This window comes from Calypte anna, chromosome 2, assembly GCF_003957555.1.
Source record: "Calypte anna isolate BGI_N300 chromosome 2, bCalAnn1_v1.p, whole genome shotgun sequence".
In the NCBI taxonomy this organism is placed as follows: domain Eukaryota; kingdom Metazoa; phylum Chordata; class Aves; order Apodiformes; family Trochilidae; genus Calypte; species Calypte anna.
In genome coordinates, this window is record NC_044245.1 from 111,487,372 (window position 1) to 111,559,460 (window position 72,089).

Sequence of the window (72,089 nt, forward strand, 5' to 3'; positions counted from 1 at the left end):
CTGGTCTGCTCGGAGGTGTCCCTGCCCTTGCAGGGGTGTTGGAACTACATGATCTTTAAGGTCCTTTCTAACACAAACCATTCTTTGATTCTATGATTATATGATTTCTCTAAGTCAGTATTCCTTTTTTGTCCTCAGAAAAGGCTATTTCACGTAAACTATGCAAGCTGCTGATCTTTGTTTTAACATTAACAAAATGCTCTTTCTCATTTACAGAATAGTGTTTCTCTTAATGCCTACCTGACGTGATTCAATTTGCTTTCTGTAAGCCTTACTTCTCTCTGTGTTTGAAGCATTTCCTCAACAGAACGTAAGGAGGAAAATAGAACAAAATCTTTAGAAATCCCAGCCTTTTAGGACTGCTGTGTTTTGCTCATTGATAGAATCACTTATGTTAATATAAGAAGTATTTTCACCAGCTGGAGACAATTTCTCATAACACCTAGAGTTAGAGAAAAAAGTTCCTATTTACAATCTCTTTCTAAATTATTATTTTAATAATACCTGGTACTTTCCTTGATTGTTTTCTCAAGATGGAAAAAAAAAATTTCAACACTTTGCTACCAAGACTGAAAAAAAAGTTTTAAAAAAGAGAACATGAACATTACACATCCATCTCCAAATGACCTTCAATGACAACTAGGTCACTTATAGATTCACGATCTATATCTCCATAGATCCATGCATAAATTGCTGTAATTCTTTATTACTGATCCTAACCAGTACCTATATGAACTTCTAACAAACTGCAGATGTTCTTCAACTACATTTTAAATCCTGAGTATTCATTGCTACCTTCTGTTCACAGAATTTTTATTTCCTCTTCATCCCCTTTTTTTATTTCCCCTTCATCTTTGGACCAAAAAATGCCATAACAATTTTTTTCTATTTGTTACTCAAACACCTTTTCCTATTCAAGTGTGTCTTTTTTACACAAATAGGACAAATGAAGCTTATTTTTACACAAGCACACTGTAGTCATTCTTTTGTCTTTCTTAAGATAAATGTCCTCAGCAGAAAAGCTTTTTTGTTTTCTTTGGTTTTATCCTGGGAGGAAGCTTTGTTTTACAGACAGCTTGAAACTGGGTGAGTATCAAAACTCCCAGCAGACATCATTATATATTTCCTCAAACAGTCACCACCTTTTATGAAAACAACCACTGCTTCTAAAGGTGTCAGAAAGGGAATAACTGTTTGACAGATGCTGATAAAATTTGTGGTTTACTAATTGGTTGTAAACACTGCATCCTTTTATCTTCTTCCTGCCCACAAGCTATTACTGCAGTATTAACCCAAGAGACCAGAACATTTTGCCCTTCAGTGAACTCAATGAATATTAGAAGATGGGCATTAAAGAGATTTAATCACTTTTGTCTTATTTAAAAATGCTATAAAGAAAGAAGCTTTGGTAAAATAGATGGGTCATACTAAGGGTCAGGGGATAGAGCAATGGCTTAAGAAAGATATAGGTATTATTAGGCAATCAAAGAGGAAATCAGTAGGAAGGAGGGAGCTTTGAGACAAAGTGTTTTCAGAAGTTGAACTCATACAGTCAATAAGACTCCAAAGCTTATTCAGAGAACCTCAATCCAGAGCTCAGATCTACTCCTCCATTATAAACAACCTCGATTTCTAATCTAAATGCCAAGTTTAGAAGACTACCATAAAAACTAAGCAAAATATTTAATATTATTTATTTTAAAACTTCACAACTAACTTTTCAGAAGTTATATTGAAATAATGAACATTGTAGTCAAAGGTGTACTTTCACTTGTATACCAAAATTACACTGAAGATGGTCCAGTGTAGTTAAAAATAATTGTTTCTCAGCTGCTAAGTGATACAAACATAAACAACTCCTCACAAAAAATAAAAATAAAAAAAATTACCCTCTCTCTGACAAGCAATGGCTTTCCAGACTTCAACAAAGTATGGATTCAACTCACTTCATTTGTAAAGAATGGCATATTACATAGTGCCATCTCAGCATGCTGAAAGCAAGGTTAACAAACTGTGCTCTTGAAATTGCTGAGTGGATCTTTATACCAGCGATATTAAGTGAATCTGTAACCTGTATCATTTCTATTAGCTTCAGGATGTCTCAGCTGCCCTTGCAATAAAAAAAAGTATCAAAGGACAGCTTAAGCTCTTAAAAAATGGAAGTGCTATTCTAAATCAGAGGAATACGTACCTAAAAATGATGGTCAAAAACCCAAAATGTAGAAGGATTTGCTTGTTCCACGGATCTGCAATATGATCATATCTCTTCACTCTCTACCCAGCAGTTTTTCTTTTCCTTCCTTCACTTCTGGATAGCTGTCACTGCAGCAGTCCTTCTGAGCTAAGGATCTTAGATTATAACATGGAAAAGGATTAGATAATGGAAACTTTTAGTGCCTCATAGCAGTAGCAACTCCTCTTCCTTACCTGAAGCATGGAGAGCAGTATTTAGGAGAGAAAGAATGCCCAAACATGCTGACCCTTTCAGTCATAAGTCACTTAGATTTTGAGATGGAAACCCATTTCAGCTTTGTGCCATTTAATGCTATCTCAATATTGGCAAATAAAATGTTTAATTCACAGAAGAGCTGTACTTAAATAACTAAATATTAAGGATGTCTCTAGAGATGAGATTTTTTCATCCAAAGTTAATTACCGGTGTACAACACCTTGCGCTGAAATAAAAGAAATTTAAGAATTCCTATTTAATAACAGAATACAAAGGAGGGAGAAATTTGAAAGTTTTGCAGCTTATTTAAAACATAAACTTTTAGATTTTAAAATAATTTTCCACTAATGGCTTTATGACCCACTGACTAGACCCTCCACTATGAGTATAGTTCTTTTTAGAATTTAGAATTCTTTTTAGCATTTAGAATTTTTAGAACTTTTAGAATTTAGCAGAATTTATTTAATTTTCCATAGAGAATTAAGTATTGTCTTCCAGCTCTTTTCCTTCCGTGAGTCACTTTAAGATATGCTTCCTTATTTCAATACAAAGGTATATCAACATCATGTTATGTTTTCTTATTTGTTTTCATTTTCATATCAGGTAATTTTATATTTGAACAACATGATAAAACATTCCTTTCCTTCTTAACAAAAATTGCATTTTTTCCTGACAATGCTACCTAGGAGCTTTAATTTTGCTTAGTTACTTTTTTCCCCACAGCTTTCAGGACAACCATGTCTTTGTGTTTCTCTTTGTTTCTCTTGCCTTCTCTGCCATGTCTCTTTACCTTGTGAGTATTTTATGTTTAGACAGGCAGCATTTCAAATTCACTCAATAAATTTCTCTTTCTTGTGTTTTCAAGAACCTCTTGTAAATCTCTGCTTCCTTTTTTAAAAGCACATAAGTAATAAGGGGAAAATAAAAACATTCCACTTTGACAAAAGCCAAGGTAGATTTACAGTTTTGTTTTCAGTACATTTGCAATACTTCATGTTCTAAAAACACCAGGTCCTTCCTATTTTGTAGATGAGATGAGCTTGTTAATGGAGACCTAATTAGACAAAATAAAACCATGTTACCAGCATAGAAAACAATGACAGACCTGCCCCGTGTTATTAACATCACCAACTTAAAGGACAGCAAGAAAAAGAAAAACAAGACAGGACTTTTCCATAGATATAATTTTCTCCCTTTTCTCCATAAGCAATTTGCTGCCATTAAGTCCAGGTCTAGCCAGAGTGACTTTTGGTTTAGTTACCTATCATTTAGATGGCAACAACTTATTCTGTTGTGCATGGCCATTAAAATTAGTCTGCGCCTTTACTGCTCTGCAAGAGACTTTGTTTATTTGCATCAGAATACAGTAATACATGGCTTAGTGTGCCTCCAGTAATTCAGTCACTTGAAGAGAGTACATAAATCTATTTCTCATGTAGTGTGATAAACCCTGTCTGTTTATCATGCCTGGTATATATATTTAATTGTAGCCAACAGTGTGTGGGTAGGCCTGAACATCTCCGAGTAGGAGGACAGAAATGGCAATGATAAAACCTGTGGAATCAATACTTAGCAGCAAAGCTGCCTCTGGGCTTCCACCACCTCTCAGCTTCTCCTCTTTGCAGCAATGGCCTGAAACTGGTGTGATTCTGATCAGCTGTTCCTCACACCTACCCCAACAAAGGCAGGAAGCCTGTCGAGAACACCTTAACATGAATGTAATCTTTCAGTAATGACAGTATTAAACTGTGAAGCAGATAAAAATAAAATTATGGCCATAAAGCAGGTTTTGTGTCTTTGGGAAAATTTAAGAGATATACTTTAGTACACAGAACTTTAGCAAATCTATTAATATGTTTACTGCCCAAAGGAGTTTGGATATGGTCCCAGGGGGGTGCCACGTTCGTTTCCATCACCACATATAGAACATGCTTGAGTTGATGTCCATGTAGTCCCATGCTCTTAAAACAGCTATAGCCTCTGCAGCTCTCCCATCAATTCATTTTGAGGAAGAAAAGGACCTTGGAGCCAAGCAGACTACAAAACTATAGCCACATACTGAAAAAGCATGAGAAAAAAGATGTGAAACTGGAACAGGTATTGTTTTCTCGTGTGTTGCTTGGACACTTCCTCTATTTCAAAGCATTTCTGGTTTGGATAGTGTAATCTTTAGGGGAGAATGTGTTAAGTACCCGTCACAACAGTACAAAACAGCTGCCACAATCAATAACATTCTTTTTAAATAAGTTTTGTGCAACACAGCAATAATCTGTTTCAATATCCAGTTGTCCAATATAGATAGATTATATATAGAAAGATACAGATCAGAGCTTGTGCAAGTCTATAATACCTGAATAGACAGACCACTCTGGCAAATGGCTCCCACAGAAAAAGTAATTGCTCCAGCTGAAATATGGCAGAAAAGACCCAGAAGACAAGGGATTTGTCTACCATGGAGAGAAGTCAGACTTTATGTTTTGCTGCACTTCTTTTCCTTCTGCCATCACACTGTACAGCTGCTTGGAGGAAGATGCTGACACAAAATTACTTATTGGGGTCCAATATGTAAATGTGAGGGAAAAAACTTTCTGTTTTTCACAAGTTGATAGCAGAAATATGCTGAATTTTCCTTGCATATGTTACTGAATATTTAAAATATGGGATTTTTTTCTCTGTTTTTCTTCCTGTTCACAGCCCATCTTGCCAGTACTCAACATCCCATCAGGAATTCAAGAGGCTTGTAGTTTTAGTTATTAACTGTAATTTTGTCTGTTCATTAATGTACAAGCAACTATTTTCTCCTTGCCTCAAAACCTTTCTCATTACTATCACATCTATTCCTATATGAAGACATTATCCAAACAAAAGATAGGAGGCCAATTTCAGAATGCAGCTGAAATAATTTCTGCCAGACCTGAAGTCATTCTTTTGTGTCTGTGTTAGGAGAGGGACATTACTCTTTTCATCCATTGCTCATTTCAGTCCTCTGTTATTCTGAGACTGTAGACTCTTATCTAAATGTCTTCTCCTCTTTATTAAGTGCCAATCATCTTATTTTACATGGAACTTGGATGGTCTTTAATACCATAATTAGCAGAACTAGTCTAAAGCACAACTCTAGCTTAGTACCTCAGCTAGAAGCAAAACTTCAAGGGCATTTGGCAGAAACATCTTCCTTTGGTTTTTTTGTTGGGGTCTTTTTTTGTAACAAAAAGTCCAAATCTGAAGAAACCTGCATTTAATGGTCCTGTATGGCTTCTACGAAACACCCCCCATATTTACAAATGCTTTTTATGCTAAGTTTTGCTCTTCCTATTGAAACACTTTTAGTAACTGCAAAACTCAGTGGATGTACCATTATTCATTTATTATGAGAGGACAGGATGTCCCTGGAAAAGGGATGAAATCTGTGCCTCTGAATGTCATTTCTTGCTAATGGCCTTTAAACCTTGTGATGAAATGTCAAGTAAAGATGACAGAAGGTGTGGTTTCTCAAAAGTATATTTTCCATGAATTTAAAATGAGGTAAGACAGCTGGTTAGAGGAAAGAAAAATCACCAAGAGAAGAAGTGTATCTTGAATTTATTAGTGTTTTTTACACTTTATCAGGCTATGCATACTAAATAATCTCTAAGATTCACAGGATTCCAACAATTAATGTAGGCATAATTTAGCCAATAAAGTATGAACCAGCATGGGCCAGAGATTGTGCCTAGGCACAATCATCTGTATGTTCATTAGGTGTCACTTAAGCCTGTTAGCTCTGCTTATGCACACACCTAGAAGGTTTCCAGGTTTTGCTGCTCAGGTAATGGCAGAACATAAAACAGGGAATCCTATATTCTGGGTAAAAAGGAGGTGAAGCACACCAGGTCTTTCTTAAATGTGAATTGATGTGGACCTTCATCTTACACAGAATATTTACTGAAGGTGGATAAAATCCTGTGCAGCCCGAATACTTGAGTTCTGTATAGGAAAACTTTAAACTTATTCCCAACATCAGAGGTTTTTTGTGGCTGTTTTTCCCTACCCTACTTTCCACACATTATGCACTGTTTAAGTACCCTCCACAGGACTGGAGATTCCTCCATGCAAGGCCATTACCTAAGAATCATGGGGGCAAGGATAAGCCTTGAAATGCTCAAGCTCCTTTTTAGATGCCCAGAAGATTATGTCTGGAAAACAAAAAAACAAAACAAGACCAAAAAAAACCAACCCAAAAAACCCACCCCCAAAACAAAACCAAAAGACAGAAAAACCAAACAAAAAAAAAGACAGAAAAAACCAAGCACAACTGAATTAGGTTATAATTCAGATATGGCAGCTCAGGGGTCTGTAAGGTCTTCTCCTAAGAATGAACTAAGGGATCAAGTAGTGATTCAGTGCAAAGGTTCTTCTAAAAAGAGCTGGTAAATATATTCTAAGCCTTTCCCAAAGTTAACTTTGCAGGTTGGATCATAATTTAGCCTTGGCAAAGCAGAGTGTCATGCTGTTGCAAAGCTGCTGCATGATTCAAATCTAGAATGGAGTTTAATGAAGAAGTGCTAAAAAGCATTGGCCAGGTAGTGTTTTTCTTTTAACTTAGAATATCAAACCACTTTAACATCAGAAGAGCTTACAGAGAGCAAAGGATGGATATAAGTGCACACAGAAACAGGATTATACATTTCTTGGGGCCAGTGTCTTCATACACTAATAGCTGTCCCCGTGTATTTTTAGATTTTGAATTATGCCTCTTCAATACCTTTCATTTCAGCCTGGCCAGGTATCCATCTGAGAAAAAAACACAGTGATCCATTGCTTAAGACCCTCAGTTTCTCTTCTAGCCTTGAAGAAAAAACAGCATTTGAAAATGACTGCAAGATTTCAACAATGCTGTCAGGAACACAGTGTACTAACTCCGAAACTCAGAGCAGGGGGCTTGTTTTTCTCATTTTCTTCCCCAGAATTGTCTTCATAATGGGTTTGCATAACCCTGACAATACATTAATCCACTTAATGCATTTTCAAGGAATGTGGGTGAAACCTGGAGTGCCCCCATCCCCATAAGGCAGTTGGCAGCAGCCTCTCCAGCACAGCACTGGCTCTGCCCAGAAGCTGGTTCTGCAGGTCCATTGTTGGCTGGGCTTTCAGAACTCAATGCAGCTCCTGAAAATCCCTGAGCCTGATAAGCCCTGTTCAGAGCTCAGGGAAACAAGCAATGACTCTCAGAGATCTTGAAGCTGAAAAATACTTTGCTTTTCTGAAAGGCCTTCCAGGAGAGAAATATAAAATATTTTTGTACTTGGGCTTTCAAGCTCTGTTTCTTCTAGCAAGATAACAGTAAAGAGTGAAAGAGTCTCATTTCTTTATGTAGATTGACAGCTTTCAACAAATTTCATATGATCTTTAATCTTTTGATGACCTTAATAACTGAGCAGGAAGAAATCACACCACACGACAAACACTTAACAGCAATACATACACAGAGTATCTTCAGGTCTTTAATGAAATATTACAGTCTTAACAATACTAAAAAATCAGAGTGAAGACAGTGAAAAGACAGGAATCAGTTAACTGAGTCACAATGGCATGCCTGGACCTTATCCCTTCCATCAGTCCTGCATTCTGTCCACTGGTGAAATCACTCTGCAAGTTTCTCCTCTGATGCAAAGGAAAGAGTTCCTTGTTGTCCCAGTTCAGGAGGATCTTGGATACCTTGCCCACAGCTTGCTTTTTTTTAGTAGAAGTTCTTTCATCCCACCATTGCACTTTTGTTTTACAGCTATTTTTAACTGGGGGAAGGATCAAGCCTCCTTCCATATCTGATGACAGAACATTATAGATTATACTGGAAAAATATGAATATATGGCTATAACTACAGATAATCTGGGTTGCTCAACAAGCTGCTATATTTATATTTTTTTAACAGAGATGTGTTTGGAAAATCAAGATGTATGTGGAAAAGGTTATCAACAAGGACTCAGATCTAAAAACACTAAACATATGGCAATATTCCCATGGATTCGAATGAGTTTTGAAATAAACTCTTTCACATGTTATTCAGGTAGTTGTTAAGGCATTTCCAGAGGAAACTGCTGCATTGCTATTATGGAAACTTGAAATTTCACCACATAAAATCATTTTTTTAAACTTCAGAAATTTTACTCAGCAGGAAGAAGGCTAGGAAAGACAAAAAGAACTGGCAAAATCATGTTTCTTTGAAAGCTGAGGGTAAAAATTTAACAGAAGCAAGTAAATTATGGCAAGGCAAGGTAGAAAGAGAATTAATTTGCATTAAATTGAATTAATGCAAAGATGTTGCAAAAAATCAGTAAAGGTAATTTTTTACAAAAAAAGAATCCCACACCCCCAAACCCTACTGTAGTCATAACACAACATGGAGAGACATGAGAAATCAACAATCAACTGAACATCATCAGGATCTTTGAGAACTTGACAGCCAAGAGACACGACAGATGGATGAACAGGGAATAGTCAGACATCCTGGTTCTTATGTGGACCAAAGATTTTTCCAAATTCTCTTAAAATGTAGTTGCTTAATTTCGTGGATTAGTTTACCTCCTACACTTTGGAAATTCATAGCAAAGATAGAAAGAAAGCTTTCCAATTTCAGAGCATTCAGATATTTTAAAACAAGACCCAGAAGCACAATGAAGGTTTTTTTCTGTGCCACTAAGGAAAAACTGAGGAACAGATGGATTAATAATGCCTCTCATGCAATGAGAATCTCCTCTTGAATCTGCTCAACAATGAACACAGATTTGGTGAAAACAAGATAGTACAGCAGAGGTAACTCCTGGAGTTAAAAATGGGATCTAACAGCTTCCTCAACCCCATGATTCAGACTCCAACCAAATCCCTTTTCTCAAAGTAAGAACCTCATAGCTTTTCAGAACATATTATCTGCTAATCATTGCATGAGGTTCTATATCCCAGAACACCCACCAATCTGTTTTTTCTGGAAATCAGTGATTTTTCTGGCTTGCCTTTGCTGCAGAAGTGTGAGATGGATCCAATTTTTGAGAAAGGAGGTCTAATGAATTGGACTTTACTTTGGGTGGTTTCAGAGATTTATATGGAAAAAAAAAAAGGTCATATTTTGTAGTGGAACAGAGCAACCAGGTGCCTCTGATCACCAAGAAGTGGGTGTGAGCCTCACTATTTATTGGCCCCATGGTCTTGCACATGCTCCATAGGGGCCCTGCTCTGACTGGGCACAGGTGGAGTTGATAGCAGCTCACACCCACTTCTTGATGATCAGAGGCACCTGGTCGCTCTGTTCCACTACAATATTTTGATGCAGATTTTTTAGGTCCAGAGCTAAACAGACCTTGGTAAGGCAAACATTGCTGACACAACTCCATTGCATTTGAGTTCTTGAAAGGAGTGTGCTTTCTGAGCTACCAATGCTGTTGTCACACCACTGCTTCACCTCAGAGAGGCATCAAAGAGCTCTCAAGATGCGCCCAGATGCATCTGGCAACCACCTCCCAGATGGATCCTGAAGCAAATTTCACCTTTTCTCCATCTGCTGGAGGGCACAAAGGCTGCAGGCAGTGCCCCGGGGCAAAACCAAGGGATGAGGTGTGAGGTGAACATCAGGTTCTCAGCACTGGCTGTTTAATTGTTTAAATTCACTCCTACTGAGCCACAGCATTTGCTAATGAAGGCATAGTTAACTCTAGAACTAGATTTTCCTTGTCTTGTATTGAAACTCTGTGATCTTGAAAAATCTATCGAAAATCATGAAAATTCATAAATTCATCTATGCTTTATAGATCTTTTTAAATACTTTGACCAGGTTTTATTTACATTTGAAATTATCTAAATGAAAAGTTTCACCTTGGGTCTGGTTGAAGATGCTTCTGTGGGATAGCCTGGGCTTTTTACTATATGTTAGAAATAGAGAGTGAGATTCAGCTCATTTATTTTAAACCATATAAAAGAGAAATTTGTCTCTAAGACACATGCTTGAGATTATGGTGATTTATCCCCCTGCTCTCAGAAACTGGTTGTGCGATAAGATAGATTGCTCCCTGAAGATCTGCTCCACTGGCTCCTGAAGGATCCTAGAAGTGCAATTTAGATTAGAAAATTAATGTTAAATTATAAAGGTTAACCAGGGCCTATGTTTCATTAAATAAAAAATTCATTTGCTACCCAAATTATTTCATTATTAAAAATCTGAAATCAAATATGATAATCATTTCATAGCCCAAAAAGGAAGAAGTGTCAGTGAGAAACAGATTTGATCTAAAACAGATTTGATATAAACTGGCCTTTTACAGCAAACTCTCAGCATTTTAGTTTGTAAATACCTCAGACTTAACTTTAACTTGTTCCAATGGCCTATAGCTATGCCAGATCTATCACTAACAAAAATGCAAATTACAATAGGTGTACTAGAGTGGACAACTTTAGTCCTTCCAGGCTCTAGCTTAACATTATAGATAGAAGTACATGCCATAATCATTTTGTATGTTCATAACAGATCATTTTTCCCCTGTAAAAAAGTTATTATGCTGATTTAGCATATTGTTTTTTAAAATATCCACACTAAATAAGCTTAAAAATTAATGTTACAAATAATGAAACATTGCATTAGCTCAGTATGGAATGATGAGTGATTATTGCTGAGCCTCTCTGTTCTCAGTCTAAATGACAGAAAGTGAGTTGGCTCACATCTTTCTTCATCCATATTTGTCCACAGTCTTTAGTGGAAAATTTACTTGTGTTGGAGAAAGAGGAGCTACTTATAATATTATCATATTATAGTCTCTTTTGCACATTCCCAGCAACAGCTCTGATGGCTTCTGCAGTATCACTGCATCACTCAGAACTATGAGAGACCCTACAACTTTCTTCAGTGTAGCTTCTTAGGCAGTTGCTTTCCTGTCTGGACTGAATTAATGATGTCTGATTACATGTAGGAAATTTTCACATCCATAGAATCATAGAATTGGCTGGGTTGGAAGGGACCTCAGAGATCATCAAGTCCAACCCTTTTACCACCGTTGCGGTTGCTAGACTATGGCACTGAGTGCCACATCCAGTCTCTTTTTAAATATCTCCAGGGATGGAGAATCCACCACTTCCCTGGGCAGCCCATTCCAATGCCTGATCACCCTCTCCGTAAAGAAATTCTTTCTAATATCTAACCTAAACTTCCCCTGGCACAACTTAAGACCATGCCCTCTTGTCTTGTTGAAAGTTGTCTGGGAAAAGAGACCAACCCCCCCCTGTCAACTTCCTCCTTTCAGGGAGTTGTAGAAAGTGATGAGGTCTCCTCTGAGCTGCCTCTTCTCCAGGCTGAACAGCCCCAGCTCTCTCAGCCTCTCCTCATAGGGTCTGTGCTCGAGTCCCTTCACCAGCCCAGTTGCCCTCCTTTGGACCTCCTCCAGGACCTCGATATCCTTCCTGAACTGGGGGGCCCAGAACTGGACACAGTACTCGAGGTGTGGCCTCACCAGGGCTGAGTACAGGGGCAGAATCACTTCCCTGGACCTGCTGGCCACGCTGTTCCTGATACAGGCCAGGATGCCATTGGCTTTCTTGGCCACCTGGGCACACTGCTGGCTCATGTTCAGCTTCCTGTCAATCCAGACTCCCAGGTCCCTTTCTGCCTGGCTGCTCTCCAGCCACTCTGTCCCCAGCCTGTAGCACTGCATGGGGTTGTTGTGGCCAAAGTGCAGGACCCGGCACTTGGCCTTGTTGAACCTCATCCCGTTGGAATCAGCCCAACTCTCCAGTCTGTCCAGGTCCCTCTGCAGAGCCCTCCTGCCTTCCAGCTGATCCACACTCCCCCCCAGCTTAGTGTCATCTGCAAATTTGCTGATGATGGACTCAATCCCCTCATCTAAATCATCAATGAAGATATTGAACAGAACTGGGCCCAACACTGATCCCTGGGGGACACCACTAGTGACCGGTTGCCAACTGGATGCAGCACCATTCAGCACCACTCTCTGGGCCTGGCCCTCCAGCCAGTTCTTAACCCAGCACAGGGTGCTCCTGTCCAAGCCATGGGCTGATAGTTTTTTCAGGAGGATGCTGAAAAAATATGCTGTGGGAGAGCATAATTCTTTCATTTTGGTATTATGAGCCTGGAAGAAATTATCTTTAAAGTATTCCTTTTTTTTCTTATGTAAAATCTCTTCGTATTTGAATACTGTATGAACAAAATTACAAGTACTCAGAAAGATTATCTTATATTTTTCTTCAGGGAAAGTGTGGACTTGTTTATATCTACATTGCCATATGAAAAAAATATTTTTCTGCTACAACAGAAAAGAAAAGTACACAATTCTAAAATCAAACCTCTACTTATATTTCTTTGCAATAAAATCTATGATGTTCAGATATACTTGATTTTGCCAGAAAAAGTTCTGATTTTTGTGCAAGTCAAAATTGCCAGGTTGCATTTACTGTACTATGTGTGAAGAGGTACTTCAGAAATCCAGTCACAGTAACATCAATATCACCACATGTCACAGAGGGCTCAGTAAATTATTAGCATGTCTACAAAAAGCCTTTTAATCACATCCCTCTCTTGAGGCACATGAAGCAGCCTGAGTTGGTCCTAGAAGTTTACAGTATTTTAATCACCCAGCAGCTGGAAGTTTTCAGAATTATTGGATACTCAGATCTACCTTATTCTTAAGAGACTTAGGAGGAAGAATTATTTGCCTTGCCATAGCCTCCTCTTGAGAGATCTCTGTTACAAATACCACAAAAACCTTATTGCTTAACCACTTGGGTGGGAAACGCTTGTTCAGCAATTATCCCCCTCATGTTCACTTTTTTTTCTTTTTTTTCTTTTTTTTTTTTTTAATTAGACCTTGATAACGCATGTTTTCTCATCCACGATTTCTTGATATTAGTAAAAAGAAACACATAATTTAATACTCAATAGTTTATTTCATCAAAGTGCCAAGTATTCTAACATTTAATTGAGAATTGCCTAGCTACTCAGCTAGGCTGAGCACAGCTACTCAAAACATGAGAAGTCTTCCAGTGACACTGATTCTGGCAGCTTGTATTTCACCATTTTGTTCTTTTAACACAGGTAGCAGGTACCTGCCTTGCCTACCCTCTTTAGAGGTGGTAGCTCTGCCTCTCACTTTCAGGTTGCCCACAGAAGGAGCAGCCAAGGCTGACACTGCCCTTCTGAGCTCAGACTCTATAGCATCCTTGCAGAAAAAGAAGGGAGACACATTCCTCCCATGGCTGGGTGAGAGTGGCTTTGCCTCTGGTGCCCCTTGGGGAAACCTGAGCCAGTGAGCCAAAGAGATTAGAGTCAGCTTTTGTGAATATGCCCCACTCTCCTCTCAAGGAAATGATCATGAACCCCTCGTCCATTTTTCTTATTCCAGTGGCCTGTTAAATATGTGGAAATACATTTTAAATATTTACTTGCCAGATTAAGCCCTTTCCAAAAGTCCTTTATCAGGCAAATAATGACAAGAAAGACACCTGGAAATTTGTTTGTATAAGCATAAATTAGAGTTTGGGTCTTTTTCTTGAAAACTGATAGCACATTCAGTTCTGTGCCACTGCATGTTCATGGATGCAATATTTTCCATACTCTTGTGTTTAGTTTACAAGTCATGTCCTCTATTTTTAGCCCTAAACATAGCCAGCAAGAAGATGGCCAACTGCATCTCTTCCCATCTCATCTGTAATAAAAATGTAAATTCTACTCTAAAACTGTGTGCACACAATAATTGTTAGAGTGACAAAAGCAAATAGCTACCCAAGCAAGCTGAGTTAAGGACCACAAGTGTGTTATCAGCTAGGTACAACTTTGAGCATTGGCTAATTTACCACACCCTGATGTATAACAACTTTACCATGAAGTATCTTGGTCTTTGGTGTGGCATTGACCTACACAGTCACATATCATGGTGTTTGCAGCAGTAGCATAATTTTCAGTGGGAATGTACTGAAAGATTATTTTTTCCAGAAGGAAAATTAGCATCTGAACAATTTAGAGCTCTACACTGTTCAATAGCAAAAATAAAAGTGATACTTTATTTTTTTCAATGAACACAAGAAGACAAGCCTGGAATGCACAGTAAGTAGAAAAATACCCCCAAAAATTTACTTTGACTGTAGTCTGCTATCAAAATAAAGCCCGTCTATAGCTGTAAGTGTTTATGTCTGCATTTTTTACTTACCTTATCAAATTAGCATTTAGTACATACAGTCAAGGGAAATGCCATCTGAGTTGAAAGAAAGAAATCACATAACTGTATTACTGTCATCTAAGATGTACTACCCTATAGAACAGAGATTAAAAATAAATTATTCTTAATAGATAATACATTCAATTAGAATTCATATTTTACTGTTAAAACAGTCATCACAGTTCTCAGATCATGAGCAAAGAGTTTAGAGCCTCTATTAGTCTGGTTATATTCTCAAAAGTCTGAGGGACTTTTAAATAACAGAATAATAATTTATAGAAACTAAAATGACCTCATTTTGATCCTTAAAAAAAACCCCCACAAACAATACCACAAGCACATTCAGTGATAAGCTCTACTGCCCCAAAATAAAAAATCCCTGGAGATATAAGTCTGACTTTGTCTCCTGTAATACTCTTTTAATTTAATCATATTATCATCTCATATTCCACTTCCTTTCCCTATTTGGAAGCCTATTTGGCTTTAGTGAAGTTTTACATTTCCCCTTGTGAAAAACAGGAATTTTGTTTGTAAAAAGCTACAAAAAAGGTTAAGAGAGAGATTTGGTTTCCTGTCCTTTCCATTGGACCAACATGCCAAGAACAGTGGTGGTGCAGCTGTTGGAAGAAACTGTGCCCAAGATAGGAATATGGAATTAAAACAGGGAAAGCTGTATTCAGCAGTACTTACAGGACACTTTTAACATGCCTCTAACTTTGATAAATCTTGGAAATCCATAAAAAGTTGCACACAAAAATAGGCAAGTGATCTGAATTTGTTTTATTAGCATGTCACCTACTACTTTAACTTCAGTTGCATCAGTGGAGTTTCATGAGGCTCTAGACTGGTACAGAAAAAAAAAAATCTAACAAAAATCCTGCTTTTCAATATCTCTGTTCTACTCCTGAACCACAGTTTTTTGTTGAAGGTGTTTCTTATTAGGTATTTTTTTCCTTCTGTTGGCAAGCTCTCCTGAGACTTTGCCAATCATTGTTTGATTATCCTTTGGTTCCCCACTCAGAGATATTTTTAAAAGACAAATAATTAATACAAAAGAATTAAAAGTAGAGTAGTTTCTGTATGAAATGCTTGGAAACAGATAATTTTATATGTGAGAACTGTTCTTTGCTTCAAGAGTGCATTTCTCTTTTTTAAAAAGGCCAACAGAGTCTACAGAGATTTGGTTTTTTTTAATGAAAATTAGGTGTTCAGATGCAAATAGTGGTGTTTCTGTAATGTTCAGTTCTCTACAATATGTCTAAAACATGATTTTCATCAGCTTACCTGTATCTGCACAGTTACACCTACACAGCTTGGGAAGAAGCATAAGATGTGTTTGAACACCCTCAGACTTAAGCAAGTTTTCTTTAAAAAACTGTGAAAAATTTCTAATGAATCATAGAATCATAGAATCATAGAATTGGCTGGGTTGGAAGGGACCTCAGAGATCATCGAGTCCAACCCTTGAACCTCCATTGTGGTTGCTAGACCATGGCACTGAGTGCCACATCCAGTCTCTTTTTAAGTATCTCCAGGGACGGAGAATCCACCACTTCAGTGGGCAGCCCATTCCAATGCTTGATCACTCTCTCCGTAAAGAAATTCTTTCTAATATCTACCCTAAACTTCCCCTGGCACAACTTAAGACCGTGCCCTCTTGTCTTCTTGATGGCTACCTTTTGATTCTTATTTCAAAATCATCATATTCCACATCAAGGGTAAGCCAGTTGTGAGAAACTATATAAATCTGAAGGGTGAAGGTTTGAAGCATGCTTACAGAAAACTTCAAGATTACAAAAATATATCTGTGGCCACCTCAGTGTGGAAAAGTCAAAGGTTACATGTATGTCCCTTCTGAACTGTTGCATGCACTTAAAACACATGGCAGTAATGCTTAAAACAGAGTCAATTGGAAAAAATCTATAGTTTTGAAACTCTGTTAAAAAAAAGAAAAAACAAAATATGGCAAACTAAATAACTCATCAGCATTTGGAGAATAAACACCAGAAGGAGCTCTCAAGGAGATATGTGCCATACTGCACTTTAAACAAATACCAAGGTAGTTAACGTGCATGATAAATACACTGTCACTTGATTTCAATAATTTGTTACAAAGAATAAAATTACATTTGTTTCTCTCAAAAATTAACCAAAATTGCTGTTTTTTTCAAGCACCATTTAAGTCCCAAACATGAATTACAGAAGAGATTTCCTGTTTAATTTCAAATGCTTTCAAACCACGACTTGTCCTGCACAGGCAATTAATGCTCCATACATTTTCTGGGCAGAATTAAGGCTGTGCAATCACACCCTTCACTATTTTTTATCCCATCATATGCTAGCTATTTCCTCAAACTCACTTCTAGACCTGATTGATTCATTTAAGAAATCAGATTTTAAATAATCAGCTCTTTTTCCTAGGAATCCATTTCTCCCACCCCATTACCGCAGTACCTAAGTCATGTTACTGCAGTACCTAAGTCATGAAACAGGCTCTCTTGTGGTTCAGTTTCTACGTGTCTCATATTAAGTCTTGGCCCATGCTCTCAACCAGCACAGTCTGCAGCCACCTCTACCCTGGGCAGAAAGCTCCTGGTACAATCTTCTCATCACAGTCAGACTTGTAGCAACATGATTTCTTCAGCCAACAGAAGGTGGCACAATTACAGCTGTGAAATTATGTTTAATCCTGCAGACCACATTTGGAAAGTATCTCAAAAATGCAGATATGCCTCCAGTTATATATTTAAAACACATTGGCACATAGATCCTTTGGGGAGTCAGCTATATTTCCAAATAAATTTTGTTTGAAAATATTTTGCAAAATTTGCCTACCTGATTTCTTTAATCTTCAAAAAAGTGTGACGGTGTCTGGGAGTGAGATCCATTTTTCCAAATGCTGGTTCAGGATGCCTACAGGACCATCTTTCCACATCTGGAGCTGCTAACTGAAGACCTAAACCTTAAGCTTTGTAAGGGACATTACCAGCTTTATTGTGATTTGTTGTTTGGGTTTTTTTTATTGGGGGGAGGGGTTTGTGGGGTTCTTGTTTGGTTGGTTGGTTTGTTGGTTTTTAATAAGTGCCACTAATATTTCAATAGCTTCTGTTAAAAGGAAATTCAAAAAGTTTCTATCAATGCAGGTTTCCCATGGTTAATATTTAACTTTACTTGTTGAAAGGACATTAACAATGTGATGTTGAACAGAGCTAGCATCTGCTCATTCACTTATGCCCAACACCCTGTGCTTTGGCGTATGATATTCTGAAGCATGAATTAGTACATGATCAAATCTCAGATAATTCAAAGAGTTGCCTGCATGAACTCTTACTAACAAAGCAGAGAGTAAAGAAATTAAGAACTGAGGAAAAAAAAAAAAAGAGAATGATTCTTTTCAACTGAAAGCAGCTGCTCAGGCTGCCTGAAAAATGAAAATTCAATTTGCAGCAACAAAACCAAGACCACTTGAAAATGTTCGAGGAGAGAGAAAAATCCTCAAAATACAGACCTGAGAAGGCTCCTACCCTTGGGGAGACACTTGTGCAGCTGGTTCCTGCCTTGTGCTCCTTGAGCAGAACTGCATCCCACTTCTTTGCAGTGCAGTGTCATGGCCTCTCTCCTGCTCCATGTCAGGCACAGCCTCCAGTATCTGGGTCTAACACTGGGTCTGACACTGCCTGGACAGGGCCCACTTCCCAAGGAGCTCATCTTAAAGGCTGCATGCCCCATGTAGTTTGTCTGTGTGTGAGTCTGACCTCTCTGATTTGCAACTATCTCAAAAGATCAATTTTAAAATGAATAGCACTGGTTTGGGTGGAGAACCTGGCTGGCCAGAGCTGAGCAGGGGGTGACGCCTCAGGATGTGATAAAACCTATTGGGTGGAAATTATTCTTCTTTGGGCACCAGCGTTCAAAGCTGGGACATCCCTCCAGGCACGACTGAGCCACCTTGATTGTACTTGCAAAGCACCTGGCTAGGGGGGCTGGAGCAGAGCAAGGATGGCACCAGGAAGAACATAAGAACTGATGACTGGGTGGAGACTACTCCCCCTTCCTGAGGGCCAACCTTCAATGCTGGAACGCCCCTGGAGACACAATGTACCTGGCTAAAGTGGCGGGAAGAGAGGAGGAATGGCTTCTGGAAGGAGATAAGAATTGATGACTGGGTGGAGGACTACACCCTTCTGCTCCCCTCCAGGCAGCCTGTCTTCTAACAACCCTGGCTGACTGACAGCTGCCCCTTGGGAACAAAAGGACTCGGGGGTATATATGGCTGTCCTTGCTCTGACTGGAGTTGTCTTTTGACCCACTGCCATTCTGCACCAGATCCTGTCCAGGATCAGCACCATCCTGAAGAACCTCGCCGGACAGCTGGAGCCCTGGTGGTGACTCTCCCTCTTTCTCTCATTCTTCCCACTTTCTTACCCTTTATTTCTACACCTCTCTCTCTCTCATTCTTTCTTACCAATTTCTTACCACTTTTTCTCTCTCTTTCTTATATCTTCTTTTCCTTTCTACCTCTTTTGCCTGGCTCTATTTTTTTTGCCTGTGTCAATTGTCAAATAAAATCTGCTTGCACCCAACCTTTCTATGGTTGGACTTTGTTTCACGTATCCAAGAGGAAAGTAAATTTTAATGTTACCTCAGATCGTAAGAGTCTGAAGCTCCCACGAGCCAATTCTGTGGCTCAGCTGTCTCCAGAGGAGATCTTTGAACAACCAGAAAGCAACAGCCAAAAGATTTCATTTCATCTAGCAATGAAGCCACTACCTAGGACATGAGAGATCCACTTTACACACCCTGAACACCCCTTTTCAGTCACACTAAGCTTGGTCTCCTGCATCCCCAGTAAGCACAAAGCACCTGAACTGCAGCCCTTTAGGAGGCTGTTACGTTTGTTTTCTTTAAAAATTACCCCCTTCCCTGAGAAACTTTCCCCAGAAAAGTTTAATCAGAACAAATACATTTGCTCTGAATTTCTGTTTTAACAAAACAGCACTTGCTAGTGATGAGTACAGCTCTCACTGCTGCATCCCTGTGCATTGGTGTGTGTTAATTAGTGGGATGTTGTGAGCTTTGCTCGCTGTTTACAAAAAATGAAAGCATAGACATGTTTTGTGTCAGCTGTCATAATTAGCAATAAACTAGTGTTCACTGAAGAAAGTTTCTGGCAAGCTTTCAACCAGAAAATTGGAAATCAGGGAGAGAACATTTATCAGACTTGGAAGACAAGCATAGCATTTAAGCATGCTTAATGCAAGTCTTGGGTTTGCTGCACACGTGCTGATCCATGTGGAGTGAAAATAAACACAAACAGGGACCTGTTGAGAAACAAGATATGAGATTAGCTGACAAGGGGAAAAGTGTTCAGGGATTTGCAGAAAGATATAAAGCATCCAGTTTATCTTTTTTATTAAGTTGGCAATTTCTGGACATAGCTCACAGTAGAATCCCTTCCTTATCTGATAATTTTTCAGTCTCTGCTAAAGAAATTCACCTTGCAGTTGCTACACAAGTGTTTCTGTCTCGACTGAGGACAATGAAGAATGCTGAACTGGAAAAAACTTAACAAAAAACCCACAAAAGTTTGTAGGATTCACCATGCCAAATTAGACTTCTGCCCTAGCAAGGTCAGTGTATTCCTGCCACAGAGGCAATGACAAGTGGCTTGGTAGAGGGAAAAACACAACATTTCTGAACCCAGATTTAATGGAACAACAGCACATCAAACTTGCATTTAACCTCCTGATTTCTTGTGGGCTTTTAACACTGTTGATACATATTTTTATGCATGATACCTGATATTAGTTTTATATCATCTGTAACTATAAAGACTACAATGAGCTTTAGCACTGAGAGTATGGGACATGTCAGGAACATATGCAAGGCTTACAAGTACCAGGCTGGGTGAAAGCAATCTAAAACCACTTCAGGGCTATACAACTATCCTTTTACTACTCACAGGTCTGTAACAGAGAACACAACAAGACATGTCTTAACTGAGATGAGGAAGAAACGGAGAGAGGCTTCCATTTGAGACACATGGAAGGCAAGGGATTTGGAGGTTATGTATTAAAAGTCAGCAAGATAACTTTTAAAAGGGATGGCATGGTTACTCTAACTGCGTTTATGAGCTGCTTGTGACACTTCAGTAACTCAATTTCTCCCGTGAAGAAAAATTCTCTGTATATTCCCATACAAATCCTTCTTCAGTGTTTGAAAAAAGAGGGGGACCATCTGGCAAATTCATACCAGACTAGCTTCATAAAACAGAAATTTCCAAAGTAGTGCATTTAGTTTGCAGTATGGATGCTATTCCTAGAAAACATTAACAGGGAGAAGGCTGACTACCTAACTCTGCTAATATGTGTGTTCTCCACCCCTCCAAACAACATTGCTTTTGGAGTCTAGATTGAATGGCTTTGCAGATTTAACTTTAAAGATACAGGCCCTGCCTGGCTTTATTCCAAGTCTTTAAGAGTAATAAAAGTAGGTGGTGGAGCTAAAATAGAACACATTTGATGCTTTATTTTGAAAATAAATGTTTCTATTTATAGGGAATGTTTTATTTATAGTGAATAAGCAGCAATAGAACAGGTACATGTGGCCTGTCACAATCTTTCATATAGAATCTTCTAGCATGGTTTATGATCCCAATTATGCAGTGCCATAGCTGGCAAACAGCCAAGTGTCCCCAACAACATCAGTGCTTTGGCTCTGGAAGGAGCTAAAATCTTTGAAAAGGCAGCACTTAATGCCTCATTGAAGAAATGAGAGGTATTAGAGAATGAATTTGTGAAAAAAATATTCTCTTTCATGTACTTTCACAGAAGTATAGCCACACATCACTAGTTTTGAGAGGAAAACAGACAAAAGGTGAAAAATGTAAGGCAGTTTCCAAGGAATGTCTTCTAGGTATATGCTAAAGGAGCATAAGTTTTTGAAATACAGAGTGATGTATCAATTTTTAGGTTATGAGGAATGTTTTTCAGTTTACCTGACTGAATTGCTGCTCACAGTGCATGTTGAGACGACAGAGTCTTTTCTGTGAATGTTTACATGTCATTTGTATTTTGCTATGAGCTGCCACAAAGTTTTTTAGACTGCAATAAAACAGAATGAAATAAAAGAAATAAAATAAAGTGTCTGGAGTGTGTAATGTTCAGCTACTTATGGATAAAGCCAATACTGACTGGATCAAGTTAAAAAGTTATATCTATTCCTTCACTATGCTTCTCTAGAAAACAAATGAAACAAAAAAATCTTCATTCCAGTAATAGCAATTTTATATCATCTATAAATAGTATGGTAGCAAAGGACAAGGTAAGGTGAAGTACCACAAGCAAAGCAAAATCCTGCACTAAAACTTGATGATTGTTTATGATGCAAATGGTATCACTTCATCATCTTACCTGAGAACAGCAGTATCCACATACCCAAGGTACTCCTACCTATATTAGAATCCTAGAATCATAGAACACTTCCTTAATCAGCAATATCCAACAGTGAACTCATCCTCACTGGGATCAAAGATTTTTGTATAGGAAGAAGTACAAACCAAGGCTTTCAGACACATTTCCTCTCTTGAGTACAAGGCTAGAAGATGCCCCTTCAGCAATAACTTTGCAGATGTCTCAGCCGTTTAATTGCCATAACAAGACAGAGGTACTCTGTATATCAGGAGGTCCTCAAAGTACCACATGAGAGACTAAATCATGTTAATTCCCAGATGTCAAGGAGCATTTTAGGTCCAAAGGAGGGCAACCAGGCTGGTGAAGGGACTCGAGCACAGACCCTATGAGGAGAGGCTGAGAGAGCTGGGGCTGTTCAGCCTGGAGAAGAGGAGGCTCAGGGGAGACCTCATCGCTCTCTACAACTCCCTGAAAGGAGGGTGTAGCCAGGGGGGGGGTTGGTCTCTTTTGCCAGACGACTTTCAACAAGACAAGAGGGCATGGTCTTAAGTTGTGCCAGGGGAAATTTAGGTTAGATATTAGAAAGAATTTCTTTATGGAGAGAGTGATCAGGCATTGGAATGGGCTGCCCAGGGAAGTAGTGGATTCTCCGTCCCTGGAGATATTTAAAAAGAGACTGGATGTGGCACTCAGTGCCATGGTCTAGCAACCGCAACGGTGGTTCAAGGGTTGGACTCGATGATCTCTGAGGTCCCTTCCAACCCAGCCAATTCTATGATTCTATGATTCTATGATTTTGTATGTACATAGTTACAGCTGGGGCAGAACTGAGGCACCTACTCCACATGAGGACAAAGCACTCTATTTTTCAATGTGATTTAGCTGGACGTAAATCAGAGTTTTAGGGATACTGAGGAGTCTGTGTATGTACAGATAACATGACTGCATACAAAAATTCCAGGTTCTTTTTTTCAGCCAAAAAGAAGACAGGAGTTGGAGCAGGACCAGGCTGACCATCACCAGACTGAGGAAAAAGGGGCTCTGAGAGTACAAAATACTAGCTCACCTACTACAAAGAGAATTGTAGTATATAATGAGATTAATGGGAGTAATTTTGAATAAGTGTATTTTTGGTCATACAATATTCTTCCAGAAGTAAAGAAAGAGAGAAGGGAGTATGTATTCCTAAAATCAGTCCTACCATTTCCTTGGCTAATTAAGCTTGATTTTAACAAGTGTGATACAACTTCACAGGACAAGAGTATTTTCACAGATCATACATCTGTCCAACAGATGCAGAATTGTGGGTGTGTGTCCCACCTTTATTGGCCCCCTGATCTTGCTCATGCCCAATAGGGGCCTGTCCTAATCAGGCACAGGTGGACTCACACCCACTCACTGGCAATTCGAGGCACCTGGTTCATCTTGTCTCTACACAGAATTTCAATGCTCTAAGATTTTTAAAAATAAAAAATAAATACAGTCACCAGGTTTCTTGCCCATACTAAACAACAACTAAAGAGCAACCATTAGTCTGTCATCAGGCTGCCTTCATGATTACTTCCTGGTGTTGCTTTTTGAAAACCTTGTACAGCAAAATGTTTTAAGAATGGCCATGGCTTTTTCAGAGACAGCTAAATATTTTCTCTGACAGGAGGCAGTCTGGGACAAAACACATCAGCAATAATAAGTAGTCTTCTTCCAAGACACGTCTTATTCCAGAACACCATGGTCTCTACCAAGCAGTTTTACAGCATTACACACAAATTTCAAAATTCCTTTTTTACCTTGCACTTTTTCCTCACCATGCCAAATCTTTTGTAGTTTAGTACCTTTCTTTTCCAGTTGCTCTGGAAGCCCTCTAAATTTTTTTTCAAACCCTTTGTAACATATTTCAGCTGATTTGGTGAGAGATAAGTTGCTTTTCTATGGAAATTCTAGGAGGAACTACACTCTTCCATCTTTTAGAAAATGCACGTAATTCTTTAGCTTTGTCCCCAAAAGCAGTTATTCTTCAAATATAATTTTCTTCAATTGCAAGTTTGAAATGGAAATCTTTTTATTTCCTTTAGCCATGCCGTAAGAGAAAATGCAAATTAGTTAATTCTCATTTCAGATCAAAATATAAAATCCTCATTCTATTAAAATCATTACAAATGAGATATAAATAGCTCTATGGAGTGCCATCCTATGTCTACTATTAGTCCTCAAAGCCACATTGAAAATCTTCCTTTGGTAACAATTTTTCTCCCCTTTTTTTATATATCTGCATTCATTTGAAGATTAGAAATTACCATGGCAAACATGTACTCTTGTAAGGACATGAAAGCTCAACCCCAGGCAAAATGTTTCATCCAGTCCTATTGCCTTCTGCTGTTAACAGTTTCTCCACACCACAAACAATTCTTCTTAAAACTTCATATTCCAGGACCAGACCCTTCTGCAAAAAAAGGAAGCATTTTATAACACTTGACTATTTTAAGATATAAATATTCCATTAACAAAGCTTGCCTTAGGATGGATAGGGACAGCCAGTGCTCCAGCTCTGCTAGGAGCTGGTTTGTGGAGAGGATTTCCACACAGAAGCCACCCAGAAACTCAACCCCTGGTTGTACTCATGGCCTGCATGGATCAAAGTGATGCCATTTTCACAGGGTATTTTTATATTTCCCTGGGGCTTCAGCTCCACAGTGGTGATGATACTATTAAGCTTCTTATTTAGCTTCTTTTTATCCAGAGCTTCTGAGTAATGCTTTATAGTAGCTTGCTTAAGCAGTGAGATCAGAGCCCTCTGCCTTCCCATTATCACATTTCCAGAGTCTGACTTCAGCAGACAGATGAGAAGGTAATTGTTCTGGGATGGATGAAGAAACCCCTACACCCAAAGATTTATAAAAAGCACTAGGAAGAAAAGTATATTTAAAGTTACAGAGAGAAATCCACAGCAGCTTCACCCTTTAACCCCCATGCTTCCTGATATCTGAATTTGCCTACAGCCTTCATTTCTAAGCAGATCAATATTCAGTTCATCTTTATTCTGTAGTCTGATAAAGTCAGCTGTTCTTTTGATGTAACTCATGTAAAACAGACACAGTTTTTCATCAGGAAAGAAAAAGAAGAGATTTTGTACACCCACAGATAAGTACACACATGCTTGACACACTATTTCTCATGTCTCCTAGTTTTATACTTTTCTTTAGCACCTTCTGTCACTGTCAATACATTTTTCTCATACCTTGTACACACCACTCCACTATCAAGTTTTCACACCATTAAATTGCTAGAAAACACTAACATCTCCAGGATGTTAGTTTGTGTGCAACTTTGCAGTGGAGTACAAAGCAACAGATATTTCCAGTATTCCTTATAGCAGGGAAGTAGCAATCTATAGCCCTGTAGCTATCAGTCTACCCCAGGACCTGGATACTTAAAAAGATGGATATTTCACTTCTGAAACTCCCCAAACGCAACTGAGATGTTGCCATTGGTATAAACAGCTTTGGGAGATGAATGAGACTAGATATTAGTAAGAAATTTAGTTACCATAAGGGTGGTGAAACACTGAAGCAGGTTCCCTGGAGAGGTGATAGATACCCATTCCTGGAAACATTCAGGGTCAGGTTGGATGGGTCTCTGAGTAGCTTAATCTAGTTTAAAATATTCCTCTTTGCAGGAGGGTTGGACCTTTAAAAACCCCTTCCAACCCAAACTATTCTATGATTCTGTGATTTTATGAGGGAGCTTGTATTTGCTGCCAGGTTAAAACCATCACTGGGGGGAAAGCACATTAACAGGCTGATAATTTCCATGGTTACTTTCCCTAAGTGGTGTGATCTAAAGCTGAGCAGTCCTTGCACACAGGTTGTGACAGCTTAGTGGCCACATAGAATCATAGAAACATAGAATTGGCTGGGTTGGAAGGGATCTCAGAGATCATCGAGTCCAACCCTTGATCCACTACTGCTGCAGTTACCAGACCATGGCACTCAGTGCCACATCCAGTCTCTTTTTAAGTATCTCCAGGGATGGAGAATCCACTACTTCCCTGGGCAGCCCATTCCAATGTCTGATCACCCTCTCGGTAAAAAAATTCTTTTTAATGTCCAACCTAAACTTCCCCCGGCACAACTTGAGACCGTGCTCTCTTGTCTTGCTGAGAGCTGCCTGGGAAAAGAGACCAACCCCCACCTGGCTACACCCTCCTTTCAGGGAGTTGTAGAGAGTGATGAGGTCTCCCCTGAGCCTCCTCTTCTCCAGGCTGAACAGCCCCAGCTCCCTCAGCCTCTCCTCATAGGGTCTGTGCTCGAGTCCTTTCACCAGCCTGGTTGCCCTCCTTTGGACCTGCTCCAGCACCTCAATCTCCTCCCTGAATTGAGGGGCTCAAAACTGGATACAGGACTCGAGGTGTGGCCTCACCAGCGCTGAGTACCGGGGCACAGATAAGGATTTACCCAAAGCACCAGCTCAAGCAACTGTGGAAGCCAGGGACTGACTGAACCCCTGCAGTCAGCACTCTCTTGAGTAGATTTCTTGAATTAGCCCGACGGGTGGTTTCTGGACATCAAAACACACTTCAGTAGGTGACAAAAATCTGCAGTCAGAGATTGCTAATGCCTTGCACATCAGTCCTTTTTGCAACAGCCACTCCCCAGCCACACACAGCTCATCAGGCAGATACTCAAATATCTGAAGAGGCAGGTGAAGCTGCTTGTTTTCCAGACAGTTACAAAACCACATTGCCATCACAGCCAAGCATTTATGAAGAAAGATACTGCTATGCCTTTGAATTACCAAAACTGCTGCATATTAACTAAAAATTTCATACTTCCCCTCAGAAGAGGAGAATATTTCCTTCCTTTCTACCAAAACAAGGAAGCTCAGAGCCCAAATGTTAATGTGAATAGAACACTCTGATGCTGGTGTTAAATCCTAGATTTCTAGTTAACAGTCATCTCACAATCCTGATCTGCCTGAAGGACATGCTCAAAGACAGCAAATTCCCCTTTAGGAAGCATAGGGAGCAAGGTGCCCAGAATTTCTAATCAGGGTTGAAAATGCAATACATCCCACAGACACAAAAAATCTTGATCTTTTACATCCTTGATGTTGCCATATCTAACTATATGCTTTCTGAGAAAGTTTCAGCCTTCACCTCTTCAGATGTTTTCATCAAATATGACATCAAGTAATGCTGAGCAACATATTCTGCTGTTTGCATTTGGCATGAGCACAGCAGGAGGAAGGAAACTCTTTATTTTCCCAATTGCATTACAATCAGTCACATGAGTAATTTGTGCAAAATGATTATTCTGATTTTGAAGTTGTGGACAAAACATGAGCCTTTTGAAAACAGGATTATTTTGTCTATTATCCCTCAGTCACATGTGCAAAGTACTGTTGCAGATAAAGAGGGGAAAAACTTGGGGTTTGTATTGTATTTAACATAAAATAGAGCACTGACATAGGGTAACAAGGGGTTTAAAAGTTGTATATAGATCAAAATGTGGCACAGAATATAAGCATGCAAGGAAAATATAATCAGCTGCTAAAAGTATCTGGTTGATAAAATTTTGTTTTGTTTCTTTATTCTTCAGAATTTACTTTGTGAAAATGTCCATCTTTCCTTGTTTTATAACTTCCTTAAATAACACTTCTTTACTACCCAGCAGACACAGAACACCTTGGCACTTACACTAAATTACATCTTCAGCTATTCCTTTCCTGAGTAGTAGCTCTCATTTTAGATTCCATTTTAAAATTGTAGTTTCTCAGTCCTAGGGAAAAGTTGTTTCTTATAATTGCTTCCCCTTCCCATCAGACATTGCAGTTCAACCTAAAATTCCTGGGTACCCTGTCCAGAGCAACATCTACAAAAATAGCCCTCTGAGCTGAGCAGGGGCTTGGAACAAACCTGGATACCAACTTCATTTGTGTTAATACCTGTTATGTGTCCTAATTACATGGAATTCGTGTTACATTCCTGGCAAGGTTAGTGTTGATTTAATGCCTAACGTGGTGTTTGAAAAACTTGAGAGTTTTAATCCTCCCAGCTTTTTAATTCAGCTACATAAATAATTCTTTTGGACTATGACTGAGCCATGGCCTTTAATTTCATGTGCTACCAGTGCATGTGGTATGTGTAAAAGTACATTATTTATATTTCAATTTGTTTTCAATTTCAGAAAGTATATCTTCATTCTTCTGCTATAATGAATGATGATTTTTATCCTCTCTCAATGGTTATTTCCATCTGTATGTAGGAGCCCAGCTAGCTCCCTTCCTTCATAACCTGCACTTAGGTACCACATGGAAAACCAAGCTGAAAATATCACATAGTGCAAAGTCACAGCCTGCCAGTTTATTCTGAACTGTGATGATGCTGCAGTAAATTCTGCTTTTCAGGCAGCATTATACAACCACTGCTGCCCTTCTTTTATACTCAGACAGGTGGGTTACTCTCTGTCAGGGAGGTCTCCTCTACACATTCCTCCATATTCTTCTGCTGGTGGCTGTTATCACACCTATAGCAGCCAGGTCCTTTTCCTGAGTGCTGGAGGTAATGTGAACATTGTATTTAGTGAGCAAGTTCCCCTTTCTGTGACAAATTCTGGAACTTTCAGTTTGGTTCTGAATCAAGACAAGAAGTCAAACGTCCAGTTTTTTTCAAGAAGCAAAACATGTCAAAATACTTCCATTCACCCAGTTAAAACATCTTCTTCTAGTCTATCACTCCAGCAGTTCATAGATGTATTCACTATATTGTACTACACACCTGCAAGATACAGTCAAAAATGAAGCACTTCAATATTATCCAGGCAAAATTAATTTCTTGATTTGACAGAGTAGGCAAATTATCACAAACACAACCAGATCTGCTGAATCCACATTTTTCTGAAGAAAATACTCCAGTGGGAAAAATTACCATATTTGCAAGGCTTATATCTACTTAAGAACTGCTAAGCAATTTTTTTTAAATCCCAGGTCATTCACCTCTGACTGGCTCCTTAGTGAGGACTCCATTTACTTACCAGAACCAAGACAAAACCCGGCTCAGGTTGGTGAAAGTTTTCTCCTCAGAGGACAAAGTTTTCCCTTTAAACTTTGCTCAGAATTTTTCACACTGAGATATTGCTCATTCACTAAGCCTGGAGCTTCTCAGCATCTGAGCATCATTTCTCAAACATATTTTTACTTCTGCTGTATTGTCTTGTTACTACACAGCCTTCACCTTGGAGCTCTCTCAGGCAGCATCACAAGTATTTAAAGCTGGGACAAAATTTGAGCAATTCAAAACCACCATATTTCTGTGAGGAGGTGAGACAAGGGAAACAAGGGTATTGATGGTCATTTCTGTGTCCATTGGGCCTTTTATCATTGTGCATAATGAGTTACCAAATCTTATCAGAGAGCAGCACTAATCAATCCTTCAAGCCAGCACTTTGAAATCAATAGTCCAGCATAATCTGTTCTTCTTGGCAATGGATCCTTTAGGGGAGAGTGAGAGGAGAAAAAAGAAGAGAAAAAAAATCTGCAATCTTTCACAAAAAGATTATTTGTATCTTTCTTTTTTTCTTCTTTTTTTTTATTTTTTTATTTTGAGCAGTCTTCTGTGAGGTAAATTGGCTTTGTACCATTTCCTTGTTTTCCTTCTGTTGTTTCACCAGTTCATAATCCCTCAAGAACATGTTGCTACTATTCGTGTCACACAATAAAGGTTGCTTAAGAGGAAGACAACTTCTACCAACACATAAAGCCAAAAGCTAATATTTGTAGAAGTTTTCTAGCTGATTACAAAAGCTGCAAGTGGTGCTTCAGCATTTTAATATATCTTACTATTAAACATGTTCCAACAAGGAAGTCAATAATTTCTGTAATTCTCTGTTTACATTGATCAAAGCTTGACAGAAGGAGGAGGTCTGAATTATAGGGAAGATTTTTTTTTTACTGAGATATGACTGCTTCCAATGGACATGCTTTTTGAACTTCAAAACCAGTTCAGGATGTCAAGCAACATCTCAGGTTCTGCTTCTTCATCTCTGGTAAAATCACTTCACTTATATCTATGTTTTTTAAGTCTAATATTCTTTAAAAAAAAATTAACAATCCCTTTCTTTTCTTCAATTAACCATCAGAGCCTGTCATTAAAATGAAGTGCTATATGGATATGTGAACAACATGTTCCAAGGCACTAGCAAGATAAGACATCCAAGGCCTGCTAGAAACTGTATTTGCTGTAGCATATGTATTTTAGAAAGTAATTTCTTTGCCCATCGGGGCATAAATTGTTCCTGAATGTCACAGTTGAAAAGTTGAGAGTAATATTCTGGTCAGAAAATTATTCACTGTGCCTCACTGCTTTAGCTAGGCAAAACATGGAATTTAAATTAAAACGTGTTCGAAAAAAATTCCTATCTATCTTTTTAAGAAGTATTATTATTGAGTAATAATAGGATAGCTAATTGTGATGTTTATGTGACATCGTTTTTCCCCCCAGAACACTTAAAAGTCATGTATTTTCCCTGGAACACTTGAACTATCACATACTTTCTTAGTTCTCTGACAGTGTGCAACACACACCACAACTTTTCCTCATAGTTAGTTGGAAATGACACAAAATCCATTCTCACAGAATGCAAAATTTGCTCTTTTGAACCTTTCTGGTATCAGCACAGAAAAATATGGAAAAGAATTAATTTTATGCCACTCTCAAGGTTCCTTCTGTGTCCAGTTCAATATAAGACATTATGAGTGGCATACTTAAGTTAGCTACTTTGCCAGGTGCTAAATCCAAAATGTTTAAATTCAGTCCAACTTAAATTCAGTCCAAATTCAGCATCTCTCAGTATTAATAACCTCAAACCAGCTAAACTGCCTAAAACCTTAGCTCTTCCCACTCAAAAGAGTAGCACAACACATCTTATTTTATACATTTGACAAATGATGAATTATTTTCCTTTAATATTTCATCTCTTTGCATAGCTAGAAAACATAATACTGAATATTTGTTTTATCTTCGATTTAATGCATTCTGAATGCACTAGCAGTGCGGCACTGAACATTTTTTCACATTCATGTGCACATGAATGGGAAGAAAAGTTATTTCTCATGCACACAAACAACCTCACATTCTCAGCATCATAGGTGAGTTGTCCTACCTTTGCATTATTCTAATTGTATTTTCTCCCCATTTCCCCATTACCTCTGTCATGGAAATTAGTTATGGAAATTGTCTCTCTTCGAGTGATTATTTTACTTTCATTGGGCTATGAAGAAACCATCACTTTCGTTAAATTAGGAAAAAGATAGGGTGTAATATTGTCTTGGACAAAAACAAGCAATGCACTAAACTGTAGCTGAAAGCAAAAGAAACACTTTGTGGCCACTTTGCTTTTTAGAGGGCATTGTTAAACCTAAACAATAATTCTTGTTATTTGAAAAAAAGACACTTTCAATGTAAAGAATGTATTAACATTAAGGAAAGTGAAGGACATTCGATATACACAGATTTCACTGGGGTTTTTTCTCCAACTTAAAAAAAAAAAAGACTAAAACCATAATTACCCCTTGTAGTGCAATTTTAATGCACAAACATGTGTTGACTCAGTTAAATCCCCAGGAACAGAGAGATTTAAAGTTTTCTTGGGGTTTTTTGCACCTAATCATTCTTCTGCAATCTGCTTTTAAAAGTACACAAATCTAACTAGGGGTGTTATCCAGAGGCAGCTGCAGAGTCTTTGAATGTTAAGGACAGAGTGGCAATAGAGGTGAAACTGAAATAGCTCTCCACCTTCCAGGTACACTGGTACCTCTACACTGCAGAGGTCTGAGATTTCAGAGGAGATACCCAATCTTCACATTTCAGTAACTCAGTGGCAATGCTCTGTAGCTCTTCTTATCTCTGCTCTTCACAGAGAGAAAAGTCCTGAACTAGAAAACCTGGCATGTTTTCCATCCAAAAGATTTCTAAATTCAAAGAAACATGAAGCACAGAAGGTGACCCTAATATCCACACTAGCTGACTGGAAAATAACCCCTTAAACAGGCTAAATGTTCATGTGATATATTTTTTCAATACTGAATTTTTGAGAACAGGTTCAACAAGGACAGCTGATTCCCAAGCTATCTGCACTTCCCAGTCTTATGTGGTCTTCCTCCAGGACCCATGGGACAGCAAAGCCTGTCCTGTCCCTGCTGCCCCATCCCCTTACCCAGCACCACAGTGGCTGGGCCAGGTAGCTCCCACCCTTTCCTCCACCTCTCGCCCCTTCCTCCACCTCTCACCCCTTCCTCCACCTCTATCTCCACAGAGATAGAAAGCTACACAAGAGAGAAGCCAAGTCATTTGTCTGGAGTCACATAGAGACTGAGGTGCTTCACAAGGCCTGAATTCAGGCTTCCAAATTCACCACGGATGTTCCTGCGAGAATAATTGTGTTTGGCTGTTAGCCACTCCAGTCTGGGAAGTGCTGAACAAACAGTGAGAGTTTAATCGTCTGGAAGCAGGTTCTGTGAGCAAAACCATAATATTATTTTTTAATATACTCTCTCGGCTATAAAAAAAAGTCTTGGCCAACCTCCCTTTGCTGTTCTGTGAAGTGTGGTAAGCCGCCTAATTTGACAAGAAGACCTTCGAAGCTCCTTTCTGTTACATCCAGACTAATTTGGCTGTTAATGTTCCACGAAAGAAAGAAACCTTTAGAACATACTTTATATCACTTTCAACATTTCAGTACCACAGAAAAATTGCTAGTATCTCATATTTTCCATCTACTAAAACAGGGAAGATGGTCTTCATACTAAAACATAGTCACATACACACACACACATAAAAATTTATTATTGTAGAGCTCCTTTTTACACATAAAGAACATTGATTTGTCATTACAATGCAGAACACTGTGCATAATCTATAGAGTAATAGCTCTATTGAAATGCAGATATGCATATGCAAATGGCACATCATGAACAAAACCACAGGTTATTTCGAATAAATAAAATTCTTTAGGGTCTAGTTCTTTCACAGCTTGTTTTCTTCTAACTTGATAAATACCTTGGATTGTGAATTTTTACCTTAAACATTCTCTTTTTGTGAATAAGTAAAGGTCAGAACTTTATTTAGAAAGATGGATGCATGTAAAAAAAAAAAAAAGGAAGTGGAGACACTCACTAGTTCTCAGTCACCACTCTTCAGGACCTGAACCTCACAGCTTTGCTCTACACAGCAGCTGTGTACTGTGTGAGCCATGAACACCTCTGACTGTACAGGCTTGATCTAGTACTGCAAGGTGAGTGTCAGAGCTTTACATTTATGAACCTGATATCCAAAATATTTGACATTCATGAGTATATTAACAATAAAGGATGTGCAAGTTGTGCAGGAGATTGAATCTCTACAGCACTTCCACAATAACTGTACTGTCAGCTACAAGAGGAAACCTCATGACTTAGGTTGGTAGGCCTAAAGGATTTTTGGTCCAATAGGGCCAGACTGTGTTTCTGAGAAAATCTGCCATTCATTGAAGTCAAAACCTTATTTATGACTTTGTAAAAAGAAAAAAAGTTACCAGGAAGATGTCTGGTGACCAGATCTGTTGCCAGTGAAGATGATGAGAGCATTCCTCCAAACTTCAGCAATAGCAGTAAGTGGGGGCAGTAAAATATACCAGTTAGGAAGACAAAAAACTACAGACTGGAATTAAGGTTCTGTTTTACCATAAACTTACCTTCAGTAAGCTAGTAACTCGGTAGTTGTGTTCCATCTTCACAGGAAAAAAGGGAAATTTGCTGAATTCATAGGACTATATCAAAGAAAATGTATCATCAACAACAAAATGGGAACTTTTCCAATCATGTACCATTAAAACATCTAGTATATTTACTCTTAATTTCCTTTGTATCTGTTCAATTAACCCATGTCCTAATTCATTAGTTTCTAATTCATCAAATATTTATTTCAAACTGTCCAGGGAAACAAGTATAGCAGTATTTTAAGTACATTCATTTGTCTCCTTTACTGAAAAGAGAATGTGATTATTCCCCATCATGTTATGAATGTGGCACAGTTTTTCAGCAGTTCTGTAACAAGTGAAGTTTTCTAGCCTCTTATTCAAAATATACTCTGGAAAATGCATATTATCTTAGTCACAATCAATAAATTCACAGTCACCTTGGGAAATCACACAGAAAACATTACACACAGGTGTTTAAACAAATGCTAAAAATACACTAACAAGCCTCCTTCAAACCCAATATTTTAAAATGTTAAAATGCTTTACCATTCACAGACACAATAAAATCACTTTGGTGTGTAGGCAGATCATGCTTAAATTGGATTTCCACAACACAGACAAATGTTAGAGATACACTGGTTGAGGACAATATTGATTATAGCTCTGGTATTGTTCTTCAGAAACCTCAACACTCTTCACTGTAAAAGAGTATGGCAAATCAAATTGCCAAAATGCATGGTTGAGAAGCAGTCACTGTTGGGGTAAAAGTTTCTGGCATAACTCTGTGTTATGACCAAATGTTGCTCAATATAACTTTATGTATTTTGAAGAGAAAAGCCAGAACTTTTCTTATCCAGAATCAACTGGTACAACACTATCTCCTCTTTCCCTAGGAATGTGTATTAGGACCTGACCTAGTACAGCAAATATAGTACCAAAACCTGGTCATCATTCAGGTCCTTTCCATTTAAGCTTATTTTCAGGAGGTTCTTGTTTGTCAAGTCTAGTTCAAACTGCAGTGGTAATCTGTGTCAGTCCTAGGTCATTGGACTCTTCTCTCTCTTGAGGACAGTAAGACGACATTTCCACGACTAGTCATACAGGTTTGTTTGTCCCATCTGCTTCCCTCATATACGCTGGGTCTTGCACAGTGTTTCTGACTCTGCTGGTGCTCTGCCTGTCCATCCTCACCTTAAGGGGGAAGCAGAAGTCCTTGAAACATCTCTTGAAGTTTTCATCCAGAAAAGCATAAAGAATGGGGTTGAGGCTGCTGTTGGTGTAACCCAAAGCGATGCAGAAATAATAGCTGGATATAGCAGCAGTACTGTGGGACACATCCCCTAAAGCTTCAACCAGCACGAAAATGTGGATAGGAGTCCAACAGATTATAAAAACTGCCACCACCACAAGAACCAACCTGGTGATGCGGCGCAGGTTGCGATCTTTTTCTCGAGAGCCTGAGAGAAGCCTCACGCTTTTAAGGCGCAGGATCATCAGAGTATAACAAACAATTATAATTAGGACTGGAATAACAAATGCGAAGACAAAGACACAGATCTTCATGAAGATGTCCCACCACACGTAATCTTTGTCTGGGAACTGCAAGGAGCATTCAGTGCTAGCAGTATCTAGGAATGAAAGTAGCAAGAAAAAGAAAACGGGTTTATTATTAGGTATTCTAAACAATATAATTATCATAGCATAAACTAGGAAAAGTGATTCTCATATAATGCGATAACAGTAAATGGAGTTATCATTAAATCACTCCAAGTAAAGCTTTCAGTTACCACTTAATCTGGTTTTATGCAGGGTTTTATATGGATCTTTTTAAGGCTTAACATTGTGTAAAATTAATTTTTCAGTGGAGCATCTAGAAAGACAGAGCACAAAAATAAAAATTTGTAAACATCTTTCTATTTAAATCTCCTTAAAATTTAAAATGAGACTCAGTACTATGTTCAGTAGAGATCAGAAATCTCGTAATTATTGTCAAATTACATATGTAAATTATATATGTTTTTTTCAGGGAGGGAGAGGACCCATTTTGGTATCATTAATAGCTGGAGCTAAATGAGGTTTTGATCAATATTTTGACATATTTTGACAATTTATGATAACTGTGTAATAAACTTTTCTCACATACGTCCTTCAGTGCAAATGAAATACATGAAAGTTCTTGAATTCAGAAAAACTTATTTCCTGGCAACAGTCTCTTTTCTGTTAAATAGAAATAACTGATTTGTGTGCATGGAGTCAAATGGAACCTACTCTTGCCAAAATGTCATTGAAAATTCAACCTGTGAAGAGACTGGAGGATCTGGGATACTGATGCCAGCCCACTCCCTTTCTTTTTGCCCATGCCAGGATTCTGAGTCACAGGCTGTCACTTGATTTTATATCCCAGAATCATTCCATTTGACAGGAGGCTGCTAAGGACTGAAATATTTGAGTCTTCATTTGCTGACCTCATTGGATCCTTCCAGCATATAAACCACACAGAAAACTGAGAAAAAGGATAAATTGCAAGGCAAGAGAAAGGGTACATTAAACTCTACCAAAGACAAGTCAAGGTAACACAGGGATTTTTCATTCTGAATTGTAGCTTAGAATTGTCCTCTTGAGCACTACATTACTCCTTGGTCTTTGATCATATTCCCTGATGAATTTGTCATTCCTCTACAAATTCTTATGTATTGGCTTTTATCCAATCAGACCTAAGGGTGGAATGATTCAATATACTTTTGCACATCACTTTTTCATATCTGCCTCCAGCAGAACTAGTCAGAAAAACTCCATCCAACCATACTTCCCTTCAACTGAAATGTTTCACAAATCAAGATAATACTGCAGAGAATTTGTTATCAAAAACACCTAGGGGGGAAGTTATCATTATGGAACCAGATATCAGAAAGCTGTTATTCGGTGATCTTGAATAGTAAAACATTCAAATTACAAATATGAGGTAAAAACTAAATATTTTTAGGTTTTATGCTAAATAAAATACAAACCAAAAGATGAATCTGAAAGTTAAAAATTGAAAAGACATCTTTTAAGCCCAATGGAGGATACTAAAGTGACAGTACAAGTACGACTTAACATGGTCCTGACACTCAGTCAACTTTCCTAAAACCTTTGTGACCTAGGTTTTCATAAGTGTCATTGCTTTTACTTAATTTTATTCTAAATATGTCAATAATCTTTTTCAAATAAGTTTTCATGTTGATTTTTACTGTTATATGTAGCAAATCATGGCCCAACAGCAGCAATAAAACCAGAATACAGCAACTACCTACTTGCAACTATCTAATCTAGTGAAATTGCATCCAGATGTGCAGTTCTGGATAGAAGTCAAGTGTGATCATGGATGACTGCTCTGAAGCACTGCCATCCACTCACAAAATCCCCTCCCAGATGAAACTGCTTTTTCAGATCTACTGACGTAAGTTCATATATTTATCAAAATAATTAGGCCATGCTTGCTATATTTTAATATAATTTGTAGATGGCAATGATATTTTTAGAGTATGAAATTAAATTATTGTTTTACAATAATTAAATCATCACAGTTTACTTCCTATGGAAAATCTTATTCTAAATTCATTAATATGCATTTGTTTCAGTTATATATAATGCTGTGAAGTGTATGGAACCTGTTGTATTTTCCCAGTTTACAACTGGCAAGCAATCAACAAAGATCCTTGTCATAATGCACAATATCATGATAATTTTCAGAAACTTTGAGAGACAATAAAATCCAATTTCTCTTTTATTCTTGTTACCTGAAAAGATGCAAAACTAAGTATAGAATCACAAACTGAGTACTTTAGATTTCATACTGATCTTTTTTCATTCTAAAGCTAAATATCCAAAATGCATTTGTATATTTAAGGAAAAATGCTGCATTTTAGTTTGCATTTTAATGTAAATCCTTTTTAAATGGTTTTGACAAGCTACCATTTAATATTAATCTTATTCTTGACATAGGAAATATATTTCTGTTATATTTTTTTTAATTATATCACTTTCACTCCTTGATACTCAACTGGAGCCTTCCTACTATTAGTGGGAATACCAGCAGAACCTCTATTTTTTTATACATTTTTTGACTGAACAATTCTTCAGGAAGAAAGGCTCCATTAAGGCAAGAGGAAATATCTACATGGATATAAAATTTATTCTGCAGGGAAAATGCACCCAGAAGGACACCACTGGGAGCAATCCAGTACTGTGAAACAAGAGGGAGTAACAGAGCACAGGGTGGGAACTTTAGATAAAATTACTTTCCATTTGATATTCAGCTGTTATTTAAATCTGAACTCAACAGAGGCCCTATAGCATATAAATAACAACTCTTTTGATCAGCATAACACAAAGTTTCAGTCTTGAGCTCCAGCTGTTAGGCAAAGGGAGAATCCTTGCTTTTTTCTTCAGCATCTATCAGCAGTTTGTGAACACATCAGACAAGGTATTTGTCAAGAGAGACCTTAGATCAGAGAAGTGGGACTGAACAGTAGGGGCTGACAAGCATTTGCCAACAATTTCCAACACCCTTTGGCTCAGCTGAGCTGTGTATTTTCAGTCTCTGTTTCAGGAGGAAAAAATAAAAGGCTGCCTGCACAAGGTCACTGCTGGCCTCAGAGCAGCCACTTGATGTTTATGAGATTCTTACTGTGAACACAAATATTCCCCTGGTTCAGCACACTCTAAGAAAACACCTGACCAAGCCAATGGCCTTCAGGATCTTATACATAGTGGGACAATAATTCTTCCCAAATGAAGATGCCTGGAAGGGATATGAGGTTGGAGAAGGGTTTAGAGGGAGAGCTGTGTGAGGAGCAGCTGAAGGCACTGGGTCTGTTCAGCCTGGAGGAGACTGAGGGGAGACCTCATGGCAGCTCCCTGCTTCCTCACTAGGGAAGGAGGAGGAGCAGGCACTGACTTCTTCTCTGTGGTGACTGATGGTAGGACACCAGGGAATGATAGGAAGATGTGCTAGGGAAAGTTTAGGTTAGATATTAGGAAAAAATTTTTCACCCAGAGGGCAGTTGAGCAGTGGAACAGACTCCCCAGGGAAGTAATTATGGCACCAAGCCTGCTTGAGTTCAAGTGTTTGGATGATGCTCTCAGGCAGCTGGTGTGATTCTTCTGTGTGATTACACAAGGACATGATTTGGAGCTGGTGATCCTGATGAGTCCCTTCTCTTCTGCCCAACTCAGCAGATTCTATGATTTTTTGAATTTAATGTTTCCTGAACTAGATATGTGTTACAGAGCCTGTCAAAAATTTATTGGGAAGAAGAATTACAGAACTTCAGGTTAGGACACATGATCCCCCAAAGTGATGATAGATGAGTTTCCAGAGGACATTCCTGTCACCTAAGTACCAGAAAACCAACAGCAAGAACAAAGTCTATAACTCTGCAGTTAAAAAAGTGATCCCTTAAGCAGCAGCTACTGAAATGTTTTGTTTGCACTGATCTAGGCCAGTTTAGCTCATAACATTTATAGTCTTTGCCAGACAGTGTCCTTATGAAAATTTACCCTATCTCTTGGATGGTGTAAAATTTTTTCTGAGAGAAAATGTTGTTAATTCAGGAAATTGTTAATAATTTTCAAAACATTATTTAAATCGCAAATAAGACTACAGAAAAATAAATATTTATGCCTTGTATTTTATTAAGCCAGCCATTAACAGGATGGCCCCAGCTGAAGGACACTACTAGAGGCCTTGAGCCTTTTTAAGACACTGAGGTGCTCCTGCACTGCCCCTTCCTGTGGGTATGAAGTAGGTTTGTGTGTGAATGCTTTTCCCTTTTCGTTCTCTAGGAGGATTTAAAAATAAGATTAGTCCCATAGCAGGCAGTTTTGGCAAGGAGTTACCAGTTACAGAGTGTAAATCCACAGTTCTTCATGGACTGTATTATTTCAGTCTCTAGGTGATCTGCATACAGATCTGATTGACTTCATGTTCTTGGAACCTCTGTCACAGTCTGTCTTCCCAGATCCTTATTTGCAGCTTTTCCAACATTTTGACATTATATATCTTCATATATATATACTTTAGGTTTATTTTCTTTCTCCAGTTTTTCCTTTCTTCACCATACCTTCAAGTTCAGTGAAACAGCTGATAGTGATAAGCTGCGAAGTCTTAATACTAATGATACTTCTAACATTAACACTAAGGACCAGCAATCTAGTTCTTGCACTCAGAACTCCATCAAAACTACTCTCACAACACCTAAAAAATGCAACTTAATCCCACACTTCAAGCTTCATCCTAAAAGGAGCTTCAATCTGTCCACTGTGAACAAGTTTCTCATCATTATCCTCTGCTATCTGCTAGCAGTTTTTGATGGTTTCATTCTAGCCCAGACAATGCTTCAAAAAACATTTTGTTCTTTTAGTTGTCCATGGCATCTGAACTTTCATGATTTATATGCCATATTGTTGCGTTTCAAAATGTTGAAAATTTAGACTTACCTTCTGAAGAAGGAATCTAAATCAGGTTTAATCAACATTCAAAACTATATTTTATGTCATTTGAGAAACAAAGAGACTGAGTTCTGAATGCTCACACTTACCTTCCCTGACTTTGGTGCCTCCAAGTACTATTGCAGATATGCCAACAGATGAGGACAACAGCCAGATACAGATATTGATTATCTTTGCCTTCAGAGGAGTACGGAAGTCCAGAGCTTTCACAGGGTGACACACAGCAATGTATCGATCAACACTCATCATGGTCAGCGTGAATATGCTGGTAAACATGTTATAATAGTCAATTGAAATAACTATTTTACACAGCACATCACCAAAGGGCCAGGAGTTCATCAGGTACTCAGTGCTCTGGAAAGGCATAGTCGTGGTCACCAGTGCATCTGCCATAGCCAGATTGAAAATGTAGATGTTGGTTGCAGTCTTCATCTTTGTGTACCTGAAGAACAGAAAAATGTAAGACTTCTTCTTTCAAAATGTAAGGTTTTATTATTTCAAAATATAATTATGCACATTCGGACATGTAAGAGTTTATCTGTCAGGCTTTACCTTTGTATGGTACCCTACCAGTGATCAACATTGTTTGTGTTTCTTTTTCTTATAAGTAGTAGCCAGTGCCTGTGAGTTTTCTGGGTTTGTTTTGTGGAAGCAGCAGTTATCCTATTCCCCATTAAGAATCTATTTTTCTGTTACATCTGTGTGGCCTGATTGCCCATCATATGATAGTTTCTCTTCCTTGAATTCACTACAATGATAGCAGCTTATACTAGTTTTTGTAATTTCCTTTCTCTGCTCCTTTGCTTTCAATTTCTCCTCCTTTTCTTATCTTCAGCTTTCCCAGTCCTTGCTTTTGTGACTGCTAATATAAAAGATGACTAGTGCTTAAGTAGGATACTACAGTGCAGGGAAAAATGATCACAGCAATATTTTTTCTGCATCCTTTAATTTTATCAAAACGAAGCACATGTTTTGTCCAGCTGGTAAGAACCTCAGGCTATGCAGAAAAACACAATCTGGGTTTTTTTGAGATGGCACCCTGCTTTTCTGCCCTGGTGAGAGTTTAGGGGGACAGCCTGTGCCTCAGGGTGTGGAGATCAGCTTCCAGTTCTGCTATGGACATGGACACAAAGGATGGATGAGAACCAGCTAATATGAGGGTATAACTAACTAAGCTTTCTGAAATACTTCCCCCCAGCTGGTTACTTTATCTCATTGCTGTTGATTTCTTACTGGATTCAGTAACAGAGTTTCTTTCTCAAAACTGTTTCAGCCCCACATTTTGAATGTGTGCTCGAACTAAGGCATGCACAGGTAACACACAGAAACACATAGAGCTGGATTTTCTATGTGCCATTAATAATTTACAGTGGAAAAATAAGATTTGATCAATTCAGCTAATGAACATTTAGGGCGACATAGACTTGTAAAATAAAAAATTAAGAAAAAAATGAACAGTGTTGACAGAATGTGCCAAATATATAAATAATCTCTTAATTAAAATATGGGCAGAAATGTCATTTTATGCCAGACACAATGTGTTAACAACAATAATATAGGTTTTTCTAAAACACTCTAATTATGACTTAATGAGAAAATGAAACCAAATGTTGCTTCAAAATCTAGAAAAGTAAGCTGCAAAGGAAAAGAAAATAAAGCCTTCTTGCCCGGATACCCTTCCCAGGCTCACACCCAGACCAAAGCTATAGTCAGTGAGGATTTAGAAATCTTCTGAGCCAAAATGAAGCAGCAGCAAAGGTTTTACACTGATGACCCTCACGGTCCAGACTTCCCCTGTCACACTTCAAGCTTTCCTGAGGTCAAAGGCAGGGCAAGGAAGCACCTGGCAGTCAGAGCCAGGCTCCTGCTCCCCCCCAGATCCATCTCCTCAACAGACCCTCCAGCAGGAGAGGTACTCTGGCCTGTGGGTCACACTATAGCCCCTAAGGCAGTGTTCAAACACAAACATGAGAGTATATAGGAAGAAGAAACAAATATAAGGCACATAAAAAGACTTGGAACTTCCCTTCTGATATAAAAAAAAAAAAATTAAAAAATAACTATCTCCAGTTGCATCTCACCTGTAAGACTCAATAAAAACACACTAAACACCCAGACTACAAATCTGTGTTAACATACATTAATTTCTATTAACTGTCTGAGAAGGAGGAGTAGGTAATTTTACATCTGTGGACACGAGCTGATATTTGGAATTCTTGTCTTGTTCATATTAAAAAAAAAAAAATTGGACAGGATGCATAAAAAGTCCCACAGAAATAAGTGAAAGGACTGGAGAAAGTTCTTACTGCAAGTAACTTAAAGAGCTCACCACATTTAGTTTATCAAAAAGAACACTGAGAGGTGACTTGATTACAGCAGCTGAAGACCTCCACAGGGAGAAAACAGCATGGACTGAAGAGCTCTTTTAGACTACAAGGAAAAGTGCAACGAGGACAAATAGGCAAAACTCAAAGCCAGACAAACTCATCTTAGAAACAATGATGGATTTTTTCTAACATCTAAGGTTATTATTTTTGGGAACAAATTCCGCAGGAAAGGAGTAATTTTTTTCCCATCTTTTGATTTCTTCAAATCAATGTCTGCTGTATTGCAAAGAGTGGGCTTCAGTCAAATACAAGTTACTAGACTGAGTACAAGAATATTTAAATTAATTGAATGGCCTGTGACAGGCATAGGTGAAGTAACTAATATTTCTTCCAATCATTACCTTCGTTGAGCTTTAAAAACTTCCCCAGGGGGTTGGATAGGGAAAGTTTACTTTCATATATAGAAGAATTAGTCTGACCTGGTTTTCCTTTAAAAAATCAGAAAAGCGCTGCAAAATAACTAGGAGAACTTTGTAGCCTTGAAAAATCAAATATCTGAAAATCTCTATATATGGTTTTATCTGTTCCTTGCAGCCTTAATTCATTTCTTTTGTATGTGGGGCACTGTGACCATATACACCGTATTTTCCCAGTATCCCTTTCCTTTCTCCCCACAACCTATTTTGTTCCATTCTGTAAAACAGAACTGTTGGGTTTTTTTAACCTATTTTTATTGCTGCAACATAAAGCATGTTCAACCAACAAGTGCCATTAATGTTATACACGTAAAATTATCAGTTTTCATATAAGACAAGTCATTTTTCCTCGCTGCTATTGATCTTATAGGAAGGATGTCTTGTCATTCCCAAGTAGTAAGTCACATAGAGTCATCCCAGCATCAGCATTTAGAAGACTTCCAATACAACCAAATCAAAACTTTGTATGTGGGTGAAAATATAATGGGGAAAATAAAAATACACAGTGTGCCATTCCTCTCATAAAGCTCTGTGAGAGCTTTGGCTCATTTCAGGGGCACATATACACATAACAATCCCAGCTTTGATGACCTTACCTAATGAGCATCTGGTGCTCCCTCAGTGCACACCATTCCAGCAGTCCATGATTAACTGGCCTTCCCCAAATCCACCTATTTCACAGACCACAGATGCCCTATTGTGCCATTTACCTTTAGCCAGAAAAAGCACCTGACCCCTTTTCTGCCAGACTTTGAACAAGAATGTGGGAGACTGATGAATCCTGCTCTGGTAAATACCACACTACATTTAGGCAGACAGTTCTCCCAGGAACTGCAGAAGCATCATGTGAACCTCACTCAGGGGTGAAGTTTGTACTGGTTCACCTCAGCAATGCTCATACCAAGAATGTTTTACTGATGCAACCTTAAAACTCATTGATCTCCCACTAGTGCTAAATACCACCAGCCTCTGTGTAAATGGATGCTGGCCTTTAAAGTCGTTAGGCAGTATAGATTAAATCATGCATTCAGTTTTGGTTTTGTTTTGTTTTTTAAGGGCATGTAGCCATAGAATAAAGGGTAATGGCTTTGAATTTAAAGAGGGTATATTTTAGGTTAGGCAGTAGTAAGAAATTCTTTAGCGTGAGGGTGGTGAGACTCTGGCACAGGTTGTCCAGGGAAGTTGTGGCTGCCCCCTCCCTGGAAGTGTTCATGGTCAGGTTGGATGGGGCTTTGAGCAACCTGGTCTGGTGGGAGGTGTCCCTGCCCATGGCAAGGGTGGTGGAACTGGATGCTTTTTCAGGTCCTTTCCAACACAAACCATTCTGTGATTCTATGATTTAGAACACTTATAAAATTCAGAAATGCCTTTTAGAATCTAGGCTCAATCATCCAAATTCCTTTGAATGTTTTTAATTAAACACCTATAAGTTATTAAATGGCTCCATGCCTCTGAAGATGCTTGCAGTCTATAGTCAAAAGTCCAGTTAAAGTACTGGAGTGACTGCTGTCACTGTGAGACATTTTCAGTTATTTATCAAATACCTGAATTTCATTTAAGGAAAAAGATCTGCTATTTTCTTTAATGAGTCTAGCAGGACAGGGAAAACCTAGACATAACTACAACATAGATAGCAAAATGATAATGAATGACAAACATGTTCTTTGTCTCTTTGAGGTATAACTTTCAAAGATGATTAAAATTCTTATAAACTATCTTATAAAACTTTCAGGGGAAATCCTGTGTCAGGAAAGACTTAAATTGCTTCTACATACATGTCAAAAGTAAAATTCACCAAACTACCACAACTTAGTCCACTTTCCAAAGGTGGGAAGTTTTTTGAGACTAACTTTAAACTGACCCTTAGAAAATTTCCTCTGTTCCTCAGCTGACTCACCAGTACTGTACTTTTCCTTCTGAAGTAGAATCTCTTTTGCACAGTTTTCTAAGACAGCAAATAGGAAGAAATAACACCTCCAGACTATGAAATTGTGGAAGTAGAAGAAGGAAACATGATAGTAAGAAGTAGTTATGCTTTAAAAAAAAAAACAAAAAAAAACCAAAAAAAAACCCAAAAACAACAAAAACAAACCAAAAAACAACAACCAAAAAAAAATCCTAAATATGGTAATAGAGACCCTTAAAGTTTAAAAAGCCCTTTAAAAAGACCCTTAAAGAAGAGTGTCATTCTAAATTACACCATAACTTAGTAAAAGCTGAGGAAGAAATTCTGGTCAGTTTAGTTTTTTGTCTGACTGTAATAGGTTAAAGTGTTTCCTGAAGTATGAAATAAGGGATAAGGAGAGAAACAAATCTAGTAAATATACTACAGCAACATTCTCCAGTAGCAGAGTGAAAGTACAAAAGTTTTAAATACAACGAGGTATAAGCAAACATATTTTTGGCAGATTCACTCAGGAGTCAGTGAATGAAAATGAAAGCTAAGGACATCTAAAAGCAAATTGGAAAAGCAACTATCAGCAGGATGCAGGCTCTGTTCCACTAGATTCCTCCGGATGAAGAATATGGAGATCAAGCAGCTGAAAAACAGAGTCAGGAAAGCTCTAAATCTTAAGGCTATTTTCAGGGCATACTCAATATCATACTGCATCAGACCACGTACCCAAGAAAAAAAAATCCAATAAAAAGCAATAGAAAAACCCAGGAGGATCTAATTTCAAACATACCATATAGTAAGGATGGCTCAGCTATCTTTTGGATCTACATAAGTCAATATAGAAAATTTATGCTGATATGAAACAGACTGATATAATTTAAAGAACGTAAAAATCAATATGCTTCAGTTTCCATGTTCATGATGGGCTGCTGGGCTTTATTTTATTACCACATTTTGAATGAAACCTAGAATTTAGAAGGGAATACTTAAAGGCAAGCATTGTTATTGCACGAACTTAAAGGCTGCCTGCCTTTAAAATCAAAATTGTTACAAGTCTATAAAAATTGTACATGTTGCCTACAAAATAGCATTCTAAATATCCTAAATAATCTTTATTAATCAGCACCTATAAGTATTTTTAAGCAGCTTAGAGAAGAAAACCATAATCATAATTTTATTCTCTCAGGGCACATAATCCACCTGAATATTGGAAGGTATCATTAATATCCTCACAATTCACCACTTCCTTTACTACTCTGAAGTAGCCATAAACTAAACCTCAACAAGATCTTGCAAATTTAGATTAGACATAGAAGCTTTTCTTGTGCTAAAGAACCAGCTTCTGAATTACAGAAGAGAAGCTCAAGTCTACAGACATATCCTTTACAAAAGAGGACTTTTTCCCTCCGTCTATCATAGACTTTTAACACTTTTTGTGAGCTTCAGAGCCTCTTTTTTGAAGAAATATACTTAATGTTAAAAACACAAATACTCTGAAATTTGTGTTTCCATGATTTTGCTAGAAGAGCTCAGAGAAATGCTAAGGTCCTGTGATTTATTGTGGCTTAAACTGAAATAATGGCAATGCAGACTTTTACAAAACTGGTACTCTATCCAAAACCTTTATGTCTAATATTATTATTAAAGATCTTGAACAATTAACTCAGACTTTGTAGCTGATTTTTTCACCTCTGTTGGCAAGATAAACACAAAAGCTTCATCAAGCTAAATCCCTTTGTTGAGAATGTTTATGCTGCCCATGTTCTCGAGTAATCAGAGATGCTATGGGGAATTCCCAGAGTGTTACACAGCCCATCTTAATATTCCTTATTTGCCATAGGTATGATCCCCTGCTGGGTGCTGGGTCTCTATTTCTGGTAACATGCACCTCTCCCATTGTTCTTATATCTTGAAAAGTTCTGGTTTGTTTGTTTTGGGGTTTTTTTGTTTTCCTGAAGGACATGAGGCCCCTTAGCAGAACAAAATGTTTATAATGTGTTTGTGGGAGTTGGAAGTTTGATACTGTAGGACAGAGTCTGACTGCAGAAAAAAAAAAATCTCATTACTGTAGGGGTCAAGGATAGCAGCAGATTTTCAATGTCTTACTTTTCTTCTTATGATTTGGAGAGGCTTTGATCTCCATAGGTAGATAGGTATGCAGAACTTGGCTAGAAAAAAGCCAAATGTCATTAAAAATCTGCTCCTCCTCCTAAGCATTTCTGCAGGAAAGAAATAAGGAAAGAATTCCAGAATCTCTCGCATGGGGTTGTTGGGGTGTGGGTATCCCAAATGTCCTCAGAACAAGACACCAGCTTGTCCGTTTTGCCATAGAAAAATAAGTAACCGCCACTGCTGAGAGTGTTTCATGTGACAAACATTCACTTGGATGTGTGGAGACCTGAATCTCTGGTTGTCACTGCTGTAATAAAGTTGAATGGAAGACAAGGGACATCATTCTATGAGAAGCATGTGGTAAGGCAACGTATGTATTTATCAGTAGAGAGCCAGCTCAGGGAAAAGTCCCTCATAGGAAGCAGCTAGGAGGCTTTTTCTGGAGTCAATCATTTTCTTTGCCTCACCTGCCTCAGAGGAGCTCACAGCACAAACACACACTTTTCTAAAGTGAAACAAGTGAACAACAAGTTTCAACAAGTGAAACAGGAAACTTTAGGAGGAGGTTAGCTGAAGAAAGAGAAAAGCACAGGTGAGAGCTTCCATGATAAAAATTTTTTTCTTATCCTGTGCCCTGTAACAAGTCAGTCAGTCTGAAGGCTTGTCTAACAGTAAATCCTGATGCTGCCCATCAGCCAGCAGCATGGTAAAAAGCCTTTTCTGAGTGTGAACACTAGATGAATATTGAATTCTTTGTCCAAACCAATCTTACCATGCAGACTCCTCCCATTTATCACTACTCAGGGAGTCCTTTTCCAGTTGCTCTATGGTAGCCACAGTGGCCACACTACCTACAATGCAGTAGGAAGTGGATTTAGCTATGTAGTCAGCAAGTATAAAATCTTCTGTCTTGCAGGTCCAGGTTTAGCACTGAATAACACTGACTTTTGGAGCAGTGAAGAGCAGCCAGGCAGAGCAACACATATTGCATAGGAGGATTGGTGTCAGGAGCAGAGAAAGCAGAAAGGTTCTGCACACTTTCTGACCATGTATTCGTGGAAACTCATGCTCTGAAGAAAATCACATTAGGCTCATACTCATGCAGAGAAGACAGAGGTTTCATTGTAAATAAAGTCTGCAGAGAAGACAGAGGTTTCATTGTAAATAAAGTCTCAAGACTGGAAACATCAAACTGCCAAGAATTAATTTTCACTTCCCTAGGGATTAGAAGTTGAATCTGATGAGAACTGAACCCTCTAGCTTTGGGAGAAATAAATATTTCAAAGATGATATGCAGGCTAGTGTGCAAACTTCCCAATAGGACTGTGGGAAATGCTGTGCACCTTTAGGTATTTATATCCTTTTTTACTTTTTGCAGAGTGCCAGGATGGTCACTCATTTCCATGCACTCATTCCATCTGTACACAGCCCTTCCCCACAGTTAATTCAGTTTCTGCACTCATGCCTATCTGTAAAGAGCATGACATTCATACTGCTGTTTCCTCATGCCTCTCAAACTCCACAGAAGTTGCTAACAATCAACAAAGCACAAAGTCTTCCTTGAGAGAAGTGTGTGGGGTTCACACTTACCTAGAATTACCTGATTCTTGGAGACAGGAAGACCAAAACAGAGGCATGAATTAACCTTCCTCAAAGCAGTGTTTATCCAAGTTTTTGTGGAAACTTTTCTTTTAGGAAGCAATATGTAACTGAAGTCAAAACTCTCCTTGGGAACTCATCTATTTCAGAGCCTTTAACTTGGACAAACTAATCACAGGAAAGCCAAGAAGATTACCATCCCTTGCTCTTAGTGCATCTCAGACCTTCCAAAATCACAAAGTTAACAATTTCTTGCCAAAATAACCTTCCAGCAAATTCAAAATCCTCTCTTGGGAAAACTAAAGGAATGTTTCTCACTCTTCCATCACCTTTCCCCTTTCACCAGAAAGGCTCAAGCAACACCCTTCACCCATAATGCTGTCTCTGCTGTGCTGCTTCCTCTCACTTTGGGCAGGAGATTGATCTTCCCCATCACTCTCCTAGCTGAGGAGAGACAAGCTATCTCAAGCTTTCTGCCACTGCAGCAGCCAAACTGGAAAGTTCTTGCAAGTTTTCACTTTCCCTCAGTTCAAAAGGGCTTTCCCCCATTTGTCTTACTTCCAGGGACTGACTCCAGCTAAGCCTTTCTTTGAAATAAATGACTACCTGGCTGCTAGCCCAGTGGAAGTGTCTGGATGGATATCAAATTACTTCTCAGAAGCCAAACAGATTACTCACAATAAGCTATTGCCACTCTCTAATGTTATCTCTAGTAAATATTCCTTCCAACCCTTTCCTCTTCTCTCTCTGCTTCTTCAGCATCTGCTCTTCTTATCACAGCATCATATTAGGAACTTGTGTTGAGTTTCTTGCCTGCTTCAAAAACCCAGGTCTCATTTAGTCATTGTTTATCAAGGTATTAAATGAATTTAAAATGTTCAAAAGCTGTTTAAATGTCTGTGGTTTTCAACCTGTATTGTTGCAGATACCTGACTTCTGTGTTTTTCTGCTAGGCTGGTCTTTGTGCCATCTGAATAAAGATGTTCATAATTCTCAGTCTTCAAAGTGGTACCACACATGGCCAGATCATGCAGAACCCACTAAAACTACCTTACCTCTCAGGGAGGTAAGGCCAGATGTGATCCATTCAGTACCCCTGCACTGATAGTAACAAAGTGTCAGATGTTCAATCAGTAAAAAATGGCAAAAATGCATAAACTTCACAAAGTTTAGGCAGCCCTACAGGGAGACTTTTAGCAACGAAATGCATAATTTCATAGAAGAAATGAAAAAATGAAATCATAGTAGCTGCAAGTAATAGGGACCAGGCAATCAACTTTGGCTGACTCTTTCAGAGCTTCATTATTTATTTCAGAACAATATTCTTTCCAAATAGAATTTAATAAAATTGGAAAAATTATTTAAAGCAAATTAGCAAGTAACTTTTTGATGTTATCAAAATCTAGTATTGATTGACACCAACATACTGAATCAACTTCATTTTTTTGTATATTTTTAATATATATTGTCATTCTTGTTTGGGATGAATGGTAAAGAAGTTCTAAAAAACATCTGGGAAGGAAGCAATTTTATATGACATTTCTTAATAGACTCTTCCTGTTACATAAGATGCCATTCAGTACATTAAATATAAGAACAAAATTGTATTACTAGCTCTATTTTTTTCTACAACATTAGACTAATGAGAGCAATCCACCTTTCTTTTTTCCCATAGGAATGAATTTACATATCTGTGACACAAGCTCCTGTTAAAAATGGTTTTGAGCGTAGAAAATTATTCAGTTCACTGGAAGCTGGAAAGATAATTTTAAAAGAAACACAAGATTGGCTATTTAAGATCCTGATGACAGCAGCTGCTCTCAGTAAATTACTTCAGGAACATTGGGTGTAAGGCAACTAGAGAAAGGGAGTCTGGAGTGGGTAAGAGACAGCACCTCCCAGAATTTTTACCAAAGTTTATGGTTTTGATAAGAAAAAGTCCATAGTTAAAATTGCAAGTTTAGTCAGGGGATTCTTCTTCCCTTCCAGCTGTCAAAAGAAAGCATCATTTTCTTTAAAGTCAGCACTAAATTTTAGAGAAATGAAGTCAAGAGGGACTTCCAAGAATTATTAATTTCATTTACCAAGTTCAGACAACTATTTCACCTCCATAAATACCTTCTAAAGCTAGCCTCAAAAGGAAAGATTTGGGGTTGAAGGGGCTTCTGATCATGCCCAGACACACATACCTGTATAACTGTACTCAGCTGAGGTCTGATAACTTCACCTGGTTTCTACAAACCCATTAAATGCCTCCTCTCCTTCTCCACAGGGGGAGAACTGTCCTTCCCACATGGAATCTGCATTTTCCAGCAGTGCAAGAGGCAACCTAATGTCCTCTTTCTCTCTCCAACCCTCTCCAGGAAAAGCAGCAGCCAAGGAGAGCTTTACATCCCATGTGTCACTGAAAAAGACCTCTCAGCTCAGGGAGGAGATTGAGGTGCTGGAGCAGGTCAAAAGGAGGGCAACCAGGCTGGTGAAGGGATCAAGCACAGTCCTGTGAGGTGAGGCTGAGGGAGCTGGGGCTGTTCAGCCTGGAGAAGAGGAGGCTCAGGGGAGACCTCATCACTCTCTACAGCTCCCTGAAAGGAGAATGTAGCCAGGAGGGGGTTGATCTCTTTTCCCAGGCAACTCTCAGCAAGACAAGAGGGCATGGACTCAAGTTGTGCTGGGGAAGGTTTAGGTTGGATATTAGAAAGAATTTCTTTACCGAGAGGGTGATCAGACATTGGAATGGGCTGCACCAGGAAGTAGTGGATTCTCCATCCCTGTAGATATTTAAAAAGAGACTGGATGTGGCACTCAGTGCCATGGTCTGGTAACTGCAGCAGTAGTGGATCAAGGGTAGGACCTGATGATCTCAGAGGTCCCTTCCAACCCAGCCAATTCTATGATGCTATGATTCTATGAGTACCCCACCTGGTTCTGGTACATGTGTTCCACAGCCCATCCAAACACAGGGAGGGTTCCTGCCAACCAGACACACCACAAACCAGCTGCAATGGGGTTGCAAAGAGCACAGCTGTACACACAACGCAGAGCTCTTTCTGCACATTAAAAAAAAATGCATTCCTCATGTGCCTGAGGTGCTCAAAATAGCCTTGGTCTTGCTCTGTTGGGATATTTGGTGACTGAGCTCTTGCTGTGCATTTAAAGACAGTGAATACCACATCACAGGGCCATCAAGTGACCCTCTTAGGATGGCATGGAGTGTTGAAGCCTGGTAGTAAAACCAAATGAAGAATCCAGGTCTCCTGAGACGTCATCTGCACATTGATTGTGCCACCACAACCATACCAAAGTATCATTCTCACTCTGCCCTCACAACCAGTCTCTACTTACAGGAGCTACACCAAACACATCTGTTTTTCTGTCAGGAGCTTGTACATGTCATCAAAGCGCCTTTCTCCTGTTATTTTTTTTCTCTGAGGTTACTCTGAGATGGTTCTGCCTCTCAGATGAAATACACCTCACCACACCCAAGAGAGATTTTGGACACCCAGCATGAAGCTGGGGTCTGCTTCAGCTTCAGCATCCCTTGTGCAGAAGTAGCAAAAGTACCCCTGTGGGGGTACTAAGCAAGGAATAGACAAGGCCTTCCAGTGGCTGAATTTGAGCCTATTTCTGAGGCATTTCAAAGCTAACTGTAGTCTCCTGAATCTACCTCAACAACACTTGAAATACCAGTTTCACTGGAAGTCTCAGAACACAAGGGATCCTGTTTGTGTCTCTCAAAAGATTACTCTGTCAGGCCTGAAGTGGCATCAGGACTAGATGCTCATTGCAGTTCCTTTCCAACTAAACTATTCTAACAAGATTGGGTGTTGTTTAAAAGAGCAAAAGGAGGAGGAGCTGGGCCTGCATTGTCCCCTGATTCAGAGGGGGCCAGGAGGACGAGAGCTGAGCTGGAATTCAGAGAGAGATGAGAAACAGCAACAAGGGGCCTCACACAAACCCTGTGATGAGATGAAGGGTAAAGAAGAGCCAGTCTGTCACTGCCCTCTTTTAGAGCTGTGGCAGCTGAACAAGAGGCAATGTGAGAGATGTCTGTGGGATATGATCCTCCTCTCCCTTGCTGCCTTCTTTCATCTATCCCACAGACCTTGGCTTTCCATGCTGTAAGCTACATTTTGCAACAGTCACAAGAATTCATCTGGAGATGCAATCATGCAAAAAGTGAACATGAAGGAAAAAGAGAAGGAGATGAGAGATTAGGGTAAAAATTAAGAAAATACCCCTCTTGCAACAACAGTTGAATTATTTTGAAATTGTAAGAAATGTTTGAAACTGTAGGTTTCTGTCTACATGCACTTCAGCTGATTATTCTACCCTTCGCATTCTAGATAATTATTAAAACATTTCCCAAAGAGAAAACCTAATAGAGGTGGATACTGAAAAAAAGGGAAAAAAACCCCAAGTGTTTTGTCATATTTGTTTTTTTTTATCATGTAATCAAAAGATGGACCAAGAGGAAACTGAAACAAAAGATAGGAACCATTAAGGAAGCAACCATAGCTATACAGACCCTCACAAAAATAATCTTAGGAGGGCAAGAGAAGGAGATAAAAATAAGAAGTACATATGCACCAGTATAATCCATACATGATACCTTTTAGGTTTTGGCTAAGATTTATTTCCAGGCCAATTAATCAACTATCATTGTTAGTGGCAAATGACCTAGAAAATTTCTGCCTTTGCATTTGTTTGTGTGTCAGGTACGGAGTCTCTCTTCTTGCAAGAAAATACAAAAGGACATGAAATCTCTAGTCTGAACAAAGAGCAAAGGGACATTGAGGGGTATAAAATATTGCAGCATAGCAAACCTGGAGGAAATCAGTTTCTTCACATTGACCAGACATCTTTATTTCCTGCAAGTACTATTAAAGGGGATTTATTTGCATTTTTGAGAGTGTTCACCTATTATAATTCATCTTTCATAAAGTGCCTCATAAAAAACATAACTGTCAAACTTGTTTGGGGAGGAAATTAACTAGAAGCAGTTATTTCATCATTCTGCAATTGCTTGACCCTTAACATTCACCTTTTACTAACAAGAGTTATATCTCCCTTTCTCTTTCTATGTACAAGCTGATTTAACCTGAATAATGAATACTCCAGAATTATATTTTTTTCAGAATTTTTTTCAGAATTTTTTTCAGGATTCAAATGAGCCTTGAGCAAGAGTTCAAAAGTTGAATTTCAGTCCCTTTGATTGCTCTTTATGGCCCTGTCAGTCTGCACTCTCCAGATATTTTTGTAACTTGCAAAAAGGAAAGGACAAAAACAGAGAAATCATAGTGCAAGCTAAAAAGCACAGAGATACACAAGTGTAAGTATTGGTCTAACTCACCAATAGTGGAATATGAAAAACTAACTAACCCAGATATACAGATTTTTACTGTATTTTCTTTCCTGAAAAATATTAGGAAAGATAAATCTCTCTCAGCATCTACTTTGTTTTTTTCAAGCCAAAAGTAATTCCACCTATTTCTGGGGGGGGGGTTTCCCCCACTTTGTTAAACAAGCCACTAAGTTACAAGGCAGCTATATATCAATATCCACATGACTGGACACATAAGCCTTCCCTTGGGAATTTCTCACAGGGGAAAAAACCTGCCCTGCACAACTTTCTTCCATGTGAGCTGTCCCTCAGATGTGAGCAGCCTGTCATCCCTAGATGGCACCCGATGAACACAGCTCCAGGGCACCAAGTGCCTTCCCTACAGGATTTTTCACTTTTAACCAGTTTCTCCCTTCTGTTTCTAACTGTGCTTCCAGTACCAAGCCACTGGTACTGAAAAGGTTCAGCTCATCCCAGTTACTTTTTTCCAGCTCCTCATGTAAATATGCCCAGAGACCTTCCATAAAGTACCCCCTCCCTTCCTGCCAAACTTAAGGATGGTCATTTGTACCAATAGGCACTCCAGAGCCTCCTTACCTTATGATGACAAACATGACCAGAGAGTTTCCCACCAAGCCGACGACGAAGACCACGGAGTAGACAGCAGTGATGATGATGGGGATAGCAGGGGAGATGCTGGTGTGGTTGTGCTGGGTGTCCCCAAAGGCCCCGGTGGCATTGCTGTCATAGTCTGCCCAGCCCTGGGGCCAGCTGCTGCTGGTGCTGGGGGAATGGCAGGACCCTGGGGGGCAGGTGGAGTCTGGCTCCTCCCGGAAAATCTGCACAGGGGCATCCATAGGGGCACAGCCCCCACACCCGGGAGGGAGACCAAGAGGAGAGTGCAGACAGCAGGAAGAAAATATGCTGAAGAGGGAAGAGAAGGAAAGAAACAGAAGTGCAATCAAAGCCATTAAGACCTCTGAAATCTCTACATGTTAAGGGGAGCTCTGGTGTGGTGAGAGCTGTAGTTTGCCAAGCAGAGATTTAAGTAAACCACATTCATATTAAACAATTACAGGTTTTGCATCTCACTTTCTAATGGGTAAGTGCAGAAGGAAAGTTTTCCTCCACCCCCAGAGACTGCACAGAGAAACAAATCGGATGGGAAACAGCTCAGGCCCACCCCCACACTTTAACCCTTTCTCTCCCATCCTCCATATGTAAAGTCAAACAATATCCTACTGGCAGGGGCTCCTTACTGCCTAACCTCTGCTACAGAGGGTGGGAGAAAATAAAACCCATCACCTCCCTGCACATCTGCTTTTGACATCCTTCCCTGAGTTATTTTTTCCCTGATCACATACCTGCTTTCAAAGAAGAAACGCATTAATGACACAAAATACCTCTTTCAGTCTGGGAAAAGGTGCCGAGTCCTCAAACAGATGTTCTTCTCAGGGGAAAAAAAAATAAAAAATAAAAAAAGAACGAAAACAAAGCAGCTCCACTTGGCTCCTGGAAGTACCACCGATCTTCTAGGACTTTTGAACAGGAGGCACCTTGGGAGAGGCGTGCTGGCAGCCGAGCCTTTTCCCGGGCATCAGCTGCGAAGAGGTAAAAGCAGCTGCTGCTGTTCCAGCTCCCACCACTTCAGGCTTTTCCCTCTCCGGCTCCCTCTGCCTCCCTCTCGTTCTGCCAGGGCTCCGGCAGCACTCTGCACTGATGCACACGTTCTCCTCTGTCTCTGTCCCTGCCGCTCAGAAGCTCACATGACTTCTGCCTAAACCCTGAGAGGCAGATAAATTAAAAGAAAAGCAAAAATTAAGTTCTGCGGTGGATGAATGCTTTTTTTTTTTTTTTTTTTTTTTTTTTTTTTTAAAATACACTTTCCCTACTTCCTCAATTTCCCTGCACTCCCAGGCCTCAGGTAATGATCTCCTCTGCCTTATTCAATCCCACATCTAATAGCAGATGCTGAATAAAAGAGGAATTTTCAGTTTAGATGCCTTGCCTGCTCCCTCAGCTCTTTTGTGCCTCAACTTCACAGCCGTGCATCCAAAACCATTCTCCCTGGCTGGGTATGCCCTTGCATCAAGGAGAAAAGTCAGAAACTGGCTACCAAAGGAGAGAGGGACAGCCCAATTACTGTCCTTAATTTATCCAAACTACTCCACACTGTGTGAGAAACCAAGATTTCCCAGTAACATTGCTGGAGGTCTGCTCTCTGCAGGCTCCAGCTGCAGTCTGGAATGGAGAGATGGGATGTGCAGCAACCACATCCCTCACAGCCTACCCCTAATAGCAAGCAGGGGTTGGAAATGCACCAACGTGTGTCCAGGATATCCCTTAATTTGCAAACAGACCTTGAAATCCTGACCTCTAAATGGCACACTGGAGAGGTGAGGCAAGACCCTGAGCTCTACCCACTCCTTTAAAAGAAGTGGGGAGCAGCCAGAATGGCTGTGTCTCAAAAGGCACAAGAGGAAAGCAGATCTCTGCTGGTCATGACCCTCTGGGAGTGTGATGAAGTTTAGATGGCTGGGAAAGGGGCTGTGGAGTCCCTGCATCCTTTCCTAATGTTGGAACTGTGTGTTTCTCTCATTGAGTGTCTGGGATAAGTTTCTATTTGTGAAACATTTTTTTTTTTATCTATAACCAAGATGAGAAATTATATCAGCTACAGAGTCAAAAGCCATGAAAGAGGTTCAACAGGTACAGAAACCCCTCTCTTAGAGGCCAAGGCTTGTGCCAATGTTTCAATGGCTTTGGCTTCAGCCACTGCTTTTTCCAGAACATGAGCATCTTCTCACTATCATCTGTATAAAGCTCTCTAAAAGTTTTATTCTTCGTCAAGATGTAAAAAATAGAAAAACAGCAAACAGATGAAAAAAACACCCCCAAGGCAAATACATTTTAAGGGTGGGACACAGACCAGAGACAGTAATAATTCCTTGGAACATAAAGGGAGATGCTAACATTATATCCTCTGTCTTGTTTTTATCCTCTGCAATCCATGCAGCTTTGCAAATGTACTGAAGGGAATTTCTACTATTTCTTCTTCTCATATATAGTTTTCCTCGATGATTTTCGAGTTCTTGTTAATATTTTCTTCGGGATTCTCCACATTCTGGAATTGAAATATACAGAAGAGCTAGAAGATAGTTATATTCATTGGTAATTTGTCTGTTATAAGCAATCATTTATTTTGGATAAGCACCTTAAATTTTAACATATACAGTTGAAAAATAATCACTAAAATTTATTCTAAGAGTTAGTCTGAAATGACAGAGAAAGAAACTTCTATAGAGGGAAGAAAAGTCAATTATTGTTCTACATAAATCTAAAGCACAGACAATGTAAAAAAGTCAGTAAGACTAATAGCAGATTCAAAGCTTTTTCAAGCACCAGTGGCTGGAGAGTAAGCTACTCTTTATCTAGCTAAATTCTGTGCTGAAACTCTCCAGTGATCTTAGAGATAGTACAAAAAGATGTGTTCACAGCCACAGTCACTGGCCCTTAATGGAGTGTGCATTGCAGCTACCTGGGACTGGAATGAGGTTTTGTGCAACCACAAGACTACAAATCACAGGGTGAGCCAGAGACAACATTTCATCTGCCTCATGCTTCCTGTCTGTGCATGCTCCATGTTACCAGAGGCTCAACTCTGACCCCTGGTACCTCTAGGCCTTTGGAGTTCAGTAGCATTCACACAGCATTTGGCTAGAGAAATGCCTTTTCTCTGAAAATCAAGAAGTCAATCTTATATAAACAGTTAAAGCACATTTTCTTTCTTTTGCTTGCTTTCTTGATGAAAACTTTAATGTCTGGATTATCAGCAGTAACTGGTCTCAACAAAGGTGACACGGGAAATATTTCCAATTATATTAACAGAAAAAAAGCAAGGTCAGAAAGAGAACTACACTCCATTGCCATCAGCAATGTCCATCATCCATCTCCATCGCAAGTAATTGCTCACTGCCTCTGTGCCCTTCCCACTAGCCCAGCAGAAAAGGCCAGAAGAGTTCAGGACACTATTCCCTCTGAGGGACTGCATTAGGAAAAAGGTCCCTTATCTTTCAAGGGAAAGCAAGTAAAGATTTAGGAAAGACAGGCAGCACAAAAGCACAAACTCAGCTTCAACTTTCCCCCAATGCTGTTGTCACAAACCTATGGCTCAAATGCCCCCAGATTTTTTCACTACAGCACTGCACAGTCAGTGGTCACCTCACCAGACTTAAGAAGATACAAGAGAAACCACCTGATTCCCATTTAAATACAAAACCATACCAAATTCTGTATTTAGATAACATTGTTTGCATTGTGAATTCCACCATAAAAACTAAATAAATACTAGACTCTGTTGTTCAGTACCTGGGTACTACAGTGGTTGTGCATTTACACAACCTTTTCTTCCCCCCCCAGAGTTCACAGTTCATCTACCCAATGCTACTACGTTTAAGAGGAAGGAAACCATAAATTGCAAATCTTTTATCTGTCACATGTTTTCTTCTACAATAGTAGTGAAGTTCTTTGAATGAATAAGGAACATGGGGGGGAGGGATTTAGGTGATATTTAACAATAGCTGATGGGGATGTCATTTGTTTTATCTTTTATTTGATGGTTTTGTCTTTTATTACCAAAAGCTAAAGAGCTGCCCTCATCAGCACATTGCTTCAAAACCTTAACACTGTGCTGGGACATTAATTCAGCCCTGACTCAGAGGTAAGAATGAGGTTCATTGAATCACAGGCACGATTCTGTGCAACACCTGCTACCATACTGCAACAGAGACCCAGCTCCATCCCTCCAGCACATGCAGGTTTTCAGTGAAAGCTGCTTAGTTGTGAACAGTGTTTCCCAGAAGACCATGGCACCTTCTAGGTCTAAGTTAAACTGTGCAGGACTCAGGGCAGAGCTTGAAGCTCAACCATGAATTGTAACATTGGTTATTTTGATACAGAATCATTTGTAGAGGTCATTTTTTTTGTTCTATAGAGTTTGGGAGGGAGGTCAGATGAGTTAAGTGGAGTAGACTATGGAGATACATTTTTTCTAAAGTTCATAATGGGTTTTATTACCTTATTGACCAAAGGCTGAAATAGCAGTGAGCCTGAGTAAAGGAAGGAGATACTGAAAGCACTTTCTGGTGGCTCCAGTTACCAGGGAAACAAAGTTCTCCTGTCTCTCTGCAATCAGAATTGTGAACTCTCTGTGTGAATGCAGCTCTTGGGAAATTACATATTCTATCCTCTTCAAAAAAAAAAAAAAAAAATTAAAAAAAGGATAGCAAGGGAGAAGGAGGGGGGAAAGAGAGTCAGTTAGTATATGCAATAGTGTCTCCTCAAAAGCTTTTGTACATCTATTTTGGTGATAGCAGATTGTAGATTCAAAGTAAGACTTGTATTTTACTGTTTACTTGAAGATGGCAGAAGTTCCTGCTATATTTTAGCATAATTTATTAGTACAGATCTCCATTGTTACCGTCAGAAACCAACCCACTGAAGCCCTGAGCACTGGGACACCTTCTGTGGCCAGTCCTGAAATATGTCCATCTTCCACAGGGAAGTCCTTGGAAAGGTAGGGTGAGACCAGCTGCCCTCAGACTGACACCTGCAGGGAGGCACTGGGCAGGTTTTGAGAGGTTTCTGACCTTAGGACTTAAAAAAAAAAAAGGATGTGACCTACAGACAGGAGCTGACTGGTAGTGAGAGGGTGGGTGGCTGGGATCAAGGAGTTCAGAAGGTTCTCACATCAGGACATCTGCTCTGCTATGGTTGTCACTCTGCCACTCCCCAGCTGGCTTTGACACACACGCCAGTGCCTCAGGGCAGGGCAAGAGCTGTCAAAGCAGATCACTCCTTCTACATTTCATGAATGACCCCAGAAGAAAGCTTTATATCTTCCTGCTTTTCTGGAGCACATGCAAGGATGCTGGGCTGAAGAAAAATCTTAAATCCCTCTCTTTAAAAGATAACGTGGTAGTATTCTTCAGGTATCTGTAGAACAGCTACAGACAGATCATATACAGACAGATCATCTGAAACAAGTGGGGGCTTTAAGTAAAAAAAACAAACAAAAATCTAATTATTCTTTACAATTACTTTTCTTGTGGGGCACTATCAGTTAATCATCTTTCACAGCAAGTTGGCTTCTCAGCATGTGAATACACAGTTCTGCCAGGAGCTGGTATGCTGCTGCAAGGAGTGGAATGGAAATCAGATAATACAATCTGAACTAACACTCAGCTTTGGCGCTGAGAGACAAGATACTGTTGATACCACTGGTAAATTTTACAGGAATACATAAAAGTCACTTTAGGATTAGCCTGCTCATTTCTTTTTGGGATGCTCCCAGTGGATTGTGTGGGATAAGTGCTGACTTCTCCCCAAAGAGCTCAAGCTCCTGGAGAGCCTTTTTGACAAGAAAAGAAAGATTATTCATTTTCAGGAGTTAAGGCCTCTGTTGATTATATACCAACGATACCCAAATCTTAGTCTTCTTTTTTCATATTTAGAATTGTGTGGTTTTTCTAGTGCTTGGCAGAAGTAAGAATCAGAGTGAAAAAAAATAGTGTATGTCACTGTTTAACACTGGCCCAACAATTAAACCAAATGACAGATATTAATCCCCTTCCCTGATAAAGAAAGGAGAGAGGATAAGGGAGAGAGACTTAAGGGCTGGAAACTAAACTACACAGCTTTAATGATAAAAAGGAAAAATTACTAAATATATACAAATATACAGGAAAATTGATACCACGTTCCTCCCTACTTTTCCCCAGTAACTCTCACGTCACCACCGAGGCTGCAGGGCAGCCCTGGGAAAGTCCAGGCTGGACTCCTGGAGTCAACAGCAGTCGGGAGCTGGAGGCAGGAACACACAGATATGGGCTGGCATGGATCAAGACCACAGGCAGAACGAATGGAGAGAATCCTCCCAGGATGCCGAAACCACAAAAGGAACAGGTGAAGAAGGGGAAGAAGGAAGGAAGGAAGGGGTTTGACCCTCGTGATCCCTCAAATTTATACTGAGTATGATGTGTATGGGATGGAATACTCTGTTTTGTCAGTTTTGGTCATTTATCTTGTCTGTTCCTCTCTAGGGGAGGGTTGCAGGTGTGACCTCTTTATTCCTTTTCACCTTCTGGAGGGCAAAGTGTTCCTCAGCACTGAGCAGTGTCCTTGGTTCTGCACACCAATCTCTGGCTGTAACTATAAACATTGAGTGTTATCAGTCCCAGAAGCAGACACTGACTGAGAAACTTGCTGTTAATTTCAGCAAGTGCAGCTACTTACAAGAGACTTAGCTAAAAGCAAAATTACAAAAAAGAAAATCACCTTCATCCTGGCCCAAACCAGGACAGTGTAGCTGGAGCTAGATAAAAGAAAATCTTGCATACACAATCCCTCTCACACCTCACCTCTCCCAGTTCCTCTGCCTCCTGATTTTGGCACCTTCATTCATACATAATTAATTGCTTGAACATAACAGTTGTGTGATAACAGAGGGGACAATTTAAGTCTCTGAATAAAGTGTTGTACCAGCAGACTAAGCCAGTCTCTGTTGGTTCCAGGATAAAGTAGGAAAGTCTAAAGAGTCTAAAGCTTCCTTAGACAGTCTACTTTCACTTTTTTTTTTTTTTAATGGAGTCCTACCAGTTGCTGAGTCGATACCACTGGAACCTACTTGAGCTTCAGGAGTGAAGAGTACATTAGTAGTGATGCTGAGAGTGAAGAGTATGAAAAAAAAACATAATCCAGAGTAGAGGACAAAGCTTTCTTCGGTGCAGGAGAAGCAGTGAAAGGAAAGTGGGATTATATATATACTTATTTACCCGCAAAACGCATAAAACAAACCCGGAATTATTGGAGGTTCTTTAGGTGTATTTGAGCCCCGATGAAGAAAGGGTTAAGAACTGGCAAGCGATTACTCAAAGGTCGGGGCGGGGGGAAGAGGTTGGTGGGGAGGCGGGTAGAGCCCCATTTAGCCAGAGCATACCCGGGAAATAAAAAATAAAAAAATAAACAAATAAATAACCCAAAAACCATAAACCAACCAACAAACAAGAGAAGAGGAGCGCGGTAGCCGGAGCGGGGATACCGTTCACAAAAGGAACAGCAGAGGGTGCAGCTGCCCCGGCACGGCTCCGCCGAACCGAGACTCAGTCAACCCAACCCAATCCCACCACCCCTACCCTCCCTGCTGCCCCCCTCTGGGGACCGGGGCCCTGTGTGTCCCCCCCCAGCCACGTCCCGCCCCGGGACGGAGCCGCTGTCCCGGCCGGGCCGGGCTCCCCCAGCTGCCGCTTCCCCCGTGCGAAGATGCGGGGGGGCTGCGGCAGTGGGGGGGTGAGGACCCCCGCAGCCCTCCCGTTTTTCCCCTCTGCCCGGCACCATCACGCACCCCTACTGCTTATTTTCCCCTCTATTTATAATTACTCAGAGGCGTCGAACGGCAGGAAAGCTCCCACTGAGCCTTTTGCAGCCATTTGCTTCGGCTGATGAAATAGCAACACTTGTTAGAAGAGGAAAAGGCATCCAAGCTCATCTACAAAATGTCTCGAAGAGGACAAACGGGCCTTTTACACCACCTTGTTTGATGCTGTTACTAAATTGTACATTACTAAGTGTGAAACTGAATCTGAAAAGGCACTCCAATGGGTTTGGGGGGGAGGGGGGGGGTTTGCAGCATATGGGACTGTGCCTTTGGGGACATTTGTTTAAATGAGTTACGCAAGAAGAGAATGAGTCTGGGATCAATTTATCAGCTGCTTACAGTAAATTTGGGTATCAATCTGGAAAAGCCATGCTTCACTTAAAAGGGTACTAAGTGGGTCACATAAAACACCAAAGCCCAAGTTCATTGCCTTTACTTGCTGTGTGTTGTGGCACTAAATTCAGTAATACTGCTCAAGGAGTAAAAAATACCAGGCTAAAACTTTCATGTCTAAAAGACAAGGAGAAGGGCAAGGAAAAGTAAAGTCTCACTAGAAGCACAAAACAGAAAATTGCAAGAGCAAACCAAGCTGTGAAAAACCTACAGAAGAAGAAAGTGTTGACTAGGTATCATTAGTGCAAGCAAGTGACACCAACAAGGAAAATCCAGTATTAAATTAAGACTTTGGCAAGGGAACAAAGGAAATCATTAAAGGCTTAGACTACGTGACTAGATTGTCTTCACATTTTTTCTGTTTTCACCTCTTTTACTGTTAGTATAACTGCCTATTATTGCAAATTATCAGCATATTCATAAAGTAAATGGGAGCAAGGCTGTTCCAATTTATTTGAATAAATTAAAATCTCATACCAGCTAATTTTCTGAAGTACTTTTCTATTGTGGTAAAAGATTACTAATTGCTCTAGGTTGCTAATTGCTCTACATGCTGAAAGGTTTTTTGGGGGCTTTTTTGGGTTTTTTTTTTTTCTTCAGTAAATGTAAAGATCCTTTAAAGCCTTAGGAACAGAAAGTATTTTAGTGCCCAATACATTAATTTCAGTTGCTTCAATAGCACGCTTTAAGTGAAGACACCAGTGGGTCTTTACTGCCTGTGACTTATTTGCTCTGTCATGCAAGGTGGCAAAAATTGCAGCTTTCTGCAAGTAGGGATATTTACTGTAGCATTGCAAAGTCTGTATCTTTCTAATGCTGCGTGGCAGTGACCCACACAGTACTGTTTCAGGAATAATAATGTGCACCTTTCAACTCAGAAGAGGGTTTCTGATCATCGTAGATGATTGCTGGGATGAATATGGGTTCCACAGAAACAAGGATCTGGGTATTATGTAGGTCTACTTATTGCAAGTGTCATTGTGAGGTGCTCTTTATGCTTTTCAGATCAGTGCAGGGTATTTCTTGTCATTAACTTTCCCTCCATTATCAGAAATACCAAAAATACAGGATAATCTTTTAGGAATGGAATGGGATGAAGGAAAAGAGAAGAGCAACTCTACAGGAGAGGCGATACTCTAAATTTTATATATAGTCTGGACAATACAAGAATGAACCATTTGAAAGTAGACAGGATCAAACAGAGGCTTCTGCTCTTGTACGCTTGTTCCCTCTGGAAAGAAAATAAAAAGAAAATAAAAGTAAAAATAAAAATTAAAAAAATAGACTGAGTTCAAGGCCACTGCAAAGGCTTACACTCCTGGGCGACTCGAAGTATCTTAGGGGAAAAAAGCAGATAAGCTGTTCTTATAATTAGTTTTTCTCTTTCTTTTGTGTGTCTATGGAAACAAAATAACCAGAGATCTTCAGAGTTCATGGCAATACCTGCTATTCAGCACAGCCCCATGGGCAAGATCAGTCCCACCGCCCCTGGAAGTGCTTCATGCAGGCATGCCAGGTTTTAGGTGAAGGTCCTCTTTAACAAATGTTGCCATGGAAGCCTCTTAGTAACTCAGCTCCCATAAGCTTTTACTCTGCAATTACCAGCTGCCTGTTTGGTTCAAAAAGCCTCCAGTCCCTTGGCACTGTGATTATCTGAAGACCCACAGAGTGTTTCAGCTGACTCCAGTATTAGGCACCCGTGGTTTGCCTTGACTTGTTAATTCTCCACTCAAACTGATGGTTTTCCTGGTCAACCATTCCCCCCATAATTCCTACTCTGTAGCTGCCAGTTTATCCCTGCAGGTTAGTACATTATACCAAACAGCTGTATCCTAGGGGAGAAATCAAAGTAAAACAATAAATATTTCATCATGAACTATGGTAATTCAACAAGTTCTGGTACACCTAAAAAAATACAATAGTGATAATCAGGTAACATAGTGAAATATTTTCTCTCTAATGCAAGCTTACTACAAAGACCATTTCTGAAGTAACCTATTTCACCAAATTAAAGGACAATTTTATTTACTATTGTTCTTTCATAGATTTTGTCACTTGAAAAGTTATCTAAGAATTTACCAATTCTAGATTAACTGTTATTAATTAATCTCTCTTCCACCTGGAGAGAAGGTGTTACTGAGGAGGGATCCAGGTTCAGCATTTTCAGCTTACGTACTGTATATGCACTCATTTGCAGCTTTTCCCCTGTGATTTGCCCCACATTGCTTTATAGCAATGCACTAAATGGATTTTCATCATAATTATTTGTCTAGGTAGGTAATGGATTTTAAAATCCCCCAACTCTTATTTCCCTGTGGACCTTGTTGTGTGCATAACTGGACATGATTAAATAAGTTCTGCCAGAAAAATTGTCTGAACCAGCCCCAAATAGAGGAAGAAGGGAAATGCCATTGGTGATGGGGACTTTGTGTTTTGTGCATTCTGGCTAATTCTAGCACAGTGTTTTAGGAACTGCTTAAGAACTGCAATACTGCTGGGAGGCAAATGCGATTAAAAGGTTCACTATCTGTAAGATGAAGAAAACACAAAGGTTTTATTGTGCTTCCAGACATATAGAAGAAATCAATAAGAAAGCCAGAAGCAGACTCAGAATTCTCTGCTTTTTTCCCTCTACTTATTTCTGCAAGCTTCCCTGTCATTCTTCTCCTTTCCTACTGTTTTTTCCCTGTGTTAAAATCACCGTCTGGTTGTGCATCAAACCTGTGTGAGCCAAAACAGTCCACCTCTATCAAAAGCTCTCCACTAGAGGCTGGAAGGACTTGGTCCAAATAGCCCTGCTAGTAAGGCCCTGCAGGACAAACCTTTTGTAAAAAGAGAATTTTATTATATAGAATCATAGAATCGGCTGGGTTGGAAGGGACCTCAGAGATCATCAAGTCCAACCCTTGATCCACTACCGTTGCAGTTACCAGACCATGGCACTGAGTGCCACATCCAGTCTCTTTTTAAATATCTCCAGGGACGGAGAATCCACTACTTCCCGGGGCAGCCCATTCCAATGCTTGATCACCCTCTCGGTAAAAAAATTTTTTAATGTCCAACCTAAACTTCCCCTGGCACAACTTGAGTCCATGCCCTCTTGTCTTGCTGAGAGTTGCCTGGGAAAAGAGACCAACCCCCCCCTGGCTACACCCTCCTTTCAGGGAGTTGTAGAGAGTGATGAGGTCTCCCCTGAGCCTCCTCTTCTCCAGGCTGAACAGCCCCAGCTCCCTCAGCCTCTCCTCATAGGGTCTGTGCTCGAGTCCCTTCACCAGCCTGGTTGCCCTCCTTTGGACCCTCTGCAGCACCTCAATCTCCTTCCTGAACTGAGGGGCCCAGAACTGGACACAGGACTCGAGGTGTGGCCTCACCAGTGCTGAGTACAGGGGCAGAATCACTTCCTTGGACCTGCTGGCGACGCTGTTCCAGGGTGCCAGCAATCAATACAGGCCAGGATGCCATTGGCCTTCTTGGCTACCTGGGCACACTGCTGGCTCATATTCAGCTTCCTGTCAATCCAGACTCCCAGGTCCCTTTCTGCCTGGCTGCTCTCCAACCACTCTGTGCCCAGCCTGGAGCTCCCCATGGGGTTGTTGTGGCCAAAGTGCAGAACCTGGCACTTGGCCGTGTTGAACCTCATCCTGTTGGAATCAGCCCAACTCTCCAGTCTGTCCAGATGATACGAGTTCAGATCAATAAGAAGGATGGAAAATAAAAGCAGACCCTACACTAAACCCTATGAAAACATCTAATCCTTAGTATTTCACACCACCTGCATATTCAGGAAATGAGTCTGAAGATAGCTCTTTACCACACTGGAGAAAGAAAAGGATTATGTTAGCCACCTGCTCAACTCTAGGCTGACAGCTATTATATAAAATCCGTAACTTATTGGTGCTGTAACTTCATGACAAAAAGGATTATTAATTAGTGTGCACAAAAATAATTTCAGAAGCTGAGCAATGACAGTACTTGCAGCACTAGCAGCTGATTAACCCTTCAGCCAGCAGTCTTAAAACAATATATATTCTCAGTAACTGATAATGAGCACTTGCACTGCTACTTACAGTGAAAGATGTCAGCAACAATTAATTAGCAATATATTAAAAAATTCATTTTACTCTTAACATTGAAGAAATATTTCCCTTTCAATCAATTATGCTGTGACTAAATTCAGAAGATATAACTACAGATCTCTTCACCATGACATCCAAACCTAATTTCCACTAAATACCTGTTTGCCTTTTGAGATACATAGATATGTGTAGAAAAGGCAATGAGATATGGTGAGATAATAGCTTCCTTGGTTGAAATTGGATTTGTCACTCTCTAGACTATCAATTTTTTCCTATCATGATCTTAGTATCTCTTCTTCAATAAAAAATATTTTATACACCCATTATTTAATTAATGCAGGATAAATACAGTTATCAATACAGAATATCACTGATAGGTGACATTGAAATCTGAGAGTTTTATACTGTTTTGCCAACAGTATCATTCCCCTTTTCATGTAAAATCAAATTGTCAGGTTTTAAAAATTATGAAACTCACAAAAGACAGGGGATGTCTGGCTAGCAAGAACAGTTCCAGAGTGAATAATATTTTTAAAGCATATTTAATCCCCGTGGCCTAAATACACTTCCACTGAAAACTAAAAGAACAGAATAAACATTGAAAAAATATACTTACATTGCAAAATGTTCCAAATTACTTAGAAAATTAAAATTATTTAGCAGGATTAAACCATTTTGCTGAATCACCAAATCCAGCAAATTAAGCACAAGTTTGTGGCCTGCAGCAGCCAATGAAAAGGCATCTTTGCAATCTATGTAGCAATCTGTGGAGAAAAAATGAGTGATATCCCCCCATGGAAGCAAAGAAAGTCTCCTCCTGCCCCTTTCCACAGCCCTGGCATGGGGCTGAGTCAGTTGAGAGTGGAAGGTCTTGAGGCTGCATCAAGAATCACCATCAAAAATATCAGGAAAAGAAAATCTTTTAAAAAATCTTTTAAAAATCTATTAAAAACCTTTTTAATACAAATTTATGAAAGTGTGATTTAATAGGATTTGATAGCAAGGCTCCCTCTGTTGCTTATTGCTTACTATGTGGAAGGAGCATGTAGGGTGTGACACAGGGATCAGGGGAAATGATTTATAGAGGGGTAGAAAAGACTGAGTAGGGATTGAGGTGGAGTAATTTGCACAGGGATCAGGAAAAAAAATGAGAAAGACCCTCCTGTTGAGTCACAAGGTTCAAATAAGATCCCTTTGCTTTCTAAGCCCCTCAGAGAGGAGTCTGGGTGTGGCTGGACATCCTCCTACTCCTAAATTTGGTTCACAACTAAGGGTTTTAAGGGCAGTGATTTCAGTGTAGTGCTGAATGTAGTGACCACATAATAGTGGGTCTGGTGTGATTTGATATAGCAGTAAATCAACAATAATATGACGAATCAAAAAATTAAGTTATATGAATTTCTAATAACTTAATCAAGAACCAAGAATCAGTTACAATCAATACAGATGTTCAAGTAAAAATCTAATAAAGTTTCTAAATTTAACTGTGCACACACATCCATACACACACACACAGATATAGAGAACCTCTTAAGATGTTAAATTTTGGTACCTAACTCATGAAAGAAGTGGTGTTATAGCTCCCCAATTACCCAACACAGTCAAATTATACCTAATATAATCTGATTTTCCTATGTATTTAAGAGAAGTGGTCAGGTGCCTACCCTTTCAAACGAACCATCTTCTTTCACAAGACACATGTGATGTGGGCCACAGTTCAGTGCAGTCCTGGAGAGCTCCAAAGAGCCTTCCTCTTAAGACAAATATTTATAGGATTCCAAGATGATTGACTCTGGTCATCAGTTCTTTTCCATGAGAGCCACTATACAGGTCAAGCAATCTTTGACAACTTTCAGAGTGGGCCCCTGAGCAAAAAAGGATTTCAGGTGCATTCTCCAGAGTTCCAAGTACAGTTAGGGAATGCCTGATCACCCTGAATTTTTATTTGCACTAGGACAAGAAGTTACCCAGAAGTTATCTAGACTCACTGTTCCCTTAGGCAAGGTCAGAAACTACCAGACTGTCTCAGCCTACTGCATTTGATGTTGTCTGATGTTGAAGTTGCAATGTGGCTCAGTGAATACAGAGTTTGAACCACCACAGGCTATACCCAAAGAGTTTGAAACCACCCTTTGAGGATCCGCAGCAGGTAGAGATGCTCAGCCACTGTCCTCTCCGAGACACTATTTTTCATTTTTCAGACAAACTTCAAATAGTAGATCTGGTTTTATTCTTCATCTTAACTTTCTGTCTTTAGCTTAATGATTCTGAAAGAAAATGGCAAAGAAGGAAGGCATTCAGCCACTTCAGAGTACAAGGTTAGGCAGTTAGGTTTTACCTTGTCTTTTTGCTGAGGCCCTCTGGCACTAGCACATCTTAGTAAAAAGGCTTTGTATTTTTCAGAATGGAATCACCTTGAGCTACAAGAGTACTACTTGTATAGAAATTTCCCCAAACAGTGATACTGTGAAAGCTTTTGAAAGAAAAAATCTCACTTAGTAAGTACCTTGAGGAGACTTGTCAGACCATAGGAAGGTGTCATCTCCATAGAGTCAGCTCACCCTGAGTGGGTTGTCTCCAGCTGAATCCAACAATCTCAGCTCATAAAGTCCTGCCTCTGTGCTGAGGCAGTGGAGAGGAAAAGAAAGAGATTCACAAAGGTAAAGAAAGGAAAGGAGGGTTATCAGGCTGGGGAGAGTGGACAAAGAAAAAGGCAGAGGTGAAAAAAAAAGCTGGCTCTTTGCCTGCTGCCTTAACTTCAAAGAAGAAAGCCCTGTTGGAGTGTCCCTCCCTGTCCAGAGGAGGGACACAAAAATTATCAGAGGGATGGAACATCTCTCCTAAAAAGAAAGATTGAGAGAGTTGGGGTTGTTTATCCTGGAAAAGAGAAAGTTCCAGGCTCCAGTCATTCAGTATTTAAAGGGGGCTTATAAGAATAATAACATGATAACTAGGAACTACATGGAAAACAATTTTTAATGATAAAATCTGTAGAGAGAATGCAGTCTAGAAATGTAGCCCATGATTATTTTGTAGTTTGTAAGCTGATACAGTAAACATAGTTTTGAACACTTCAGTACTTTTTTCTGCCTGTTCTGCTTTAGCAGAAAAATAATAGGATAGCAGAATAAATCCAGCTTAAAATACAAAGATTTAAATTCTATCTTCTCAAGGTTTTCCAACATCCAGCCACAGGGTAAGGAATGCCTGATTGCCCTAGATCACTATTTTTACTTCATAAGTTTTGGTTAATCTGGCCTGGAGCACACTCAGGTTTCAGGGATCTCTATGCCAAATTTCAGGGAATTACTTCTCCATGTAACTATTACTACTACAATTTTTACAGTCTCTCTTACCACTCTTTTTTTTCTTCTACAAGCAATGACTGGCAGGACAAGTCCCAAGCCAAAATATTCAAGAATTAGGTTCATGCTTTCCCCCCATGTTGCCTTTTTAGTTCAGAAGCCCATAGGAAATACCATAAACTTTCTTATTTTCCATTGCAAAGGTGGATGAGAAAAGTAACATCTTTTACAATCATATTTAATAATTGTATTAAAAAATATATTTTTTTCAATAGAAATTATCTGAATAAATTGAAATTAGACTTAGGAAAAAAGGATTCTATGAAGTACTGTGCTTCTCAGTAGTTTTGCTACCTTGATGTCTACAGGTACTTAGCAGTGCAACTGGTACTAACCTTGTTATCTGGTGTTATCTACTATCCTTGTTATCATTTTGTTACCCAACCTGTTACCCTCATTTGTTACCTGCTTTTTTTGTAGTCACAGAATTGTAGCAAGACGAACCTCTCTTAGACAACGGCACTTCAAGGTCCAACCAGGTGTTCCAGCAGAGACTCACAAGCAATGCTCTAAGCCTATGGCTCTCAGAGCTGACTAGCCCAGATCAGTGCTGTTGTTCTGAGAGCAATTGACCTCTCTGCTGGCTTGCTCAGGACTGAGCTGAGCCTGCGCTCCAGGCCTCACCTTTTATTGGCCCCTGGTCCTGCTCATGCGCAGTGGGGGCCCACCCTAATTAGGCACAGGTGGGCTTGACACAAGCTCATGCTCACTCCCTGGCAATTAGTGGCACCTGGTTGCCTCGTTACACTACACAGAATCACAGAAATTTAGAGTTCGGAAGGGACCTCGAAAGATCATTGAGCCCAAACCCCCTGCCAGATCAGGGTCACCTACAGGAGGTTATGTAGAAATGCTTTATGGTGGGTTTTGAATATCTCTAGAGAAGGAGACTCCACGACCTGCCTGGGCTGCCTGTTCCACTGCTTTGTCACCCTCACAATAAAAAAAAAAATTTTTCTTGTGTTTATAGGGACCCTCCTGTGCTCAAGTTTGTACCTGTTGCCTCTTGTTCTGTTGAGCATAACAATAGAGAAGAGACTGGAACCATCCTCCTGGCTCTCTCCCTTTATGCATTTATAAACAATAATGAGTTCACACCTCATTCTTCTCTTCTGCAAGCTGAAGAGACCCAGCTCCTTCAGCCTTTCCTCATAAGGGAGATTTTCCACTCCCTTCATCATCTTGAAGGCTCTGTGCCTCTGTGGGACTCTTTCAAGCAGTTCCCTGTCCTTGAACTGAAGGCCCCAGAACTGGACAAAATATTTCAGATGTGGCCTTACCAGGGCAGAGTAGAGGGAGAGAAGAACCTCTCTCCACCTACTAACCACCCCCCTTCTAATGCCCCCCCAGATGCCATTGGCCTTCTTGGCCACAGGGGCACATTGCTGGTCATCCTTCCACCCACCAGCACCCCCAGGTTCCTTTCCCCGGTGCTGCTCTCCAAGAACTCAATCCCCAGCCTGTTCTGGTTCTTGGGGTTGTTCCTACTCAGGTGTAAGACTCTACACTTGCAGTATGATGTGGGGAACCTTCTACAGGCAAAGGAGTGTCCAGTGTCTCAGGCAGAACCATCAGTTTTCTAAACATCTGTTGCTCAAGAATGTCTTCAGCTCCACCATTGTGAAACTAACTTTTTTTTTTTTGGCATTAGCAAAGCAAAGGTTTGCTCAAACAGGCAGGAAATCTGCCCCGGATTGAAAATTTATTTCTCCTTCCTCTGTCTTTCTCTTGTAGTTTTCTCCTTTCAAAACCTTGCAGTCTTTGGACTAAGAATGTATTTGGAGAAAAAAAAAAAAAA

The 72,089-nt window shown here is 39.5% G+C and overlaps 1 protein-coding gene across 3 annotated transcripts; it reads right to left on the bottom strand.

Moving 5' to 3' along the window:
* Nucleotides 1–32,865: 32,865 nt before the first annotated feature.
* OPRK1 (opioid receptor kappa 1) lies at nucleotides 32,866–55,772 on the bottom strand. Of its 3 annotated transcripts, none has more exons than XM_030445256.1 (4): nucleotides 55,388–55,766; nucleotides 54,621–54,947; nucleotides 40,361–40,713; nucleotides 32,866–35,407 (listed from the first exon to the last, which is right to left on the bottom strand). In XM_030445256.1, the coding sequence occupies exons 1-4, from the start codon at nucleotides 55,408–55,410 to the stop codon at nucleotides 34,875–34,877; spliced, it is 1,236 nt and encodes a 411-aa protein (XP_030301116.1). In that variant the 5' UTR covers nucleotides 55,411–55,766; the 3' UTR covers nucleotides 32,866–34,874. The 3 variants fall into 3 exon arrangements, with proteins under 3 accessions (XP_030301116.1, XP_008495782.1, XP_030301117.1); XM_008497560.2 differs by having other exon boundaries at nucleotides 32,869–35,407; nucleotides 55,427–55,772; XM_030445257.1 differs by lacking the exon at nucleotides 55,388–55,766 and having other exon boundaries at nucleotides 34,875–35,397; nucleotides 40,357–40,713; nucleotides 54,621–54,880.
* Nucleotides 55,773–72,089: the final 16,317 nt, after the last annotated feature.

Bases quoted from the DNA above. Each gene is read 5' to 3' on its own strand.
- OPRK1 (XM_030445256.1), bottom strand. From the start codon at position 55,410: ATGCGTTTCTTCTTTGAAAGCAG. The intron at 54,948-55,387 runs GTATGTGATCAG...TTCCCTCTTCAG, and splicing joins CGTTTCTTCTTTGAAAGCAG to CATATTTTCTTCCTGCTGTC. The intron at 35,408-40,360 runs GTAAGTGTGAGC...TTTCATTCCTAG, and splicing joins AGGCACCAAAGTCAGGGAAG to ATACTGCTAGCACTGAATGC.